The sequence below is a fragment of the Lepus europaeus genome, chromosome 5, assembly GCF_033115175.1.
Source record: "Lepus europaeus isolate LE1 chromosome 5, mLepTim1.pri, whole genome shotgun sequence".
Taxonomy (NCBI): Eukaryota; Metazoa; Chordata; class Mammalia; order Lagomorpha; family Leporidae; genus Lepus; species Lepus europaeus.
Window position 1 is genome coordinate 139,468,725 of NC_084831.1, and position 72,089 is coordinate 139,540,813.

Here is a 72,089-nt window from a genome sequence, read left to right on the forward strand (position 1 = left end):
TATACACATCAAACTTAGGTAATCCGATGCTTCCCTGTCTTTTATCTTAAAATATATTAGAGTTCAGAAATATAATTTTTTGCTGAATCCACAGATATCACAAACCTCAGAATTAGATCATGAACACTTTCCAGTAGACATTACGCTTCACATATTCATGGATGACATCCAGTGTTGGTGTGCTGTTCTGAAAATGTACTACTGAGGCTCTCAGAACAAAACAAGTGTCATTTGGGCTCTGAAGGATTCTATTCAATGCAAATCTAACCAATTTCAGTAATCTTGTGCTGCTGGTGTACCCTAGAGATAAATGTTTTTTATATATGGGGTCTTCCCAAAGTTTGTAGAAAATGCGTATTTCTAAGCATTATGAAAATTTGCATTTCAAAAGCATTTCTGCATCCCAATAAATGTATCTTTCTCAACAAAATCTTTGAAGTACTCTTATATTTAAATGCATTAAAGCGTGTATTTCTAATTTTTTAAAAAAATTAATCTTCAGGGGTTGACATTGTAGCACAGTGAGTAAAGCTACCTCCTACAATACTGGCATCCCATTTGGGCATTGATTCAGTTCCCAGCTGCTCCACTTCCAATGCTGCTCATATCTAATGCCCTGCGAAAATCAACAAAAGATAGTCCAGGTGCTTGGACCCCTGCCGCTCATGTGGGAGACCTGGAAGAAGATCCAGGCCCTTGGACTTTTCAGGCCCAGCCCTGACAAATGCAGCCATCTAGGGAGTAAGCCAGCAGATGCAAGAATGCTATCTCTCTGTCTCTCTGTAAATCAAATAACTCAAATTTTAAAACACATTTTTACTTTATTTGAAAGAGAGGGAGATGGGGAGGGAGAAGGAGAGGAAGAGAGGGAGGGAGGGAGGAAGAGAGGAAGAGATAGGAGACAGAAGAGTTCTCTCAAAATGCTTGCAACAGCTGAAGCTGGGTCAGGCAGAAGGGAGGAGCCAGGGTACTCAATGTGGGTGTCTCTGTGGGTGGCAGGGACCCAAGTACTTGAGTTGTCACTTCTCAGGGAGCAAATTAGCATGAAGGTAGATTGGAAGCAGACGAGCTAGAAGTTGCACCAGGCACTTGATAGTCGTAAGAGTCACACCAAGTATCTGTCGATGTTTTCTTATTTTTAGAGGGATAATGCCCCCCTCCCCTTTAAATGATGAAACAATTATTTTCTGTAAATTGGGTACTCTGTAAGAGTATGAGTTGGCACTTGCTGGTCAGACTGGTGTATGCTTTTATGGACAGGGGATGTTGTAACCTGCTCAGCTCATGCTGCCCTGAGAGTCTGCCTGCTCCTCTTAAGAGTTAAGAGGCCTTAGTTGCATCCATCAGGACATAATTTTATCAGTACTTATTAAGGGAGATGACTTTCTTGCTTTAGTACTGCATAAATTGATGACAACAAACAAATCCTTCTATTAAGTGGATCTGAACTCAGAATTAGTAAAAGGGAGTGAAGTGAAGGCAGCTAGGAATCAGGAAAATCTGAGGCCTGAAATGTCCTTGAGGAACCGTCTCATGCAGTGAGAACTGGCCTTCTGAGAAAGCTACACATTCTCTTCTCATCACTGGGACTTTCATGCTCCTCTGAAGACCATCCTTATTTCTCATGAAGAAGAATGAGGAATGAGAAATATGTGTTGATGGTACATTAAAGGTGTCAGTTCAACCTGGTTAAGGAAAACCTAGAGAACTTGTAAAGTATCACTCTGGTTTTGTCTTTGGAGGTGTTTCCAGAGCTGATTGGTGTGCAAGCCCATGGGGGAAGGTCTGCTTTCCCCGTGGGACCAACATTATCCAATTGACTGGGGCCCAGAAAATTGGACCTGGTTCCCAGGTCTTGGAGTTTCAGATTCACCACTGGCTTCCATGATCCTGAGGCCTTTGGAATGCACAGAGTTTTGCATCGGATCCTAAATTCTCAATATTGCAGATTGCCAGAAAAATACTTCCAGTCTCCATAATTGCATGCACAAAGTCCCTTAGTAAATCACTTTTAATATCTATCTACATCTCCACCCACCCATTTATCCATCCCTACATCCATCCATCTATATCTATATTTCTAATTGCTTAATTCTGTCTCTCTGGAAAATCCTGAGTAAAACAAATTTTTCTAAGGATTTTTCACTGCTCATATTACACAGTGCAACAGAGTAAATCATTAGATTGTTAAAGAGGAAGAATCAAGAAGCAGGCAGCATAAAAGTGGAAGTGAAAAGAAAGGTAGTATATTAGGTTCCTGTGCTGCTATAGAAAATTTTCAGAAACTGATAGCTTACAGCCACAGAAATGTGTCATCTCACAGTTCTTGAGAAGTCCAAAAAAGGTGTTAGCAGGCTCATACTCTCCTCCCCCTAGCGGAAGATCCTTTCTTGCCTCCTTCTAACATCTGATGGTTGCTAGAAACAGTTTGTATTTTTTTGGTATGCAGATTCAACACTCCAATCTGTGCCTGTCTTGTCACATGGTTTTCTTCCATGCAGTTGTCCAAATTTCACTCATTTCATAAGGGTAAGCATCACTGGAATAAAGCACACCCCAACAACCTCATCTTCACTTGATTATATTACCAAGACTGTATTTCCAAATAGGGTCATGTTCTCAAGTATTAGGATACATATCTTTTTTCAGAGACAAAATTCAACACATAATAGGTAATAATAAATGGATAGTGTCTGTAATTTGGCAGTGACATATCTCTATTCTCTTCCTTTCCAATCCAGCAAAGAGTTTTATATCTTTGGAAGACAACCACTGTAGAGACTTAGAATCCATACCTGGTCTTGTATTCAGTCATTCTTATAATCTCTCTCAATCTTTATTTCCAACCCAACCTTCCTTTCTTTATCTCTTCTTGCAAAACAATTCAAACAATGTTTTGGTCAAGCTCTGCCTACCTAAAATTCCAGTCATAGTTCTAGTCCATACCATTTTATATTTTATGAAGAATGAAGATATAATGACATAAAGACTAATGCTTTGAACATAGCAGACCCTCAAAAATGCTCATCATGACCCTGTCTTTATTGCTCATGCTGCCAAAATAAGACAGCACAAACTGGGTTTGTTTCTATAGAACAGAGTACCTAGTGCACTGCATGAGATTCCAAGACAGTACTTCTCTACTGCAGAAACAAATTCTGACTGAATTTTTATAGCAGAGTCTTCAAATAGGCACTGGAAGAAAGCAGAGGCTTGTTTGATAATAAGACTGAATGACAGAATGAAAAGAATTATCATCATTTGAGGAGGATAGGCAATTACCTATTTTATAAGAATTTGATCAATGTTTCCCTTGATGGATTTGGCTTCAAGTGTGCTTTTATAACCAGTCCTGAACCTTTTTTGTTACAAATATTCCACTCAACATGTGAGAACTTGATTTCTTTTTTAAAGTTTTTTTCTTTTAATTTTAATTAATTTTAACAGATTCAGTGTGATCTACAGATAAAATTCTAAGAACATAGTGATATTCCTTCCTCCTTCCCTAACCCACTCTGCATCCCACTCTCCTTCCATCTCCATTCTTTTTTCTAATTTTTGAGGTAACATATTTAAAATTTAACAGTAGTAAAAAAGCTTAATACTTCCTGGAATAATAAATTTAATAAAAAGCAAAAATATTTTAATGGGAATATAGACAATAGCTGTAAACTATAATTGAATGGAAAAATAACAATTTCATCCATGTACAGTAAATTTTAAAGTAATCACAGATCACTAAAACTGTATTAGTATAACATTCTTAATTACTGGTTTGACAAAAGAATAAAACAAAGTTTTACAAAACTATATTTACAGCATTACTGATGCAAACAGAAATTCCATTCTTTTTGTTTAAAAATATTAGCTCCAACATTAGCCTTGGCTGATGTTGGGAAGTGAACCAGCAGATGGGAGGTGTTTCTCTGCTTTCAAATAAAACCCTGGCCTGAAGCACCGGCATCCAATATGGGCACCGGTTTAAGTCCCAGCTGCTCCACTTCCAACCCAGCTCTCTGCTATGGTCTGGGAAAGCAGTATAAGATGGCCCAAGTCCTTGGGCCCCTGCACCGGCGTGGGAGACCCGGAAGAAGCTCCTGGATCCTGGCTTTGGATCGGCGCAGCTCCAGCCATTGCAGCCAACTGGGGAGTGAATCATCGGATGGAAGACCTCTCTCTCTCTCTGCCTCTCCTTTCTCTGTGTAACTCTGAATTTCACATAAATAAATAAATCTTTTAAAAAATAAAACCCAAAATTAATAGATAATTACCCATTTCCAGAGCAGACTGGAATCTACACCTATCTAAGCCTGAGATAGAAGGAAGCAAAAACAACAAGTAGGGTTTATTCTCTGAGTGCATCTTTACTTGTCAGATCAGGCATATTTTCACACTTAAAAGAACCTCATGATAATCTCATGCAATGTTTTTGACGATGTGTGCCTTGACAGTTGAGGAACAGTATTTTTTTCTCTTTCATACTATTTGTTGAATTCTTTATTTAACATACAGTTAAGAACATGTGTATAAACTTATTTGAAAATAGATCTTAGTTAAAAATAAGAGTAGGAATAAGAGAGGGAGGAGGAAGGGAGGTGGAAGCGTGGGCAGGAGGGCAGGCACCATGTAAAGAATCACCATGTTCCTTAAGCTGTAATTATAAAATGTATGAAATTGTAACTGTAAAGCTGTATAGTTCTGCATAATTTCCTGCAGACTTCCTTCTAAGGGTAGAGTTTCAAAACTTGCTATGGGATTACAAATCCCCCTAAGCAGGGGGTGGTGGTTAAAAAAAAGCATTTAAAGTGATAAAGTGATTATAAGGATAATATTAAGCATTAAAGAGATAATTTAGATAGGATAAGGTATTAGTAGTATCACACACATAGGATTAATTGTTTGGTAATAATAGAATCAAAAAGGTGTGACTGCTCCAATATAGGAAGGAGTCCATACAGATGACTCATAGAAAGACCATCACTTGAAGTTGCACTCTGATCTCAGAGTCAGCCCTTAAGGCACTTTGGTCTGGCTTAAAAGCCAATGAGAGCATTTCAGGCATGGAAAGCCAAATACTGTGGCAAAAAGTGTCCCTGCATGAAGGATCTCTGTAGGTGAGACCCCAATGGAAAGGAGTGGCCATCAAAAAAAGATGTACTTTTCTCTAAAGGGAGAAGAGAACTTTTACTTTGCTTATGGCCTTGTCTAAATTATTGAAGGACCTGTGGATTCAATATGCTTCCAGAGCCTAGGCAGTTCATATCAAGAGCGTCAGGTGATCACTGATGACATACGTAAGAATGCTAATTGTTATATTAACAACAGGAGTTACTCTGCATTAACTTCCCATGCAGGACCTATGTGGTCAAAGACTTGGATTATGAGAGTTAATAGTAAAACTTATTTTCAAAGATTTACTTTGTTTTAGTGTATTGAGTGGAAGATATTCTTACATCTTGTAAGTTTTAGTTATGCCTAAAGTGTCCAACTGTGTTGCATGGTAAAAATTTTTTCAAAGGAGAAGTATATTATCACATAATTAAAAGAAAAATAAGAAATGAAATAGAAGGTAGGGTAGGGTGTGAGTGATGCAGGGAGGGAGGAAGGAGTGGGAAGTGTCATTACGTTCTTAAAACCAAATGTATGGGGGCAAAGCTGCTGCCTGTGGTGCCAGCATCCCATATAGACTCTGGTTCAATTCTGGGCAGCTCCACTTCCAATCTAGCTCTCTGCTATGGCCTGGGAAAGCAGTAGGAGTTGGCCTAAGTCCTTGGGCCCCTGTACCCATGGGCCCCTGTACCCATGTTGGAGACCCAAAAGAAGCTCCTGGCTCCTGGCTTTGGATCGGCACAGCTCTGGCTAATGCGACCATCTGGAGAGTGAGCCAGTGGATGGAAGACCTCTATTTCTCTCTTTATCTCTCTTTCTCTGCCTCTCAAGTAAAAAAAAAATTAATCTTTAAAAAAAATCTAATGTATGAAATAGATGAAATTTGTCCCATTTATATAAATAAAAAAATTAATAAAAATTAAAAAAAAAATTCAAGAAGCTCTATGGTCAATGGCTATGGTTTTTACAGGCTTCATCTACCTTTTTAAATTTTTTATTGGTTTCTCATTATTAGACCCTTTCAGTTTTGTACTCAGTGCTGTTAATTTTTACACAAGTAAGTTGAGACCTTCCTGAAAAACTGTAGTAAGTAAGAAAACCTAAGAACACAATCACCAAAAAATACACTCAGCTCTATGCTTGGAAACACCAAGGTACATGCCTATGTTCCTTCCTCCCCAGACCATCCCTCAGTCTCCTTCTGCATCCAGGAATGATCATCAGATACTGTGACTTGCTTTCTGGATAATATTTGGGTCACTGAATTGGGCCCTTTTGGATCCATTACTGTCACTCTAAGAAAGGTTAGTTTTCCATGCCTGAAATACAAATGACCTAAATAAAAGATCTCTGTGAGTGAGATCCCACTGGAAAGAATGGGCCATTAAAAAAGGAGGTACCTTTCTCTGAAGGGAGGAGAGAACTTCCACTTTGACTATGGCTTTGTCTAAATAAGATCAGAGTTGGCGAACTCAAGAGGCTTCCATAGCCTTGGCAACTCATGACAAGAGCCTTGGGTGATTACTTACGCCATAAATAAGAGTGTCAATTGTTAAATAAACAACAGGAGTCACTGCACTTACTCCCCATGTAGGATCTCTGTCCTTAATGTGTTGTACTATATGAATTAACACTATAACTAGTACTCAAACAGTACTTTATATTTTGTGTTTCTGTGTGGCTACAAGCTGTTGAAATCTTTACTTAGTATATACTAAGTTGATCTTCTGTATATAAAGATAATTGAAAATGAATCTTGATGAAGAATGGGGTGGGAGAGGGAGTGGGAGATGGGATGGTTGCAGTTGGGAGGGAGGTTATGGAGGGGAAAAACTGCTATAATCCAAAAATTGTACTTTGGAAATTTATATTTATTAAATAAATGTTAAATAAAGACAACAAAACAAAAATAAAAGAAAGGTTAGCTTTGGAAATTTTGGTGTTATATCAGGCACATGGAAATAATGTGTCAACTTGGAAAATTTGAAGCAGCTACCGAATTATGGAGCAATATTTCTGCTTCTTTAAAGGCAAATGCTGTCCTCACTGGCTCCACCCAAGCTGAGCTTCCTGAATACAGAGGCTGTGGGGAGGGCAAACACTTCCCCTGCAGTCACTGCAGCAGCACCAGCTAAAACAGCCTCTCTGGAGAAACCTGAGAACTCGCCAGCCTGTTCAAAAGAAGGTGAGCCTGTCTGAGAAGAAGACCCAGAATGACAGAGCTGGGAGGGGCAGTAGGAACAGGGCACTTGGCAGGGTTGGGGGGGGTGGATTCTGATCTAAGGAGGGAAAATATACTGTGGCAATAGGTAATACACTATTCAAAGGATGTTTCCAAGGTGGTAACAGATGGGTGGGAGGGAGGGAGTAAGGTATTTTTCTATCATGGTGTTCATATATCTCATATTTAACAGGACAAACTTTTGCTGAATAGGGTGCCTTTCCTAATGGCTGTGGTGATAAACACTTAAAATCGCTTGGCAATCTTAATAGGAAGGTAAGTGCTGTTATGGCAAATTTTTAGAGCTGGAAAATTATTTAGGACAATCTAAATCTTGCTTTTTACTCGAAAAGAAAATCAGAATCCCAGGGTTTGGTCATTCTCCATGTCTTACCCAGGTCACTGATGATAGAAGATGATAAAATTTAGTTTGCACACTATTTTCCAACAGGTAGCAGACATAAGCTGTGTCCTTAACAATGCAACTTGTGAACTGGAGGAGGGAGTGCTATGGGAGCAGATTAGTTACTTTCTCAACCTTCCTACCACACATTTCTTTCTCAGGCTACATGAAGTAGTTCAATCTGATAAATGCCAAGGGAGCAATATGGTTTTCAGTTCTTCAGTGTTTTTGATGTGTGTGTGTTCACATGCCAATGGTATTTTGTAGCAACCACTTTTGCAATCAGTGGGTGCTGTGCTCTGCAGCACATCTGCAGAAGCTCCTCTAGGAAGGCCTCACGTCATGCCCAGTAGGTTTTATCATCACAGAGGAGATGACTATCAAAGAACTTAAGGCATATTTTAGACGTTCTAGCTCTGGTCTGACCACATCTGAAGTCCATGCTTTCCTCGCTTGTGCACCCTTCTGTTAGCTGCAGGTCCTCTGGGTATTCTGAGAAAGTTCTTAAAGGATATTTTTTCTGACTTTGCCTCTCAATGTTGGCTTGTCGCTATGGAGGAAAGTCCACTGAGGCACTGAGGCCCTCCTACTGGCCCTGCCTGTCACAGACTTGTTCCCAGTTCGCCCTTCTAGAGACAGTGTGGATACCCCACTATCCACCCAAATTCTATCCTGGATAAGATGTAAAATGATGCTTACACTCATGGACTTAGAAGAACCCAAGATGCAGGGGTGGTGAAGAAGGTTACTAGTGAATGGAGGGGAGTCAATGGACTTCACATCAAATCCTTGCTCTGCCCAGTAACTATATGCACAGTTACCTTAGGCTGGCTTATTTCACTAAGTGTAATGGTTTCAAAAAAAGTGTACATTGATTTCAATTTTTTGAAATTGAAATCCCATCGATATCAATGTATTTTAATTCCATTTTCTATGAATTATTTGAGGTACCTTCATATATCCTTTGTATTTTTTTCTGTGTAGCTTTCAAGTAAGTCTTAAAATTTGGATTGATAATCAAAGAATAAATGCATACGCAATTTTGAAAGATATCTTTAACTTTTCTGTAGGTGTTGGGCTACTTTTCCATTCTCACTATTCACTGGAGATGATCTATTTCGCCATGCCTTTCCCAACAGGTTGTATTGACAAACCTTTGAACTTTGTCATACCATACTTGAGAAAGAGTAGATTGACTTGTTTTTCATTTTTTCTTTATTATGATTTATTGAATATAATTCTATATATCCCAGGGATATTTTCATGTCTTCTTTGAAATGCACATTCATATTACTTGCTCAACTTTCTATGAAGTTGTCAGTCTTTGGTTTTTCTACTATTAGATATTCTTTGTATAAAAGCAAAAAATATGCTTGCTATAAATTTGATAAAACAATTTCCTTAGTTTGGTATTCGCATTTTAAGTGTCAATTATGTTTTTTTGCTTATTATATTATTTTAAATTTTTATTTAATCAAATAAATCTGTCTTTGTCTTTCGTTTTAGTCCATTTTGGGGTTTGTTTCTCAATGAATTTTGTTACATTTTATTTTAAGCCTTATTTTATTTTACAGATTTCATGTATTTCAAATATACAGCTTTGGGAGCATAGTGATACTTCCCATAATACCCTCCCTCTTGCCCTATTCCCATCCTTTTTCCTTCTTCCTCTTTTTAATCTATCTCTTCATTTGTTGCAGTGATCTACTTTCAGTTTACTTTATACTCATAAGATTAACCCTAAGCTAAGTAAAGTGTCCACCAAATAGTAAGGAAAAATATTGCTCCTAACAGAAGATGCAAGGACTATAAACAATAACTGAATCTCAAAATGTCATTTATGCTCCTATATATAACATTGTTTGATACTCTATTAGTTACCACAGACCAGGGAAAACATATGGGATTTGCCTTTTTGAGTGGGGCTGGCTTATTTCACTAAGTGTAATGGTTTCCAATTGCATCCTGTTTGTTGCAAAAGGCAGTACTTCATTTTTTTATGGCTGAATTAATCCATAATAAACGCACATACAAACACATACGAATACACAAACACAAACACACACACACATAAACTATTTCTTTATCCAGTCATCAGTTGATGAGTATCTAGGTTGATTCCATATCTTAGCTATTGTAAACTCCGTTGCAATAAACATGGAGCTTCAGATTACTGTTTCGTATGCTGATTTCATTTTTTTGTGTAAATTACCACGAGTAAGATTGCTGGGTCATATGGTATAGCTATTTTCAGCTTTCTGAGGTATGTCCATACTGTTTTCCACAATGGCTATACTAGTTTACATTCTCACTTACAGTGTATTAGGGTGCCCTTTTCCCCACATCCTTGCCAGAATGTATTTTTTTTATTTTAGGATGATGGCCATTCTAACTGGGACGAGGTAAAACTTCACTGTCTTTTTTATTTGTATTTTCCTGATGAGCAATCTTGAGTGATTTTTAATGTGTCTGTTGGATATTTGAATTTTCTCTTTTGAAAAATACCTGTTCAAGTTTTTGTGTATTGATTAATTGGATTGTTTTGTTGTTGTTGAATTCCTTGAGCTTTTTATAGATTCTGGATATTAATCCTTTATCAGTTTCATAGTTTGCTAGTTTTTCTCCTGTTCTGTCACTTACCTCATCAGTTTGCTGAGTGTCTCCTTTGCAGTGCAGAAGCTCCTCAGTTTGATGTAATCTCATTTGTCTTCTTTGGTTTTGACTGACTGTGTGTCTGGGGTCTTTTCTAAGAAGTCTTTTCCTATGCCAATGTTTTGCAGAGTTTCCCCAATGTTATCCTCTAATAATTTGGTGGTAACATGTCATAGATATAGATCCTTGATCCATTTTAAGTTGATTTTTTTATGAGGTGTAAGGTAGGGGTCTTGATTCATACTCCTGCATGTATAGATCCAATTTTCCCAGCACCATTTGTTGAAGAGACTGCCCGTTCTCCAAGCATTCATTTTATTTCCTTTGTCAAAGATTAGTTGATTGCAGTTGCATGTTTTAATTTCTAGAGTTTCTATTCTGTTCCATTGATCTACATGTCTACTTCTACACCAATTCCAGGCTGTTTCTCTAATTTTAATTTTTCTTTACTCTTAATAATTTTGAGTTTAGTTTTTTGTTGTTTTTCTAGGTCCTTGAGATGCACTGAGAGCTTATGTCTTTGATAACTTTCTAATTTCTTGATGTAGTGACCAATTGTTTGTTATAAGTTTCCTTCTTAATGCTGCTTTTGCTGTGTCCCCTAAATTTTTATATGTTGTATTGTCATATATGTTCATTTCCAGGAATTTTTAATTTCTCCCTTGATTTTTTTCTTCTATGACCCATTCTTCATTCAGGAGCATACTGTTCAGTCTTCATGTGTTTACACATTTTCTAGAGATTCTTGAGTTGTTAATTTTCAACTTCATTCCATTGTGGACAGAAAAGGTAAAAGGTAAAAATTTCATTGTTTTAATTTGCTGAGATTCACTTTATGGCCTAGCATATGGTCTATCCTATTCTGTAGCTTTTTAATGAAAGGTTCTCCAGATATCAATTAGTTCCATTTGGTCCATAGTGTAGATCAGCACTGTTGTTTGTTGATTTTCTGTCTTGTTGGTCTGTCAATTGATGAAAGTGAAGTGTTGAAGGCCACCATTACTATTGTATTGGAGTTTATGTTTCTATTTAGATTCATTAATTTTTCTTTTAAATACTTTGCCACCTGGCATTAGGTGCATATACTTTTATTATAGTCACATATTCCTGTTGAATTGATCCCTTAATCATCACATAATGCCCTTCTTTGTCTTTTTTAACAGGTTTGTGTTAAAGTATATTTTGTCTGATATTATAATGGCAACATCTGTCTACTTTTGCTTTCTGTTAGCATCAAATATCTTTTTCCTTCCTCACCATTTTAGTCTATCACCCCCAGGCACAAAGAATTTATAGATTTTTTAGTAATTTATATAGCTCTTTTACATTTATAACTCATCTATTTTTAAATTGAATGGTATGAGGAAATGGTTGCAATTTTTTTGTTTCCATGATTATACAATTATCCCAATTTTCTTATAAAATTGTCTTTACTCCACTGATATGATATACTACTTTACAGAATGTAAATGTAGCATAGCTGAATTGAATATAGGCAAATACATTAGGAACAACAGTCTATTTGTGAGTCTTCTGTTTCCTTCTCCTCATTCTATCTGTATTCATCACAGTTCTTTAATTACAGTAGTCACGATGTTTTTCTTGCTGGTAAAACAGGTCTGTCATCTAAATGAACTTTATTGTCAGCTTTCTGAAATACAGGCGACCAAAAATTAATGACAAAAGTTTTAAAATATATATTTACATAAATCATGTTAAAGAATTATGTATTAATTGACAGTTTATAAAATGCTTCAAACACAAATAAATTTTAAATTCAATCAACTGGACATTTTTAGATAATTCTCTTATTAAGGTATTGATAGGATGTGTTGTAACAATCCATTTTATCATATTGAGCCACCCTTATAATTCTTTTTTTTTTTTTACAGGGAGAGTGGACAGTGAGAGAGAGAGACAGAGAGAAAGGTCTTCCTTTGCCGTTGGTTCACCCTCCAATGGCCGCCGGGGCTGGCGCGCTGCGGCCAGCGCACCGCGCTGATCCGATGGCAGGAGCCAGGTGTTTATCCTGGTCTCCCATGGGGTGCAGGGCCTAAGGACTTGGGCCATCCTCCACTGCACTCCCTGGCCACAGCAGAGAGCTGGCCTGGAAGAGGGGCAATCGGGACAGGATCGGTGCCCTGACCGGGACCAGAACCCGGTGTGCTGGCGCCGCAAGGCGGAGGATTAGCCTGTTGAGCCACGGTGCCGGCCCACCCTTATAATTCTTAAATAAACCACACCTAATCAAAGTATATTATTCATTAATGTTTCATAATTTAACTGGATTTTTGTATCAATATTACAAATGAAACACATGCGTAGCTTCTTTACTGGTGAAATGTTTATCAATTTTTAGAATCAATATCATATTTGATTCAAAGAATACTGCTTTGCTTACTATACAGTCATGAACAGTTTAGGTAGTATTGAAACTATGATATTTAAAATTTTAATATGGTTTCCTTGTCAAACAATCTGGACCTGATACTCTTTTGTTGGAGGATTCTTTTTTTTTTTTTACTTATTTTTAAACTTTTATTTAATGAATATAAATTTCCAGTGTACAGCTTATGGATTACAATGGCTTCCCTCTCCCATAACTTCCCTCCCACCCACAACCCTCCCCTCTCCCGCTCCCTCTCCCCTTCCATTCACATCAAGACTCATTTTCAATTCTCTTTATATACAGAAGATCACTTTAGTATAAAGATTTCAACAGTTTGCACCCACATAGAAACACAAAGTGAAACATACTGTTTGAGTACTAGTTATAGCATTAAATCACAATGTACAGCACATTAAGGACAGAGATCCCACATGAGGAGCAAGTGCACAGTGGCTCCTGTTGTTGACCCAACAAATTGACACTCTAGTTTATGGCGCCAGTAACCATCCTAGGCTGTCGTCATGAGTTGCCAAGGCTATGGAAGCCTTCCAAGTTTGCCGACTCTGATCATATTTAGACAAGGTCATAAAAGACAGAGTGAGGATAGCAACCAATGATCCTAAGAGTGGCATTTACCAGGTTTGAACAGTTATACAGCATTAAGTGGGGAAGAGGACCATCAGTACACACAGGTTGGGAGTAGAGCCATTGGTGGTAGAGTAGAGGTTATGATTACGAAGGAATGAGGCCCAAGTACGCTAGACAGGGTCTAGAACAAAGGACAGAGTCATTATTAGAGGAGCTAAGAAAGGTGCTGTCTAAGCTACAATTAAGTTTTCTGATTGAGAGGCAAATAGAACCTGATAGAAGGGGCTTGATAATAATCTGGTGGGCTTTAGGCCTTGTAAGTTAAGAGGCCCAGACCTATCTATCTCTTCACATGGGGTACATCCTAAGGGAGGTGTGAACCTCCTAGGGGAAGGCACTCTGTTGACTTTCATTACTTGGCTGGCCTGGGAGGAGAGCTGGCCAGGTAAAGGCAGGTGGCATCTCTAAAAAGAAATTTACAGTTCTGCCTGCAATGTTGCTGACCCTACTTGACCATACCCTCAGCTGCAGTGGTCACTTTGGAAGTTGGGCTGAGTGAAGGGCTTTTCAGCTTAGAGCCAGTAAGATCTGTGGCTCTGACCTGGGCATCCTTCAGCTCCAGGGCAGGTCCATTTCCAGTGATCCAACTCTTGGCAGAGCTGCCAGGGCTCTTCACAAGCTGACTTCTGCTGAAGCCCAGGCTTACCACATTGAAAGCCACTGCAGTGGACTGGCCTGTTGGGTCTCCTTGAGGGCAGATCACTGTACAGATCAGCCATTAATAGGCCTGCCACCCATTGCTTCTGATGCCTAGCTTTCTTTTCCTCCTGGTTTTGGTTAAAGCAGACCAGAGGATGCAAGTCAAGGGAGTGCCCATGTCCCATCTCTAATCTTCGGTGGCCTGAACTACAAGTCTATAGTCACAGGCATGTTCTGTAGTACTTTTTCTAAGGTAGACAATGCCCATGAGGAAAATTATATTCTCACTTTAAAACTTTCTTTCCCTTTGGTCTGAAAGGGAGATTTTTTCTACTTACTGTATACTTCACTGATGGCGAAGTAAATCTAGCTATGAGATTATTATTTAAGCTCTTATTTTGGCTATGCTATTACAGAAAAATGTTAGCCATCTCTTTTATAAGGTCTAAAGATTAAATTGTACTTCCTACAGATTCCTTCATAATAGAATTAGTTTCCTACCTTGAAGAGAATAGAGAAATGAAAGTACAAGTTGGGCTTAGAATAGAGAAATGAGGGAGCAAGTCCTAGATCGCTTGCTGACAATAGCAATATCATATGAATACTTAGCAAACCGTTTCAACCATTAGATAACAACTTAAGAAAACATTTACCAGAAGGTCCAATGCCTTCTATAAATTTTAAGAATCATGTATTTGAAAACACCTCTTAAATATCTAACATGGTGTAGTTTGATTAGCCAGTAAACATAAGCACAACCATATAAAATGTTTTTAGTTTCTTTCTACCAACAAGTTTAAAACATGATACACAGATTCAGGTCACACAAATTAAAATGTATCTTTGATTGATTTTAGCAGCTTAAATTTATGGACAATCTTATCTATAAGCCATTTAAAATAAAACTCTTAATAAAATTTCCTATGTGGACATACAATATGTACACACATATAACATAGCATAATAGACCAATATAGCAATTTTAATAATAGCTTTTAAAATCTTTAACTCTTTTTGTAGATTGCCAATTGATTTGAATTGCTTTTTGTTTTTAGATTACTTTAACACATTGCTTTAACAGAGCATCAGAGTTTAATTCTATGTCAAAGAGAAATTGAGCTTCCTGTGATCTTTTGCTGTGAGGTTTCCTACCTTTACCTTCTTTCATATTGGTGACCGTGTTTCTGTGTTTCTGTATGTAACACATCTTTAAGCATCTTTTGCAGGGCAGGATGAGTGGCAACAAATTCTTTCAGTTTCTGTTTGCTAGGAAAAGTCTTAATTTCACCTTCATTCACAAATGAGAGCTTTGCAGGATATAATATTCTGGGCTGGCAGTTTTTCTCTCTTAGCACCTGGGCTATATCTCGCCATTCCCTTCTAGCTTGTAGGGTTTCTGATGAGAAGTCTGCTGTGAGTCTAATTGGAGATCCTCTGAGAGTAATCTGATGTTTCTCTCTTGCACCTTTTAGAATCTTCTTTATGTTTCACTGTGGTGAGTTTGATTACGACGTGTCGTGGTTAGGATCTCTTTTGGTCATGTTTATTAGGGGTTCTATAAGCTTCCTGTACTAAGATGCCTCTGTCCTTCTCCAAACCTGGGAAATTTTCTGCTAGTATCTCACTGAAAATGCCTTCTAATCCTTTCTTCCTCTCCATGCCTTCAGGAACTCCTAGAACCCGAATATTAGGTTTTTTTAATAGTATCCTGTAGATTCCCGACAATATTTTTTAGATTTCTAATTTCTTCTTTTCTTTGGTTTGCCTGTTTCCTTTCCTGTTCCCTGTCTTCTAAGTCTGATATTCTCTCTTCTGCTTCACCCGTTCTGTTTTTAAGGCTCTCTAATGTGTTTGTCATTTGATCTATTGAGTTCTTCATTTCATTGTGGTTTTTTGTCACTATCATAGTTTCATGTTCTACTAGTTGTTTCATTTCATTTTGATTCCTCCTTAATATTTCATTTTCACGAGAGAGATTTTCTATCTTGTCCATTAAGGATTTCTGTAGTTCAAGAATTTGTTTTTGAGAACTTCTTAATGTTCTTATCAATTTTTTGAGATCCGCTTCTTGCATTTCTTCGATCTCATCATCTTCATAATCTTGAATTGGGGTGTCTTTTTCATTTGGGGGCGTCATAGTGTCTTCCTTGTTCTTGTTACCTCGGTTTTTGCGTTTGTTGTATGGCATGTTGGAGATATTTGGTTTCTTCACTGTGGTGTTTTTTCTTGTTACACTATGGCTCTATATTAAGTGGACTGTCTGCTTTTGGTGGAGCCTTAGAGGCTTGAGATAAGTGTGGACTGAGAGCTGTGTTTGGTTCCTCAGGGTTGAGGGTGTGTCAAAGATGACACTCCCAGGTTAGGCGTGGTAAATGTCTCTCTCTCTCTCTTTTTTTTTTTTGATTCAAAAGGGAAGTAATTCCGCACAGCTGAATGTAATTGGAGGTAGTTAGCAGGCGAATGATATACCCACAGGAGCCAGAGATGGGAAGCTCTTTCCCAAGGACCACACAGGGAATCTCTGCTGCCCTCTGTGTGGGCTCCAATTCTCCTGCAGTCTCCCACTGGATTGCCAAGTTAGATGCTAATCTCCTGTTATTTCACCCCTCCCCCCAGAGTCAGGTTTTTCTGCTAGGCTCAGGGCCGGTGCAGACCTGAGGTCGCCCTGCTTATGACGTGTGTCCAAAATGGCACCTGCTCTTTGTCTTGCTCGCCTTTGAGGGGTGAGTGGAGAGAGAGAAACTTGTGTCCGTATCGGTCACTTTTTTTTTTTCCTCTCTCTCTTCTAGTTAGCCTGAATTTTTCCCCACGGAGTTTCAAGCCTCGTTCCCTCTAGTTTCCTCTTTCCGCTTGCCCGCTGGTGTCTCAGGCTATTGAGGTTCGGCTCATCTCGCGTTCCAGCGCTGGTGTGTTGAGTCTGCCGCTGGTGTCCCAAACTTGGGCTCCCACGCTCTCCACGCAGGTCCACTGTGAATCACTAGTTCCGGAAGAGTTTCCGCTGCTGTTTCTTCCCCTACTCTTCCTTGACCCTGCAGTATCTCCACTTTTATTTCCTGTGTGTCTTGCTGAACTATCAATGTGCTCCCTTCCTATTCCGCCATCTTGCCTCTCCTCCTCTCAATCTGGAGAATTCTTTACACTAATATTTCTTCCTTAGTAATTGGGCTGCTTCATCTTTCTGTCTTCACTGAGGTGACTATGCATAAGATTTTCAGCAACGACAAGAAAAAAGGATTGGGAACAATTTCTACTCACCTAAATTGGCCTTTTTTCCTTCCCTTCCTTCCTTAAGGTCTATATGTGCCCAAGTTCCCGAGCATCCTTACATAGACATGGCTGGCCTTCAAAATAGTGCTTTGAGGATCGTTCTGGTAGGGAAAACCGGAAGTGGGAAAAGTGCGACAGCAAACACCATCCTTGGGGGCAAAGTCTTCAAGGCTGGACTAAGTGCCCAATCCCTTACCGAGACCTGTCAAAAAGCATCCCGGGAGAGGAAAGGGACAGAACTCCTTGTTGTTGACACCCCGGGGCTCTTTGACACTAAGGAGAAACTGGATAAAACCTGCAAAGAAATCAGCAAGTGCGTCCTCCTCTCCCGCCCAGGGCCTCACGCCATTCTCCTGGTTATGCCGCTGGGCCGCTACACGCAAGAAGAACAGAACACTGTTGCACTGATCAAGGCTGTCTTTGGGGAGTCAGCGATGAAGCACATGATCATCTTGTTTACCCGCAGAGAAGAGCTGGAGGATCGGTCCCTGGATGACTTTATAGCGAATGCAGATGTGAACCTGAAGAGCGTCATCCAGGAGTGCGGGGGCCGCTGCTACGCCATTAGCAACAAGGCAGACAAGGCTGAGAAGGAGGGTCAGGTGCAGGAGCTGGTGGATATGATAGAGAAGATGGCACGGGGAAACGGAACGGAATATTTTTCTGTGGACATATACAAGGACACAGTGGAGACACTGAAACAACAAGCAGCAGTTTTGAAGGCAATGTTTGATGATAGGTTAAAGAATGAAATTAGACGTATAGAAGATGATCGTAGTCTTAAATCAGAGCAAGAAAAAGCTGAAAAAATAAAAGATGTAAAGTTGAAATATAATAACGAACTTAAAAATATAATGGAAGAAGTTGAGCATAATGTACCTGAAGAAGTCTTTAACCGGATTAAGAAGATACTTTTTAAAAGCTGGCAGAGGTGAAAGGAGTAATGTATTTTATTCTTTCTCTTTATTATACTATGATTTGTTAATGTGGTAATTGTATATTTGCTGTGATTATATCTCCCCAATGCACAAGTTTTATTAAGGTAAAATTGAAAAAAAATTACATCTGCTTATACTTTATGATATGAGACACACACACATATCTTGAAATGATTAAATCAAAATCATTGCTATATTCTTCACATATTTACCTTTTTATAATCTTTTTTGGTGCATGAAAAGTCATTCATTCCTTGTTTATACTCCTGTGGGACTATGTTCTTCTTACTTTTTACCTGTTAAATATTATGATTAGTGGTGAATTAAGCCTGAGAATATATAGAGAGGATTAAAATTGTGTTTTTGCAAAAACTGATGAAGAGAGGGGAGGGAGGTGGGATTGAGGGAACAAAGAAGTGAGGGAAGTGTGGTTGTCTTTTTGGAGCTGTACTTATGGAATGCATAAAATCTGTTCTCTTTATATTAATAAAAATTTTTAAAAAGAATTACTTTCTTAGAAAATCTCAAAGATACAACACAGAAATTTTAACTACAGTCACAAGACTACATCTCAGATCTCCAGAATTTATTCTTTCCACAGAAACAAGCAGATGGAAGATCTCTCTCTCTCTCTCTCTCTCTCTCTCTCTCTCCTTCTCTGTGTGTGACTCTCAAGTAAAATAAATAAATCTTTAAAAAACCCAAATCTTTGTACCTCTTGAGCAACACACCCCCTTTTCTACTCCCTCAGTTCCTAGAAACCAAAATTTATTTTTTGCTTTATGAGTTCAACTATTTTAGGTTCCATGCCTAAATGAGATCATGCAGTGTTTCTCTTTCTGCACTTAATTTATTTCACTCAGCACAATGTACTCCAGTTTACTGATAGTGTTGTAAATGACAGGATCTCCTATTTTTTGAAAAGCTGAATAATTGCTCTTCTGTACAATGAATATATACCACTTTTTTATTAAACTTTTACTTAATGAATATAAATTTCCAAAGTATAGCTTATGGGTTACAATGGCTTCCCCCCTCCCACAACTTCCCTCCCGCCCGCAACCCTCCCCCTTCCCGCTCCCTCTCCCCTTCCATTCATGTAAAGATTCATTTTCAATTCTCTTTATATACAGAAGATCAGTTTAGTATATATTAGGTAAAGATTTCAACATTTTGCCCATATAGCAACATAAAGTGAAAAAAACTACCATTGGATTACTAATTATAGCATTAAATAGCAATGTACAGCACATTAAAGAGATCCTACATATTTTTTTTTCAAATTAATTAATTTTCTATGCCATTTCCATTTTAACACCAGGTTGTTTTTTTTTCATTTCCAATTCTCTTTATATACAGAAGATCAATTCAGTATATAATTAGTAAAGACCTCATCAGTTTGTGCCCACACAGAATCGCAAAGTATAAAAATACTGTTTCAGTACTAGTTATAGCATCACTTCGCTTTAGACGACACATTAGGGATGGATCCCACATGGGGTGCAAGTACACAGTGACTCCTGTTGCTGATTTAACAATTTGACACTCCTGTTCATGGCGTCAGTAATCTCCCTAGGCTCTAGTCATGAGTTGCCAGGGCTATGGAAGCCTTTAGAGTTTGCTGACTTTGATCTTATTCCGATAGGGTCATAGTCAAAGTGGAAGTTCTCTCCTCCCTTCGGAGAAGGGTACCTCCTTCTTTGATGGCCCTGTTCTTTCCACTGGGATCTCACTCACAGAGATCATTCATTTAGGTCTTTTTTTTCCCATGATATCTTGGCTTTCCATTAAAAAAATCCGTTCACCTGCTTATGAATAGTTGGGTGATTTCTACTTCTTGGCTATTGTGGATAATACTGAAACAAATTTGTGAGTACATATCTCTTAAAGACACCAAATTTATTTTCCTTGACTATTTTTAAGAGCTTCTACTGTAGTTTTTTTTAAAGGTTTATTTATTTATTTGAAAGCCAGAGAGAGAGAGAGAGAGAGAGAGAGAGAGAGAGAGAGAGGTCTTCCATCCACAAGTGGGCCCGACAGCAGGAGTGGGGCCAATCCATATCCAGGAGCCAGGAGCTTCTTCCAAGTCTCTCATGAGGGTACAAGAGCCCAAGGTGTTGGGCCATCTTCCACTGCTTTCCCAGGCCACAGTAGAGAGCTGGATCAGAAGAGGAGCAGCCAGGACTTGAGCCAGCACTCATATGGGATGCTGGCACTATAGGTGGTGGCTTTATTTGTTGTGTCACAGCGCTGGCTCCTTTCCTTGACTATTAGTCCATTTGAGTTTCTATAACAAAATACCACCATGAGTAATGTGGCTGAAGAGCAACAGAAATTTATGTTTCAGTTATGGAGGCTCATAAGTCCACAATTGAATTCCGAACACTTACTGTCTGGTGAAGGCCTCTTCCTTATAAACATTTACCTCTTACTCTGATCTCAGCAGATAACAAGGAGTATCTCTTGGGACTCATTTTTGTAAGGAAACATCTTATTCAGGAGGGTTCTGTCCCATCACCAAATCACTTCATGAGCCTCCCCTCCTGATACCATCACCTTGGGAGTGAGAATCTCAACCTATGAATTGGGGGTTGGGGGACGTCAAGCATAAACATTCAGACCACAACATTGCTCTTGGCATTCCAAAATTCATATCCTTCTCACATCAAAATGTGTTCATTCCATCCCAGTAGTCCCAAAGTCTCATTTGTTCCAGCAGGAACTTTAAAATCCAAACCTAAACCCTAATCTAATTTCAACTAAGTCAGATATGGGTGAGACTCAAGTACAAAATTCATTCTGTCCAGTTATGAATGTGTGAAATCAAATATGTCATGTGCATCCAAAATATAATGGGACAGGCATAGCATAGACTTCATTCATATTCCAAAAGGGAAAATTGGAAAGAAGAAAGAAGTGACAGTTCTCAAGCAAGTCCAGGACCTCAAGGCTCAAGAATAATCTTTGACTGTGTGCTCTGTCCCTCAAGATGTAGCACTTTGGGCTGATGGCAGGGACAGTTCCTACTGTCTCTGAAATACCCTTGGGGTCATTTTACCAATGTCTTGGACAATGGGCCTAGCTGATAGTTACATGGCTGAATAATCTCCTTACTGTTTTGACAAATAGCACCTGGATTCCACTGATATGTTTGATCCATACTAATGGCTAACATTTTTCTGTAATAGCATAGCCAAAATAAGAACTTAAATAATAATCTCATAGCTAGATTTACTTCGCCATCAGCAAAGTATACAGTAAGTAGAAAAAAATCTCCCTTTCAGACCAAAGGGAAAGAAAGTTTTAAAGTGAGAATATAATTTTCCTCATGGGCATTGTCTACCTTAGAAAAACTACTACAGAACATGCCTGTGACTATAGACTTGTAGTTCAGGCCACCGACGATTAGAAATGGGACTTGGGCACTCCCTTGACTTGCATCCTCTGGTCTGCTTTAACACAAACCAGGAGGAAAAGAAAGCTAGGCATCAGAAGCAATGGGTGGCAGGCCTATTAATGGCTGATCTGTACAGTGATCTGCCCTCAAGGAGACCCAACAGGCCAGTCCACTGCAGTGGCTTTCAATGTGGTAAGCCTGGGCTTCAGCAGAAGTCAGCTTGTGAAGAGCCCTGGCAGCTCTGCCAAGAGTTGGATCACTGGAAATGGACCTGCCCTGGAGCCGAAGGATGCCCAGGTCAGAGCCACAGATCTTACTGGCTCTAAACTGAAAAGCCCTTCACTCAGCCCAACTTCCAAAGTGACCACTGCAGCTGAGGGTATGGTCAAGTAGGGTCAGCAACATTGCAGGCAGAACTGTAAATTTCTTTTTAGAGATGCCACCTGCCTTTACCTGGCCAGCTCTCCTCCCAGGTCAGCCAAGTAATGAAAGTCAACAGAGTGCCTTCCCCTAGGAGGTTCACACCTCCCTTAGGATGTACCCCATGTGAAGAGATAGATAGGTCTGGGCCTCTTAACTTACAAGGCCTAAAGCCCAACAGATTATTATCAAGCCCCTTCTATCAGGTTCTATTTGCCTCTCAATCAGAAAACTTAATTGTAGCTTAGACAGCACCTTTCTTAGCTCCTCTAATAATGACTCTGTCCTTTGTTCTAGACCCTGTCTAGCGTACTTGGGCCTCATTCCTTCGTAATCATAACCTCTACTCTACCACCAATGGCTCTACTCCCAACCTGTGTGTACTGATGGTCCTCTTCCCCACTTAATGCTGTATAACTGTTCAAATCTGGTAAATGCCACTCTTAGGATCATTGGTTACTATCCTCACTCTGTCTTTTATGACCTTGTCTAAATATGATCAGAGTCGGCAAACTTGGAAGGCTTCCATAGCCTTGGCAACTCATGACGACAGCCTAGGGTGGTTACTGGCGCCATAAACTAGAGTGTCAATTTGTTGGGTCAACAACAGGAGCCACTGTGCACTTGCTCCTCATGTGGGATCTCTGTCCTTAATGTGCTGTACATTTTGATTTAATGCTATAACTAGTACTCAAACAGTATGTTTCACTTTGTGTTTCTATGTGGGTGCAAACTGTTGAAATCTTTATACTAAAGTGATCTTCTGTATATAAAGAGAATTGAAAATGAGTCTTGATGTGAATGGAAGGGGAGAGAGAGAGGGAGAGGGGAGGGTTGTGGGTGGGAGGGAAATTATGGGAGGGGGAAGCCATTGTAATCCATAAGCTGTACACTGGAAATTTATATTCATTAAATAAAAGTTTAAAAAACAACTAATTTCCCTATAAAAAGATCACTTGGCCATACGCTTGTTCGCACCTTTCTCATTTTTTCCCAGTATAGATAAATTGAGACTTTTTGAAATTTTTATGCTTTATATACTTTTTTACTAACAATTTTACCTTTAGTCATTTATTTTAAAATTTATTTATTTGTTTGAGTTGGAGAGAGGGAGGGTGGGAGGGGGAGGGGGAGGGGAAAGGAGAGGGAGAGGGAGAGGGAGAGGGAGAGAGACTCATCCACTGGTTCCCTCTCCAAATGCTCACAACCAGCTCAGGCTGGAACAGGGCCCAGGATGGGATCTGGGGGCTCAGTCCAGGTCTCCCACATGGCTGGCAGGAACCCAACCACCTGAGTCATCACTGCTGCTTCCCAAGGTCAGCACGGACAGGAAACTGTCCTCCTGAGCCTCAGCTGGTCATCACACTAGGCACTCTGATGTAGGCACAGGTGTCTTATCTGCTTCTTGTATTTTACTATAGACAGTGAAGAGAAATAAAGAAGCACCTTAAACACTTTGCTTAGATATTTCCTTAAACAAATATCCAATTTCATTGCTAACAAGTTTTAACTTCTCCAAACAGCAGAACATGAGCACAATTCTGCCAAGTTCTTTACCACCTTCCAATAAGGATAACCTTTCTTCCATTGTCAAATGACATGTTCCTCATTTGTGTCTCAGACCTTATCAGAATGATCGTCATCACCCACATTTCTACCAATACTCATACCCTGTCCCTAACTACTCAGGTATTTTGTGAGAATGAAGCTTTCTCTATGGATTTTAACTTTTCTGTATGAGTCTTCACCAGTAGACACACACACACACACACACACACACACATATATATATATATATTCAAGGGTTATCCAAGTCACCATTTGAAGCAAGGCAGATCCTTTAGTTTCAAATATTCTCCATTCAGTTTCCAAGTTAGCAGGAGGATTTCTGAAAGACAAGGGGGAGTAGGCTGCATTGTGGCATAGTGAGTAAAGCCACTGCCTGAGACCCAGGAATCCCTTGTGAGCACCAGTTTCTCTCCCAGCTGCTCCATTTCTAACCCAGCCCTGATAATGGCCTGGGAAAAGCATTGGAATATGACTCGAGTGTTAGAGCCCCTGCTACACACGTGGCAGATCTGGAAGAAGCTCCGGGTTCCTGGCTTTGACCTGCCCAGTGGTGGTCATTCCAATCATCTGGAGAGTGAACCAGCAGATGGAAATTTCTCTCTCTGTCTCTCTGTATCTGTCTCTATCTTTCTGTATCTGTCTCTGTCTATGTCTCTCTCTCTCTCTGTGTGTGTGTCTCCCTCTCTATAGCTCTTTCAAATAAATAATTATTTCAAATGGCCCAGTACTGTGGTGTAGTGGGTTAAGCAACCGCCTGTAGTGCCAATATCCCATATAGTCACTGGTTTGAGTCCCAGCTGCTCCATTTTTCATCCAGCTCCCTGCTAATATTCCTGGGAAAGCAGCGGATGGTGCCCAAGTCCTTGGGCCCTTGCACCCACATGGGAGACATGCAGTAAGCTCCTGGCTCCTAGCTTTGGTTAGGCTCAGCTCCAGCTTTTGGCCATTTGGAGAGTGAACCAGTAGATGGAAGATCTCTCCCTCTGACTCTCCGTTTCCCTCTCCCTCTATTTCTCGGTAGCTCTGCCTCCCAAATAAATAAATAAAAGATTATTTTTGGGGGGGTTGTTAGACAGGTTTCTCAAATCCAAGTCTTCAGATCCAGATCTAGTAGAGGCTTCTTTGATATGAAAATGGGCAGTTTTTTCAGGTGGTCATGAATTCCTCCCTTACCTGGTGTATGCTGCTCTGATCTTCTGTCTCTGTACAATCAACTCTGAAATTCTTAGGTCCACAACTACTTTAAAGTTTTGATCTCTGTAAGAATCACATTATTTTGTTAATTGGAATATAAAAAAGGTGTTCTTTATACAATTGCAAATGTGTGCTTCATCCTGAAAATAGAAATTGAAAAGTCAAAACATAAATATTGCAGTTATAATCTTGCTGTTAATCCTTCATTCCATATCTATAGAATAGGGATGTTGACTTTATTCTCACTACATCTTACTGAATGGAGAGCAAAATGAGGGCTTTGAGTTAATATATGTGATGCCCCTCCCAAACACGGTGTATTGCTAATCATAAGCAAGCCATAAATGTTATCATTACACTAAGAAAATAAGAAGAGGTCAAAATGCATAAAAATGTGGTTCTGGCATCCCATATGACCACTGATTCATGTTCCCGCTGCTTCACTTCTGATCCAGCTCCCTGTTAATCCACCTGGGAAAGCAGCAGAGGATGGTCCAAAACCTTGGGTCCATACACCCATGTGGGAGCCTATCAGTCCAGGCATTGCAGCCATTTGAGAAGTGAACCAGCAAATGTCTCTAAAATGAATAAATAAATCTTTTTACGAGAAAGAAAAAGAAAATGAGAAAGGCTTTAATATGGAAGAATAAATCTTCTTGTTCTTCCACTTAAGGGAGTGTAGGTCAAAGACATTGGTGATTCTGAGCATTATTTTTCATGTGTCTGCTGGCCATTTGTACTTCATCCTTGTAAAATTGCTTGTTTTTTACGGTTGTTTTTCAGTTGTTTTTCCACCCTCTAAACAGCCATGAAAAGTCAGAAGGAAGGTTTCCAGTCTCCAAGTCCCCATCAATAATGTTTATAAGCTACATGTAAACCACACACAACAATAACACTAAATGAAAGCTTTGTAGGCATCAGGGGTGACCAAATGCGAGCAGCTGCTCTCTGGGAACTTGACCCCAGGATGAGAGTGTGGTGTGGTCCCAGGTGCACTCTGATGTGGCTTCTCCTGAAGTTCTCCCAGTCTTGCCGATGCAGAGGAGACTCAAGCAGAAACTCACAGTCAGCTGAAGAGGGAGAGGATAGGGTGTGGGGCAACTGGAGCAGGTAGAAGTTGACAGGAAGACTCCCAAGAGAAAAGAGCCAGCAAGTGGGATCAGAGTGAGAGGGGAGGATGTTGTAAGTTTTGCCTTTGAGCTCTCTGCACATCCTTCACTGTACAAGCACAGGGCAATCTACAAAGGCCGGGGGAAATCTTACCTGAAAAAGCTGGTCAGAGACATCAGCAGCTGTCCATAGCAGCAAAGGGAATTTCAAATTACAGCCCACCAAGTTAGTGGGTCTTGATAAAGTTGGAGATTCACACTGAAATACCCACAGGAGTATACTTCAGGAGCAGGGACTGCATCTCAGGACAGAGCGACTTTTCCTAGAAGGAAGAGGAAAATTAAAGCAGACCCTTGCTGAAGGTCAAAGTGATGGGTCAGTGATTTCAGTGCCTACTGGAGCAAACTCAATATTCTTCAGAAAAAGATAGCAATACCCAGAATCTCTATGATTTATTTTCTACAATGCTCTGCATACTGTTAAAATTTCTTCTTTTCTGACAAGCATATAAAGGTATATAATTTCTTTCTGTGTGTTTTTATCTCTATCTCACAATTAGTTGTATATCCTGTTTCCCTTATCATTCAGTTTTGCTTTGTGATATTGTCCCTCCCCCCTTTTTATAGATTTATTTATTTGAAAGACAGAGTCACAGAAAGAAAGAGGGAGGCATGGAGGAAGGGGGAGAGAGAGAGAGAGAGAGAGAGAGAGAGAGAGAGAGAGAGAGAGAAAGAGAGAGAGAGAGAGAGAGAGAGAGAAAGGTCTTCCATCCACTGGTTCACTCCCCAAATGGCCACAATGTCTGGATCTGAGCCAATCCGGAGCCAGGACCTTGTTCTGGGTCTCCCTCTTGTGTGCCGGGGCCAATGACTTGGACTATCCTCCACTGCTTTCCCAGGCACATTAACAGGGAGTGGCATTGGAAGTAGAGCAGTGGGGACTGGAACTGGTGCCCATATGGGATGTTGCTGCTACAGACCAGGACTTTAACCACTATGCCCCTGTAATATTTTTTTCACCCATGGATTATTTAGAAGTATACACTGAAATTCCAAATATTTAAATGAACTCTAGAAAGTACAGTTTTTAATAGTCATTATTTATGTGAGGCTACTGAACATTTGATAACATACCTGATACAGCGGAGAAACTGAATTTTTAATTTTGTTTAATTGGTTTTCATTTAAATTTTAAAACTAAATCAGTGTAAACTATTCTACTGTGACATCTGACTATATTGTTTGGGTGAAAAATATTTTTCACTCTAATAGTTATATTATCAAAGATGTTACTGAAGACACTCTTTTGGGGACTTGATCCCTAATATGAGGGAAATCACATGGTCCCATACCAGTGTGGCTCTGATATGGGTCAATAGGTAGCCAGTGAGGATAAGGAGCCAAGGACTGTCAACACTGAAGCTGTGGATACCGCTCACACTCCATCACCATCAATGCTGATTCAACACGGCTGAAGGCTCTGCACACTCACTCCTCCTGATGTGGATAAACCACACTTTTCATCATGCACCAGACAATACAATGACACCTTCCTAGAGAACACAAGGTACACTACAGCCTCACCCTAACCCTGCCTCCTTTGAACATTCAATCAGGCCCTGCTCAGAGTACCACCCGTTATCCTGTAGAAAGGACAACTCTAGGCTGGATGGAGGTTGCCCACCTCGTGTCCGAATCTATACTATTCCTTTGCCTTTCAATAAATCCAGCTTTTCTGCTCACCTCTGTCTATGTCTTCTGGTTGTATCTTTATTCTGGGGAAGACAAGGACCTGGACTAAGTCTATCTGGGGGTCTCCCTGAGCCCAATGAGTGTTCCTAATCGCTACAACAAAATTAGGGGTCCCAACCTCCACACAACAGCTTTTCCTCTGAAAATACACTGCAAATGTATTGCCACGTGAATTGTTTCCTGTACTCCATGCGAACACAGCACGGATCAAGCCCATGTCAAAAGACTGATTCTTTTAGGGTACTCTTCACAAGTACTGGTGTAATATAGTTTGAATAGTTTATGTAGGCAGCCTGAGTTTCCCTTTTTTTTTCTTTTTCAATTTTTTACCCTGTATGTTTTATTTTATAAAATAACTTATCACGTTTACATGTAATTTTATGTTCCACAGTCTCCCCTTTTGGTTTAAACAAAATTGCAATTTATTTTCTCACATAGTAATAAACTCCAGAGAGCATTCCCTTTCTCTCCTCTCTCACTCTGGTCTTCTAGTGGTTCCAGTCGTAGGAAGGTCTTTACATGTGTAGGTAACCCTTAGATGCTCCAAGGTAGACACTCCCCCCACCACAGGTAGAAGAAAAACTTGCTTTTATTTCCTCATTGCATATGGTCTTTCTAGGTTTAATTACATTTAATAAAAGGTTGATAAATTTCAGTGAGGTTTTACTGGTGATGGATTCTTTTGTGTTTTTTTTCAAAAGAAATCTTATTTAGGCATATAAACTTCATGCATTTCATAAGCACAACTTTAGGAATATAGTGATTCTTCCCACCATACCCACCTTCCCACCCCTCCTTCTCCTCCCTCTCCCATTCTCAGTCCCATTCTGCACTAAGATTTATTTTCAATTAACTTTATACACAGAAGACCAACTCTATACTAAATAAAGATTTCAACAATTTGCACAAAAGAAACCAAAAAACAACACCCAAACAAACAAAAAAAACCCATGTTCCTCAGCAGTCTAGAAAAGATCTGTTCATATCTCCCACTTAATACACTAAAATGAAATAAATCCTTGAGAACAAGTTTTACCGTGTTAAATCATAATACAACACATTGAGATCAGAGGTCCTGCATGGGAAGTTAGTGCACAGTGACTCCTGTTGTTATGTTAACAATTAACACTCTTATGTATGATGTCAGGGATCACTTGAGGCTCTTGACATGAACTGCCTAGGCAATGGAAGTCTTTTGAATCCACAGACTCCTCAGTTTTTAGACAAGGCCATAAGCAAAGTAGAAATTCTCTCCTGCTTTCAGAAAAAAGTCCATCCTTCTTTGATGTCCACTTCTTTCCACTGGGGTCTCACCCACAGAGATCCTTCATGTAGGATGCTTTTTGCCACAGTATCTTGGCTTTCCATGCCTGAAATGCTCTTGTGGGCTTTTCAGTCAGACTAGAATTGCCTTATGGGCTGATTCTGAGGTCAGAGTGGCAAAATGAGTTTCAATTACACCTGTCTATTATTATGCTTGGTAACTAAAATTAAATACTGATTACTATTCTATATATGACAGATTAATATTAATTGGGGGGGTTCCAAAATGGCACAATCATAACAGGATGAATTGACTTATGTGGGATGAAATTAATATTTAAAAAGAAGAATAAATACACTCATAGGATAGAGCTCTGGGGGAACCCCAGCAGAAACCCAGTACGAGCCATAGAAATGCTCTAGACCCCTACTGAGGGAGCAAATAAACAGCAGAAAACAAGGGAAGCTTGGATCCTGGGAGGAAGAAGCCCTCCCAGGCAAACCAGGTGAGAGGGGAGTCCATGGGCCCGTGGCACTGCTAATACTGCTTTTAAAGTCCCACATGAACACCCTAAGAAGACAGCAGAAGCAAGAAGAAAGAAAAAGAGAGACTGCATGTGACCCTCCCACCCCCACTACAGCAGAGACCTGCAACCAGCAGGGGAAGGGCTCACAGGCTCACACCATTTTTAAAATAGATTTATTTATTTATTTGAAAGGCAGAGTTACAGAGAGGCAGAGGCAGAGGCAGAGAGAGAGAGAGAGAGGTAGGGCTTCCTTGAGCTGTTCACTCCCCAAATGGCTGCAATGGCCGGAGCCGCACCAATCCAAAGCTAGGAGACAGGAGCTTCTTCTTGGTCTCCCATGTGGATACATGGATACAAGGGCCAAGGACTTGGACTATCTTCTAGTGCTTTCCCAGGCCATAGTAGGTAGCTGTATCAGAATTGGAGCATCTGGGACTCGAACTGGCACCCATATGGAATGCTGGTACTGCAGACTGGGCTTTTAACCGGCTGTGCCACAGAACCAGCGCATATAATTTTTCTTGGACACAGGCAGGTAGCTGACACTCCACATCCTGTGCATGCCTGACAATAAATAACAGGGGCTGTATCCCACTCAATGAGGGCCACAGCAATTCAGAAGATTCCTTCCCCCTCTGTGCCAGTTGCACAGTGCCAGTTGCCCGGCAATGGGAAAGGAGGGGAAGTGCTGACTGTGGGACTCTCCTACTGGCACAGCATCATTAAGAAGTGAGAGGGGCTTCAGTGGGCAGGCACTTTACACGCCCACAAAGCACAGACCTAACCAGAGGAAACCCCAGCCCCCTAGACACCGAAGCTAGTTAGGAGGACCACACACAGAAAACGGCTCTGGGAACACCTGAGTTTCCTTATAGACAGGACTGATGACTGGGGCAAAGTGGCCCAATTAACAATCCATGACCCAGAGAGCCCTGGGAACTGAGTCTGAGAAAACAGTGACTGCTAACGAGGAGACAGAGTGTGGCTAGATCCTGGGCAACCACAGAGCGCCTCTCCACATTCTCTGAGCTCCTCAGTTACCTATAACAGCTCATAACAGAGGGAACCATGCTCACAGGAAAGACTCCACAGATCAAATGTTTAGTTCATTAAGCAGAGGAGATGAGTGCTAAACACACTGGGGCCTAACACTGGGCATCCATTAACTCAGAGAAGAGCTACCACACCCAACTGGGGTGCTACCCTAAATACTTGCCCCACCCTGGAATACTGAACAGAGTACCCTGGCCACATCCAGTAAACACATCTTGGCATTCACTGAAAGTGTAGACTTTCCACTAAGCCACAGAGATGCAGAACAAAGACAAAAGCAACCAGAAGAAGTGCTGAAGAATAAAGGAAACTATCCAAGACATAAGAACAAGGAAGTCACCATGAACCCCCAATAAGATACACCACAACATTTTTTTAAACTTTTATTTAATGAATATAAATTTCCAAAGTACAGTTTATGAATTACAATGGCTTCCCCCCTCCCATAACTTCCCTCCCACCCACAACCCTCCCCTTTCCTGCTCCCTCTTCCCTTCCATTCACATCAAGATTCATTTTCAATTCTCTTTATATACAGAAGATCAGTTCAGTATATATTAAGTAACGATTTCAACAGTTTGCCCCCATATAGCAACACAAAGTGAAAAAATACTGTTGGAGTACCAGTTATAGCATTAAATAACAGTGTACAGCACATTAAAGACAGAGATCCTACATGATATTTTTAAAAAATTGATTAATTTTCTGTGCAATTTCCAATTTAACACCAAGTTTTTTTTTCATTTCCAATTATCGTTATATACAGAAGATCAATTCAGTATATAATTAGTAAAGATTTCATCAGTTTGCACTCACACAGAAACACAAAGTGTAAAAATACTGTTTCAGTACTAGTTATAGCATCACTGCACATTAGACAACACATTAAGGACAGATCCCACATGAGATGTAAGTACACAGTGACTCCTGTTGTTGACTTAACAATTTGACACTCCTGTTCATGGTGTCAGTAATCTCCCTAGGCTCTAGTCATGAATTGCCAAGGCTATGGAAGCCTTCAGTGTTCACTGACTTTGATCTTATTCTGATAGGGTCATAGTCAAAGTGGAAGTTCTCTCCTCCCTTCAGAGAAAGGTACCTCCTTCTTTGATGGCCCCGTTCTTTCCACTGGGATCTCACTTGCAGAGATCTTTCATTTAGGTCTTCTTCTTTTTTTCTTTTCCATGGTGTCTTGGCTTTCTATGCCTACAATACTCTCATGGGCTCTTCAGCCAGATCCGAATGCCTTAAGGGCTTATTCTGAGGCCAGAGTGTTGTTTAGGACGTCTGCCATCCTATGAGTCTGCTGTGTATCTCGCTTCCCATGTTGGATTGTTCTCTCCCTTTTTGATTTTATCAGTTAGTATTTGCAGACACTATTCTTGTTTGTGTGATCCCTTTGACTCTTAGACCTATCAGAGCCATCAATTGTGAACTGAAATTGATCACTTGGACTAGTGAGATGGCATTGGTACATGCCACCTTGATGGGATTGTATTGGAATCCCCTGGCACATTTCTAACTCCACCATTTGGGGCAAGTCTGATTGAGCATGTCCCAAATTGTACATCTTCTCCCTCTCTTTTTCCCACTCTTATATTTAACAGGGATCACTTTTCAGTTAAAATTTAAACACGTAAGAATAGTACACCACATCACTTTAATATTAGAAGCTGAAGATGTTGAGGAAATGCCAGAAATGGAATTCAAAAAATGAATCATCAGATTACTCAGAAACAATCAGAAGCAAATTCACAAACTAAAAAAACTATACATGATATGAATGTTTTTTTCATGAAATTCAGATTTTAAAGAGAAATCAAAATGAAATACTAGAAATGAAGAATTCAGTGGATCAAATAAAAAATGCAGTGTAAAGCCTTAACAACAGAGTTTGTGAGGCAAAAGAGAGAATATCTGAGCTGGAAGACAAATCTCTGGAAATTTTACAGTCAGATCAGAAACAAGAAGAAATCAGAAAACTAAAAAACACTGTTGGAGATCTATAGGATACCATCAACATACGGGTTCTAGCAATTCCTGAAGGCATGGAAAGAGAGAAAAAATTAGATTGCTTTTTCAGTGAAATAATACCAGACAACTTCCCTAGTTTGGAGAAAGACAGGGACATCAAAGGATAGGAAGCACATAGAACACCCAATAGACATGACCAGAAAAGATCTTCTCCAAGACACATCATAGGAAAACTCTCCATAGTAAAACATAAAGTAAAGGTTCTAAAATGTGCAGGAGAGAAATGTCAAGTTACTTTCAGAGAAACTCCAATTAGACTCACAGTAGACCTCTCATCAGAAACCCTACAGACTAGGGGAGAATGGTGAGATATAGTCCAAGTCTTCATTGAAAAAAACTGTCAACCCATAATATTATACCCTCAAAACTCTCGTTTGTAAATGAAGGTGAAATAAGGACCTTCCATAACAAACAGAAATTGAAATAATTTACCACCCATCCAGCCTTACAAAAGATGCTTAAAGATGCACTACACACAGAAATACAGAAACAGGAACATCATTATGAAAGAAAGTGAAGGTAGAAAAACTCCCAGTAAAAGTACAAAGGAAATCCAAAGTAAAAAAATTTGAATACTAAAGGAAAAATGGTAGGGACAAGTCATTACTTATCAATAGTCACCTTGAATGTAAATGGCCACACACTCTCCAATTAAGACACAGACTGGCTAAATGGATTAAAAGGAAGAACTCATTTATTTGCTGCTTACAAGAAACACATCCAAGAAACAATGATACTCACAGTCTGAAAGTGAAAGGATAGATGAAGATAATTCATGCTAACAGAAACCGCAAAAGAGCTGGTATAGTGATCCTAATATCAGACAAAATAGATTTTAACAAAAAAACTGTCAAAAGATAAAGAGAAGGGAACTATGTACAATCAAGGGATTGATTAAACAAAAAGAAGTGACCATTTTAAATGTATAAGCACCTAATAACAGGGCACCCATTACTTAGAAGAAATGTTAATGGATCTAAAGGGAGATATAGACACAAATACAATAGTAATGAGGGACTTCAATACCCAACTTTCAGCAATCAATAGATCAACCAGTCAGAAAACCATCAAGGAAACAGCAGGGTTAATTGACATTATAGACCAAATGGACCTAACAAATATCTATATAGCTCTCCATCCCACAGCCGCAGAATACGTATTCTTCTCACCAGTGCTTGGAACCTTCTCTATAATTGACCACATGCTAGGCCATAAAACAAGTCTCAGCAAATTCAAAAAAGTTGAAATCATGCCACGCACCTTTTCTGACCACAATGGAGTGAAGTTGGTAATCAACAATGCAGGAATCTCCAGAACATATGGAAACACATGGAGACTGAATGACATGCTCCTAAATGAACAGCAGCTCATTGAAGAAATCAAAAGAGAAATTAAAAAATCTCTGGAAATAAATGAAGTTGACAATACAACATATCAAAACTTATGGGATTTGGCATAGCAGTTTTAAAAGGAAAATTTATAGGTTTTGGTGTCCGCATCAAGAAATTGGAAAGGCAAAAAATAAATGTGCTATCAATGCATCTCAAGGACCTAGAAAAACAACAGCAAACCAAACCCAAACCTAGTAGGAGGAAAGAAATAATGAAAATAGGAGACGAAATAAACAAAACTGAAAGCAATAAAACAATACAAAAAATCAGCAAAAGGAAGATCTGACATTTGAAAAAATAAACAAATTGACATACCATTGGCCTAACTAACAAAAAAGGAGAGAGAAACCCAAAATGAACAAAATTAGAGGTGAAAAAGGAAACATAATGACAGATACCACAGACATATAAAGAATAGTCAGAAATTACTACAAAGAGCTATACCTCAATAAAATGGGAATCCTAGAAAAATGGGTAGATACCTTACACATAAGAGCTGCCTAAATAAGCCATGAGGACACAAAAAACCTAAGCAGACCAATAGCCAAGACAGAATTAAATCAGTAATAAAGACCCTCCCAATAAAGAAAAGCCCAGGATCAGATGGATTAACCATTGAATTATACCAGACATTTAAAGAACTAACTCCAATTCTTCTCAAGCTATTCAACAAAATTGAAAGGGAGGGAATTCCTCAAAATTCTTTCTATGAATCCAGTATTACCTTAATTCCTAAACCTGAAAAATATACAACAGAGAAAGAGAACCACAAACCAATTTCCTTGGTGAACATAGACACAAAAATCCTGAACAAAATACTCACCAATTGAATCCAGCAACATATTAGAATGATTATTCACCTGGAGCAAGTGAGATTTATCCCTGGTATACAAGATGGTTCAACATTCGAAAATCATTCAGTGTGATACATCACATAAACAAACTGAAGAACAAATCCATATGATTATCTCAATAGATGCAGCAAAAGCATTTACAAAATACAACACCCTTTCCTGATGAAAAATCTAAGCAAATTGGGCACATAAAGAACGTTCCTCAACACAGTTAAGACAATTGAAGACAAACCCACTTCCAGCGTCCTATTGAAAAGGGAAAAGTTGGAAGCATTCCCACTGAGATCTGGAACCAGACAGGATGCTCACTCTCACCATTGCTGTTGAATAAAGTCCTGGAAGTTTTAGCCAAAGTCATTATGCAAGGAAAATAAATCAAAGGGATATAAATTGGGAAGGTGGAAGTCAAACTATTTGCAGATGACATGATTCTATATATAGGGGATCCAGAAGACTACTCCATTAAGAGACTATTGGAACTCATAGAAGAGTTTGGAAAAGTAGCAGGATATAGAATAGGAAGACAAAAGTCAACAGCCTTTGTATACACAGACAAAACCATGGCTGAGAAACAACTTCCAAGGTCAATCCCATTCACAATAGCTACAAAAAATCAAATACCTGGGAATACATTTAACCGAGGATGTTTAAGATCTGTACAATGAGAATTATAAAACATTAAATAAAAAAATAGAGGAAGATACAAAAAAATAGAAAACTCTTCCATGTTCATGGATTGGAAGAATCAATATCATCAAAATGCATACTTCCAAAAGCAAATTAAAGATTCAATGTGGCTGGTACTGTGGCTCAATAGGCTAATCCTCCGCCTTGCGGCGCTGGCACACCGGGTTCTAGTCCCGGTCAGGGTGCCAGATTCTGTCCCGGTTGCCCCTCTTCCAGGCCAGCTCTCTGCTGTGGCCTGGGAGTGTAGTGAAGGATGGTGCTTGGGCCCTGCACCCCATGGGAGACCAGGAGAAACACTTGGCTCCTGCCTTTGGATAAGCGTGGTGCGCTGGCCACAGTGCACTGGCCACGGTGGCCATTGGAGGGTGAACCAACGGAAAAGGAAGACCTTTCTCTCTGTCTCTCTCTCACTGTCCACTCTGCCTGTCAAAAACAAACAAACAAACAAAAAAAACCCAAGATTCAATGCAATACAAATTGCAATACCAAAGATCTTCCCAGATATAGAAAAAGCAACAGTGAAATTCATATGGAAACACAGGAGATCCTGAATAGCTAAAGCAATCTTATACAACAAAACCAAAGCTAGGGGCATCACAATAGCAAATTTTATGACATACTACAAGGCAGTTATAATCAAAGCAGCGTGATACTGGTACAAAACCAGATGGATAGACCAATGTAACAGAATAGAAACAGAAGAAATCAATCCAAGCATCTACAATCAACTATCTTTGACAAAGCAGGTAAAATCAATCCCTGTAACAAGGCTCTCTTCAACAAATATTGCTGGGAAAACTGGATCTCCACGTGCAGAAGCATGAAACAAAACTGCTACTTTACACCTTTCACTAAAACACACCCAAAATGAACTAAAGACCTAAATCTATGACTTGAATCATCAAATTATTGGGGAACATTTGGGAAACCCTACACAACATCTCCATAGACAAAGAATTCTTAGAGAAGACCCCAGAGGCACAGGCAGTCAAAGCCAAAATCAACAAATGAGATTACATCAAATTGAGAAGCTTCTGCATTGCAAAAGAAAGAATCAGCAAAGTGAAGAGATAACTGACAAAATGGGAGAAAATATTTGCAAACTATACAACTGATAAAGGATTAATAACCTGAATATATAAAGAGATCAAGAAACTAGACAACAACAAAACAAACAACCCAGTTAAGAAATGGGCAGATCAGCATATGAAAGAGCTATCTCTACCTCCATGTTTCCTGAAGCTCAATTCACAATAGCAAAGATATGAGATCAACCCAAATGTTTGTCAACTGAAGATTGGATAAAGAAATTATGAGATATGTACACCATGGAGTACTACCAGCAGTAAACAAAACCCAAAATCTCATCATTTACAACAAAATGGATGAAGCTGGATAGCATTATACTTAGTGAAACAAGCCAGTGCCAAGGGGACAAATACTATATGTTCTTCCTGACCTGTGATAAATAATAGAACACCTAAAAGGCAATATTTAGAAGTAGAACTGACATTTTGAGAAGCAATAACATTGGACAATAACATTGTACATATATGTACAAAGTTAATTGAAATAGATCTTAGTTAAAAATAAATTTGAGAATAAGAGAGGGAAGAGGAAGGTGGGTGGGAATGTGAGTAGGAGAGTGGGCATGGAGAGAAGAAGCACCATGACCCTAAAGTTGTAATTATTAAGTGTATGAAGTTTGTTAACATAAAGCTGTATAGTTTCACATACATTCCTATGGCATTACTTCTAAGGGCACAGCTTAAAAATCTGTCATGGGACCCCCAAACCCCCTTAAGCTGGGTGGTAAAAATAACATTCTAAGTGTTATAGAGATCCTATGGGTAGGATTTAGTGTTAAAATGATCATATAGATAGGAACAACTGTTAAAATGATCATATAAATAAGATTAAGTATTTGGTAATAATAATATAATTAAAAAGAAGTGAATGCTCCAACATGGGAAACAGTCCACACAGCAGACTCACGGAATGACAATTGATTTAAACAGCACTCTGACCTCAGATTCAGTCCTTAAGGCATTCTGGTATGTATGAAAAGCCCACAAGAGCATTTCAGGTCTGGAAAACCAAGACGCTGTCACAAAAAATGTCTTACATGAAGGACTTCAGTGTGTGAGATCCCGGCTGAAAGAAGTGGTCATCCAAGGATGTACTTTTCTCTGAAGGCAGTAGAGAACTTTTGCTTTGCTTATGGCCTTGTCTAAATACTGATGAAGTTTGTGGATTCAAAAGGCTTCCATAGCCTAGGCAGTTCATGTCAATAGCCTCGAGTGGTCACTGACATTATACATAAGGGTGTTAATTTTTAACATAACAACAGGAGTCACTATACACTAACTTCCAATGCAGGACCTCTGTCCTCAAAGAGTTGCTTAATAGTAGAACTTGTTCTCAAAAAATTTACTTTGTTTAGTGTATTAAGTGGAAATATTCTCTTTTTTTGACAGGCAGAGTGGACAGAGAGAGAGAGAGAGACAGAGAGAAAGGTCTTCCTTTTCCATTGGTTCACCCTCCAAAGGCCGCTGTGGCCGGTGCGCTGTGGCCAGCACACCGCGCTGATCCAAAGCCAGGAGCCAGGTGCTTCTCCTGGTCTCCCGTGTGGGTACAGGACCCAAGCACTTGGGCCATCCTCCACTGCACTCCTGGGCCACAGCAGAGAGCTGAACTGGAAGAGGAGCAACCGGGACAGAATCAGGTGCTCCGACCAGGACTAGAACCTCGGGGTGCTGGCACCGCAGGTGGAGGATTAGCCTATTGAGCAGCGGTGCCAGCTGGAAGATATTCTTATGTCACACAAGTTATATTCATGTCTTAGTGCATGCAAAAATGTATGATTCTTGGGTTACTCTTTAAAGATAATTAAGTTTCCAAAAAAATGCAGTGATTTGAACAGCCCTGTTGAGGAACAGCTTTTTTTCTTCTTTCTTTTATGTTTTTCGGTTTTAGGATTTTTTTGTTTCTGTATGTCTTGATTTTTTTCTTTCTCTCTTTTTTTTTCTTTCTCTCTTATACAATGTTTTGAACTCTTGACAAATTATAGAGTTAATCTTTTGTGTATAAAGTTAAATGAAAATATATCTTAGTAAAAAACAAGATTGGGAACAGGAAAGGGAAGAGGAAGAGGGGTAGGAGTGTGGGTGGGAGGCTGGGTACCATGGTAAGAATTACTATGATCCTAAAGTTGTATTTATGAAATTTAGGCAAATAAAAAAAAGAAACAAAAAATTAAAAACAATTGGGGCAAAATTTTAATCTTTTTAAAAAACATCTATGTTTTTATTTGGAAGTCAGAGTTAGAGAGAAAGGGAGAGACACAGAGAATTTTCCATACATTGACTCCCCAGATGTTCAGAATGGCCAAAGCTGGACCAGGCTGGATCCAGGTTCCAGGATCCTGAAGCTTATTCTAGGTTTCCCACATGGGTGGCCAGGGCCCAAGCACTTGGGCATTCTTTCACTGTTTTTCCCAGGGCATTAGCAGAGAGCTGGATAGGAAGTGGAGCAGCCACACTTGAACCAATGTTCATACTGGATGCTAGTATAATAGGTGGAGGCTTTACCCCTTATGCTACAATGCCAGTGCCCCCAAATTTTAATCTTAAAATAAAAGCATAATGTTAATGAAGAATTTAATGGAGGTGACTAAACTGGGACTTTTTTTAGTTGAAGAGAAGATAAAATTATTAGGTCAATTATAGAAAGTTTTGTTGGAAAATGTAGAGAAAAGAATAAAAGATTTGAATGCTATGAAACATGACATCTGCCAAATTTCCCCTAGAGGCAACAATTTTTTAATAATGTCAAGAATTAATTGATTTTCAAATTGGAAAATTTGTATGTATTTTTGTTAATGCTAGATGAGAAGTGTAATTCAAGAGAATATTGAAGCAAATATGTTGGGCATATTTATCTTGAAGTATTTCCAGGTTTATGAGTGATGCTATGAATTCAAGGCAAACTACAAATTATTGATACAGAGGTTTTTAAATATTTCAAACTTGTCCGTCCAGTAGGAGTTTTAGCTTAACGTGCATGCATACATACTTTACATACATCCCTTATGATGTAAGCATTCTCACACTCATGTTCCATGACCCAGGGTGATGGGAGCAGCTCTACCCCACCTCTGAATCTTGCTGTTATTTTGCTCCCATTGTTTCTAAAGAGCATTTCATCTGATTAGGGATGTTGCAGCCTACATAGGTGTTAAAAGCAGGATGTGCTTTCAATGCAGGGAATTTGAGGTTGGCCTACCTCTCAGGCGACTGGGAATGCAGAGGTCTGGGGAGCTCACTGGCATCCTGGACAGGGTGGTTTAGAGGGGGTCCCCTGCTGTGATGGACTGCTGGGGTGGTGAGGTCCAGCATTGTCTCTGCCAGAGGATGGCCATCCTTCTGGTCCTGTCCAAACCTCTTCTGAGTGCCTTTGTTGGACCAGCTCCCATCTGGCCCCTAGAGTCTGGGGTTATGGAAAGTTCATTCTAGGCTTCTTCTCCGTGACTCAGAGAATTTAGGAGAACCAGAGACATCATGCTTAAAATAGTCGATTTGGCACTGCTGAAGAATTCAATGTCAGCATTTGCTTTGTTAAAGCAAAATTAAGTGGGTATGAGGCCTAAATAATCTCAGGGCAAACAAAACCAAAGAAGCCTTAAAAATAGCCTTCACCCTGCTTAAACTGAAAGCATAACAGAAAGTTAACTTGACTTATTTCTGTTAGTTCTTGTAAATGCTTATGTTATAAAGAAACTAACATATGACTATGTCACTTGGTACTTCCTGAGAAGCTAACCTCAAAAGGGAACTGTTGTAACTGAAACGCACCAGTTTCCTTATCTTGCTCCCATGCGCATGCTATAAACACCTGTCCCTGAGATTTTGACACTGGACTGCTTAACATCCTTCCGTTTGGTGTTTCCCAACTCGTGAATTGTTTCTTATTTAAATACACTTTTAACAAAAATTTATTGTGCATTGATTTCCCACACTTGACAACCTTCTATCTGACTTTCTGAAACATTTCCTATTCTATCCAAGACAGTTACTGTCTTTGATGCTGAGTATAGCCAGGAGAAAGTAGTATTTTTTTTTTTGTATTTTATGTCTTCTTGTCTCTACCGCAGTGGCAGCTGGCAGCCAACTCTTCACTGCTCATCAAAGGTTCCAAGTTCCCAGAACACGGGGACCACTCTAAATGCTGTTCACCCTTTGGGCAGCTGCACATCACCTTGAACCTTGTAGATGCGGTGATCCATGGCTCAAGCTGCATTGCCACAGCATACAAGAGTCCAAAACCCCTCTTGCTTTTGTGGAGATTTTGGGAGGATCATGCTTCCATGTACATCCTCCATCATATACCACTGTCCTCTGTGTATTTTACCCCCTTTCATGTACTTGAAGTTCCCTAAGCTTGCTTCCACCACCATGATGTATGCTGGACATTTTCTGAGCTTAGCAAATTTACTGGAGATTTTCAGTAACAAAGAATGTTCCTGGAAACTTCCATACTGAACCACACTCTCTTCTCCCTGGCTTGCAAAGAGTAACTAGTGAATAGGCCATCCCAAACGGAAAAATATCACATGTTCCCCTGATCTGTGAGAACTAATAGAGCACCTAAAACGAAATCTGCAGAAGTGAAATTGACACTTTGAGAAGGGATGACTTGAGCTCCCCTTGTCTTAACTGTCAAGGAACAGTTTCCTTTTCTTTGTTTTATCATTGTTTTCCTTCATATTATTTGTTGAACTCTTTACTTAAGATAGAGTTTATCATATGTGTATAAATCTGTTGAAAATGGTTTTCAGTGAAAAATAAGAGTGGGAACTTTTGTCATTTGTGACATGGATGGGACTGGAAAAGTTTGTGTTAAAAGATACATTTGTGGCTGGAGCCATGGAGCAATAGGTTAATCCTCCGCCTGCAGCGCCGGTATCCCATATGGGTGCCGGTTCTAGTCCTGGTTGCTCCTCTTCCAGTCCAGCTCTCTACTGTGGCCTGGGAAAGCAGTAGAAGATGGCCCAAATTCTTGGGCCCCTGCACCCATGTGGGAGACCGGGGAGAAGCATCTGGCTCCTGGCTTAGGATCGCCGCAGCTTCGGCTGTTGCGGCCATTGGGAGAGTGAATCAACGGACTTATGACCTTTCTCTCTGTCTCTGCCTCTAACTGTCTGTAGATCTACCTCTCAAATAAATAAATAAATAAAATCTTTAAAAAAAGATGCATTTATTATGTTGCAAAAAATTTTGAAAAGTATCCATAGTTTTTTCATAATAAGTATTTCCATAAACTTTTTGGAGGTCCCTTGTGTGTGTAGCTTTTGTTGAAATATTTGCTTACAGAAGATTGTAATATAACAGGATGTTGAATTCCTGATTCAGAATTTTGGCTACAACTCCCATGATGAAAATAATAGACACAAAGGATACCCACAGACGAGACTGGGCACATTCAGTGTGGTGTGGCTGTGGAAAGATGTATGTTGCTGTATATATATATATATATATATACACACATATATATATGTATATACACACATATATATGTATATATGTATATACACACACACAGATATATCTGTCATACAGATATCAAAAGCACTAAATGCTTGCAAGGATGTGGGAAAAAAGGAACCCTAATCCACTCTTGTTGGGAATGAAAACTAGTATAGCCATTGTGGAAGACAGGAGATACCTCAGAAGCCTGAAGATAGATGTACTCTATGACCCAGCCATCCCACTCTTGGGAATTTATCCAAGTGTGAAAGGAAACAGGCATATGAAAGAGCGATATGTACCCCCATATTTATTGCAGCTCAATTCACAATAGCTAAAATATGGAATCAGCCCAGATGCCCATTCATGACTGGATAAAGAAAATGTGGTATGTATACACTATGAATATTATTCATCTGTAAAAAGAATGAAATCTTGTCTTTCACAACAAAATGGATGCCACTGGAATCCTTTACACCTAGTGAAATAAGCCAGTCCCCCAAAGGCAAATACTTTGTATTCCCTGGTCTGCGGTAACTTATAGAGTAAAAAAAAATGTAATGTATAATTATTTCCATTTCAATCTGCATACAATTATTCCTGTGCATAAAAATGGGATACTCGCAGAAGATATCTCACTCTCAGTGACAATTTTTTGAAGGAATTATGTGTTTTGTATGGTGCTTCTTTTATCATTGAGCTTTTGCTAAATTTTGTAATTGAACAGTCTAAAGTCATGTGTGCCTTGGTGAAGTAAAGGACAAGTATGTACTGTTTTGGGCAAGATGAGTTAGAATATTGTGAAACCCATTTAAAGAGAGCTTAGCAAGGAGAATTTACATAAGTCAATGTGACCACCAGGACATGTTGGTAGAACACAGAGACGTTTTGGAGATTTCTAGAAATTATTAGTTTAACAGAACTCAATAGAAAAAAAGTAGACAAAAAATAGAGACTTCAATGCTTGTTATCTCTATTATATGGGAATTTTTGCACCAGGAAGACTGCACATAATTCAACAAACTTATATCTAACTTGCATCAACACATAGTGAAGAGCCAAGAAGTTTGTGATCTGTGGTTGGAACTGCTGAGAATGTGTCTCAAAATTTCCAGGAAAAGGAAAAAGGGAGATATCTTGAAGGGAGACCAAGAATAGCTCCACAATACTGTTCATATTTTACAAAAAAAGTAAAATTCAGCCCTGTATTAGAAGTAGCTTTGGTAACTTCCAATACAAAACAGATTCCAATGATGCACAATTATGAGAGAACTAAAACTAGTTTATTATAATAATAAGCAAGCAATTCAACTGGATGAGGATCTGGTAAACAGGAACTAAAGGTATGGAGTGATAGAGATGGGGTCGCAACAGTCAGGTTAGGTCTCAAGAAAAGGAGGAAATTGATTGTTCATTAGTTGGTTATATTGAGGTTGGTCAGACAGTTTGTACAGATGCATCTGAAAAATCCAAAAGTTCTCATCTGTTGAACTGCTATTTTTCACTCTTTCTGACATTTGACGATTATTGCATAGCTGAATTCTGAAGGATCTATTTTCCAGACAACTCTTTGTTCTTCAGTGAGAAGATGATGATAATTGTTAATTGTGAAAATGTAATTAAACATATTGAAATTCATTCAGAAACAATTGTGCAAACATCTTCATATATAAGGTTACCTAATGTAAATGATTTTTAAAAATGTCATGCATCCTGAGAGCCTGAGACAGAAACTGGAGTCCTATGGGCCAGGTCAACAAAGGACCTGTCGAAACTAGGGTCAGATTTTTCATTAGAGTTAATCATCCATAAAGAGACGTGTGATGATAAAGGAAGCAAACCTCAGTGCTTTGAGGATTAATTCAAGGATATCATTCTGGCTCTCCACTTCCATTCTAGCATTTTGCTGCCTAGAATTATAGAAAACTTCCCTTTCTGCCAACTCCCTATTCATTTGCCCCTTTCGTTTTTCCCGCTCCAGCTCATCCTCCAGCTCTCTGATTTTTGCTTCATATGCCTTTCTTATCTGTCTTTTTTCCCTCTCTAGCTCTGCTCTGTAATGTTCTTGCATCACTTGGATTTGCTTCTGAATCTCCTTCTCAGCCCTCTGGTACATTTTGTTAGTATAGCACTCTCCTTTATTCTCACTGACCACACGCTCCACCAGGGACAGGAGCTCTGCTCTCTGGACCTGCTGTTCAGCCATTGTTGCTCTATTGTTGAATGCACAGTAGCGATCACCAAACTTGTCCACCAATTCTTGAAGGGCTCTGGGAGCTCTGCTTAAGTAATCATGGATATCAGTGCCTTCCAAGTTATCTTTTCTGGTGAATAAGAGGATCATGAATTTTCTAGCCCTGCCTTCAAACATTTTCAGAATCTTCTCTATGGCCTCATGATCTTCCCAAGAGAAACAGCCCAGTGGGACCACTAGGACCACAGCATGAGGCCCTGGGGAGGTCAGGAGAATGCAGCGAGAGATTTCCCTGCACGTGACAGCATCTTGTATCTCAGTGTCGAAAATGCCTGGAGTATCAACGACGACAATTTCTCTTCCATTCCACATGCTGCTCCTTTTCTCACAGCTCTTCGTGATGGATTTTGCTTCAATGCCAGAAGGAAATACTTTCTCTCCAAGGATGTTATTCCCTGTTGCACTTTTTCCTGCTCCAGTTTTACCCACTAAGACAATTCTCAGCTGGGAATTTCTGTAGTCTTGGCTTCCAGGCCCTGAGACATCAAGAAAACAAATGCCACAGTGTTAGAATCCACCTCAACAGTTTCTCCCATGGAGTCTTGCCCTTCTCTGTCGCTGCCTGTGGGGCTCTCCTCTTCATGACATCTGCACTCACGGGAAGTCTCTGAAAGCACCCCCCCCACCATGTCCCTCTTCTAGTACTTGGGAAACTGGCTTATCCCATGGTCTCCTGCTTGCAATCTCTCTTTTCATGAGTCCTTTGAATTCCTTATTCTGATCTTTTGTAACTTTGAAACTCACAGAGGAGAAAATATATTTCAGAAGAGAAGTGTGAGCTGCTGCTGAAGGCTGTTTCTCATCAGATAAGGCAAGAAGTAACACAAAACCTGACTCTGGGGTAGTGGAAGTAGAAGCGAAATTTTTTCAATTTATAATCAAAATGGAACATTTCTTCCTCACCTTAAGAAACTAGGTAGTAAAAAAGAATGAAATGCTGTCTTTACAACACAATGGATACAACTAGAAACCCTTATACTTAGTGTAATAAGCCAGTTCCAAAAGGACAAATGTCATATGGTTTCCCTAATCTATAAGAAAGTACCAAAATGTAATGCATATAAGTGAAATTGACATTTAAGATTCGATTATTGTTTACAACCCTTGTATCTACAGTTGAGGAACAATGTTTTTTTTCTTCTATTTGTTGTATTCTTTACTTGGTGTAAGGTTAATATTCTATGCATAAAATAGACTGAGAGTAGATTATTGAAAAATTAAAGGAAAGAATGGGAAAGGAAGAAGGGAAGGTGAGGGCATGGGCATGAGGGAGGGTAGGGTAGGAAGTATTAATATATTCCTATGTCTGTATATATGAGATACATGCGATTTGTTCACCTAAAAATTTAAAGATAAAGAAAAATGAAAAAAAGAAACCAAGTAGATGGGTTTTATAAATTATTATTAATCTTAATGTTTCCCCCATTTGATAACCAGAATCTTGGTATGAAAGAAGTACATTTCCAAAAGTTATAGGACTGAAAATAGCAGATGCAGGAAGGATAAGATTATGTAAGAAAAAATATGGTTGGGAGCTTACATTACTATTTTGCTAGTGACACAATGGGAGAGAGTAAGGATATTCAAGGGGCTCTGGCTGATCACAGGGAAAGGGGGTCAAGAAATGATAGCAGGTGAATTGAAAAGGCAGTAAAACACAGCTCCAGCACTTCGGCAACTGACCAGTGCTGGCAGCATAAAGATGACAACTCATGCTGTAGACATCAAGGGTAGACACAAGCTATTTCTTTTTTTTTTTATGGTGATTTTTTTTAACTTTTATTTAATGAATATAAATTTCCAGTGTACACCTTATGGATTACAATGGCTTCCCCCTCCCATAACTTCCCTCCCACCCACAACCCTCCCCTCTCCCGCTCCTTCTCCCCTTCCATTCACATCAAGATTCATTTTCAATTCTCTTTATATACAGAAGATCAATTTAGTATAAAGATTTCAACAGTTTGAACCCACATAGAAACACAAAGTGAAACATACTGTTTGAGTACTAGTTATAGCATTAAATCAAAATGTACAGCACATTAAGGACAGAGATCCCACATGAGGAGCAACTGCACAGTGGCTCTTGTTGTTAACCCAACAAATTGACACTCTAGTTTATGGTGCCAGTAACCACCCTAGGCTGTCGTCATGAGTTGCCAAGGCTATGGAAGCCTTCCAAGTTTGCCGACTCTGATCATATTTAGACAAGGTCATAAAAGACAGAGTGAGGATAGTAACCAATGATCCTAAGAGTGGCATTTACCAGGTTTGAACAATTATACAGCATTAAGTGGGGAAGAGGACCATCAGTACACACAGGTTGGGAGTAGAGCCATTGGTGGTAGAGTAGAGGTTATGATTACAAAGGAACGAGGCCCAAGTGTGCTAGACAGGGTCTAGAACAAAGGACAGAGTCATTATTAGAGGAGCTAAGAATGGTGCTGTCTAAGCTACAATTAAGTTTTCTGATTGAGAGGCAAATAGAACCTGATAGAAGGGGCTTGATAATAATCTGGTGGGCTTTAGGCCTTGTAAGTTAAGAGGCCCAGACCTATCTATCTCTTCACATGGGGTATATCCTAAGGGAGGTGTGAACCTCCTAGGGGAAGGCACTCTGTTGACTTTCATTACTTGGCTGGCCTGGGAGGAGAGCTGGCCAGGTCAAGGCAGGGGGCATCTCTAACAAGAAATTTACAGTTCTGCCTGCAATGTTGCTGATCCTACTTGACCATACCCTCAGCTGCAGTGGTCACTTTGGAAGTTGGGCTGAGTGAAGGGCTTTTCAGCTTAGAGCCAATAAGATCTGTGGCTCTGGGCCGGCGCCGCGGCTCAATAGGCTAATCCTCCACCTTGCGGCGCCAGCACACCGGGTTCTAGTCCCGGTCGGGGCACCGATCCTGTCCCGGTTGCCCCCCTTCCAGGCCAGCTCTCTGCTGTGGCCAGGGAGTGCAGTGGAGGATGGCCCAAGTGCTCGGGCCCTGCACCCCATGGGAGACCAGGAGAAGCACCTGGCTCCTGCCATCGGGACAGCGCCGTGCGCCGGCCGCAGCGCGCTACTGCGGCGGCCATTGGAGGGTGAACCAACGGCAAAAAGGAAGGCCCCTCTCTCTGTCTCTCTCTACTGTCCACTCTGCCTGTCAAAAAAAAAAAAAAGACAAAAAAAAAAAAAAAGATCTGTGGCTCTGACCTGGGCATCCTTCGACTCCAGGGCAGGTCCATTTCCAGTGATCCAACTCTTGCCAGAGCTGCCAGGGCTCTTCACAAGCTGACTTCTGCTGAAGCCCAGGCTTACCACATTGAAAGCCACTGCAGTGGACTGGCCTGTTGGGTCTCCTTGAGGGCAGATCACTGTACAGATCAGCCATTAATAGGCCTGCCACCCATTGCTTCTGATGCCTAGCTTTCTTTTCCTCCTGGTTTGTGTTAAAGCAGACCAGAGGATGCAAGTCAAGGGAGTGCCCATGTCCCATCTCTAATCTTCGGTGGCCTGAACTACAAGTCTATAGTCACAGGCATGTTCTGTAGTAGTTTTTCTAAGGTAGACAATGCCCATGAGGAAAATTATATTCTCACTTTAAAACTTTCTTTCCCTTTGGTCTGAAAGGGAGGTTTTTTCTACTTACTGTATACTTCGCTGATGGTGAAGTAAATCTAGCTATGAGATTATTATTTAAGTTCTTATTTTGGCTATGCTATTACAGAAACATCTTAGCCAATTCTTTTATAAGGTCTAAAGATTAAATTGTGCGTCCTACAGATTCCTTCATAATAGAATTAGTTTCCTACCTTGAAAAGAATAGAGAAATGAAAGAACAAGTTGGGCTTAGAATAGAGAAATGAGGGAGCAAGTCCTAGATCGCTTGCTGACAATAGCAATATTACATGAATACTTAGCAAACCGTTTCAACCATTAGATAACAACTTAAGAAAACATTTACCAGAAGGTCCAATGCCTTCTATAAATTTTAAGAATCATGTATTTGAAAACACCTCTTAAATATCTAACATGGTGTAGTTTGATTAGCCAGTAAACTTAAGCACAACCATATAAAATGTCTTTAGTTTCTTTCTACCAACAAGTTTAAAACATGATACACAGATTCAGGTCACACAAATTAAAATGTATCTTTGATAGATTTTAGCAGCTTAAATTTATGGACAATCTTATCTATAAGCCATTTAAAATAAAACTCCTAATAAAATTTCCTATGTGGACATACAATATGTACACACATATAACATAGCATAATAGACCAATACAGCAATTTTAATAATAGCTTTTAAAATCTTTAACTCTTTTTGTAGATTGCCAATTGATTTGAATTGCTTTTTGTTTTTAGATTACTTTAACACATTGCTTTAACAGAGCATCAGAGTTTAATTCTATGTCAAAGAGAAATTGAGCTTCCTGTGATCTTTTGCTGTGAGGTTTCCTTCCTTTACCTTCTTTCATATTGGTGACCGTGTTTCTGTGTTTCTGTGTGTAACACATCCTTAAGCATTTTTTGCAGGGCAGGATGAGTGGCAACAAATTCTTTCAGTTTCTGTTTGTTATGAAAAGTCTTAATTTCACCTTCATTCACAAATGAGAGCTTTGCAGGATATAATATTCTGGGCTGGCAGTTTTTCTCTCTTAGCACCTGGGCTATATCTCGCCATTCCCTTCTAGCTTGTAGGGTTTCTGATGAGAAGTCTGCTGTGAGTCTAATTGGAGATCCTCTGAGAGTAATCTGACGTTTCTCTCTTGCACCTTTTAGAATCTTTTCTTTATGTTTCACTGTGGTGAGTTTGATTACAATGTGTCGTGGTGAGGATCTCTTTTGGTCATGTTTATTAGGGATTCTATAAGCTTCCTGTACTAAGATGCCTCTGTCCTTCTCCAAACCTGGGAAATTTTCTGCTAGTATCTTACTGAAAATGCCTTCTAATCCTTTCTTCCTCTCCATGCCTTCAGGAACTCCTAGAACCCGAATGTTGGGTTTTTTAATAGTATCCTGTAGATTCCCGACAATATTTTTTAGATTTCTAATTTCTTCTTCTTTTCTTTGGTTTGCCTGTTTCCTTTCCTGTTCTCTGTCTTCTAATTCCGATATTCTCTCTTCTGCTTCACCCATTCTGTTTTTAAGGCTCTCTAATGTGTTTGTCATTTGATCTATTGAACTCTTCATTTCATTGTGGTTTTTTGTCACTATCATAGTTTCATGTTCTACTAGTTGTTTCATTTCATTTTGATTCCTCCTTAATATTTCATTTTCACGAGAGAGATTTTCTATCTTGTCCATTAAAGATTTCTGTAGTTCAAGAATTTGTTTTTGAGAACTTCTTAATGTCCTTATCAATTTTTTGAGATCTGTTTCTTGCATTTCTTCTGTCTCATCATCTTCATAATCTTGAATTGGGGTGTCTTTTTCATTTGGGGGCGTCATAGTGTCTTCCTTGTTCCTGCCACCTCGGTTTTTGCGTTTGTTGTATGGCATGTTGGAGATATTTGGTTTCTTTACTGTGGACTTTTTTTCTTGTTACACTATGGCTCTATATTAAGTGGACTGTCTGCTTTGGGTGGAGCCTTAGAGGCTTGAGATGAGTGTGGACTGAGAGCTGTGTTTGGTTCCTCAGGGTTGAGGGTGTGTCAAAGATGACACTCCCAGGTTAGGTGTGGTAAATCTCTCTTTCTTTTTTTTTTTTTTTTTTTGATTCAAAAGGGAAGTAATTCCGCACAGCTGAACATAATTGGAGGTAGTTAGCAGGCGAATGATATACCCACAGGAGCCAGAGATTGGAAGCTCTTTCCCAAGGACCACACAGGGAATCTCTGCTGCCTTCGGTGTGGGCTCCAATTCTCCTGCAGTCTCCCACTGGGTTGCCAAGTTAGACCCTAATCTCCTGTTATTTCACCCCTCCCCCAGAGTCAGGTTTTTCTGCTAGGCTCAGGGCCGGTGCAGACCTGAGGTCGCCCTGCTTATGACGTATGTCCAAAATGGCGCCTGCTCTTTGTCTTGCTCGCCTTTGAGGGATGAGCAGAGAGAGAGAAACTCGTGTCCGTATCGGTCACTTTTTTTTCTCTCTCTCTCTCTCTTCTAGTTAGCCTGGTGAACTTTTCCCCACGGAGTTTCAAGCCTCGTTCCCTCTATTCTCCTCTTTCCGCTTGCCCGCTGGTTTCTCGGGCTATTGAGGTTCGGCTCACCTCGCGTTCCAGCGCTGGTGTGTTGAGTCTGCCGCTGGTGTCCCGAACTTGGGCTCCCACGCTCTCCACGCAGGTCCACTGTGAATCACTAGTTCCGGAAGAGTTTCCGCTGCTGTTTCTTCCCCTACTCTTCCTTGACCCTGCAGTATCTCCACTTTTATTAACCTGTGTATCTTGCTGAACTATCAGTGTGCTCCCTTCCTATTCCGCCATCTTGCCGCTCTGACACAAGCTATTTCTATCCCTGCATGTATGCCTATTTGGAATGAGATTTGTAGTTCCTCACACCAAGACATTGTCTATATCACTGTTTCTTCAATTTGGGTGCCCTGTGTGACTTGTTTTGGAGAAAAGCAATTTAGAAAGCATGATGCAAGCAAAGAATTCAAAAGAGCTTCCCTATTGTGGAATGCCTCTGTTTTCTTCTCTTCCAGCAGCTGCCACATAGAGAAGCCTGGGAAAGCTTACCCAAGGACAACAAGGTCCACATAATCCCTGTTACCCTGATCTGGGAAAGGGCCTGCTAACTCCCAGATATGTACTTGAATCATACAAGAACATTCAGTTATTTATCCTGAAGTGCACTAACTTGCAATAGATATATGTATGAGTGCCTGGAATCAGCCAGTTTCAAGAAAATGGCCTCTGTTTAAGCCATGAAATTGGGATAGTTTGCTAAGCCTGCAATGCTCAATTGACATTGTCAATTTCTGTAGGGAGGGGAAACAAAAGTTTATGTCACATAGTAAGTGAATCAGCCTGTTGAAATTGTTGGATATAGTGAGGAGAAGGGAAATTAGGGACCTGAATGAAGGATCTATTACTCTCACATTTCTCCTTCTCGGTACTCCTCCAGGCTGAAGAAATGGAAGAAGAAAACCTGATGAGCTACAACCAACTTTTCTAGTATGTCTTCATTGTGAAATGCAGGAAGTGAGGTACCATGCTGAGCCCTGCCTCAATCAGAGGACAATCTCTCTGCCACTCAGCTGTGAGGGCCACTTCATGAGGAGAAAGTGGGGTCAGTAGAAATGAATGAGCAGGGTAAATGAAGACAAAATGAGGAAGGGGTTGAAAATATTTTCTTGGAGACTCCAAGATAGTGGATTAGGGAGCGACATGCTGCACTAGACTAGAGAGAAACAGTGAAAGAAAGGGGTGTAGGAAGTGCACTGTCAAGGGAGAATTGGATAGAAAAATCACACTGGAAGTCCCACAAGAGGAGGAGGAGGAACACCATGGATGTGTGTGGAGGGTGCAGATGGGCAGCAGGAATGCAGGCCCAGCATACAACTGCAGCAGGTGAGTGCTGGAGCAGGTGGCAGGTTGGAGACAGAGGTGAGACTAGACTACAACAACCCATGGTGATATAGTTGGAGAAAGAGCATGGTGTGACCTGGACTGGAGCCCTGGGAGGTAGTGGTTACTAATGGTTTTCCGCAGACCAGTGGAAGTAGAGGGGGTAGGTTTATCATGCCCCAATTTCCCCACAATAGTATCTGCTTCCTGGCTGAGAAAAGGTGAGCGCAATTTTGGGTTTGGGCAGGAGCTGTGGAAGTCTTTCTGTGCACACACAGCAACTGGCTGAGCCAGGATGTCATCTTCACAGCAGTACTAGTAGCAGTGATGGGGAGAGAGTAACATTTGACCAGTGGCTCTTGTGTACCCACTTGTTCCAGTGATTCTAATGGAGGGAAGAATTCACTGTCCTGATTGACTTTGATCCTGGTTTGGAGGTGGCTGGGCAACCATGTAGGATGGTGAGGTGCCTGCAGTCTTCCAGGCTCAGGATGCCTTGGTGGAGCTGTTTCAGGGAACATCTGTGTCTCTGCTGACTGGGCAGGCTGACAGGGCAGAAAGAAACCTCTGCACCCAGTGACTGTGGGAGCCTTGTGTGTTGAGAATGTGGGGAATCGACTGTTACATGAGAAGGTGCAGGACGTAGCTGGGTCTCTGGGCAGTCATGGGGAGTGGCTCCACACACTGACTGTGCTCACAGTGAGGACAGAACAGATAATTTTGTGGTTCATACAGTGGCATGGTACACATGGGGGCTAACACCTGGGCATTGAGATCTACCATGCCCAACTTGGGTGTTACCCTGGATACATGTTCTACACTGGAGCACTGACCAGAGCTCCCTTGCTACACCTACCACACACCTCCTGATATTCCCTGAAAGTGCAGTCCTTCCACTAAGCCACAGAGGAATAGCTTGAAGATAAATGTCTTCAGAGGAAGAAAAGTCAGTTCCACAAATGCCTAAAGACAAACACAGAAATTGAAGAAACAAGAATAAGGAAGGCACCACAAACCTCCCAAAGGAATACAGCAGCAGCATTTCAATATTAGAATGTGAAGTTGAAGAGAGTGAGCATACGCCAGAAACTGAATTCAAACAATTAATCATAGGCTACTCAAAAGCAATCAGAAGCAAATTCACAAACTAACAAAAATCATATATGATATAAATGGAAGTTTTTCCCATGAAATAGAATTTAAAGAGAAATCAAAATGAAATATTAGAATTGAAGAATTCAATAGTTCTAATAAGAATGTGGTGAAAAGCCTTACTAGCAGACTTGGTTAGCCAGAAGAAAGAATATTAGAACTAGAAGACAAATCTTTGGAAATTTCACAAACAAACAAAATCAAGAAGAAAATAGAAAAAAAATGTAAAAACAGTGTGGAAGATTTATGGGACACTATCAAATGACCCAACATAAAAATCTTTGGAGTTCCTGAAGATGTGGAAAGAGAGAATGGACTAGAAGGCCTATTTAGTGAACTGATCACAGAAATCTCCTCAATTTGGTGAAAGAAAGGGACGTTCAAGTAGAGAAAACACAAAGAAATCATAAGAGACATGACCAGAAAGGATCTTCAAAAATGACTCAGCAAAGTGAAGTCACACCCAACAGAATGGGAGAAAAGTTTTGCAAACTACACAATGGATAAAGGGTTAACACCCAGGAACTATAAATTACCCATGATACTCAACAACAACTGAAGAAGCAAATAAATTTAAGTAATGGGCAAAGGATTTGAACAAGCATTTTTTTTTGAAAGATAGACAGTGAGAGAGAGAGAGAGAGAGACAGAGAGAAAGGCCTTCCTTCCATTGGTTCACTCCCCAAATGGCCACCACGGCTGGCACTGTGCTGATCCAAAGCCAGGAGCCAGGTGCTTCCTCCTGGTCTCCCATGCGGGTGCAGGGCCCAAGCACTTAAGCTATCCTCTACTGCCCTCCTGGGCCATAGCAGAGAGCTGGACTAGAAGAGGAGCAACTGGTACTGAATCTGGTGCTCATATGGGATGCTGGCACCACAGGCGGAGGATTAACCAAGTGAGCCACGGTGCCGGCCCCTGAACAAGCATTTTTCAAGAGAGAAAATCAAATAGCCAACAGATATCTGAGAAAATGCTCAGGATCACTAGCCATCAGAGAAATTCAAATCAAATCCACAATGCAGTTAGAATGGCTCTCATAAAGAGATCAATGAATGACAATGTTGTTGAAGATGTGGGGAAAAAGGTACCCTTGTACACTATTGGTGGAAATATAAACTTGTGCTACCACTGTAGAAAACAGTATGGAGATACCTCAGAAATCTGAATACAGACTTACCATATGATCCAGCCATCCACTCCTGGGAATTTACTGAAACCAAAAGAAATCAGCATATGAAAGATTTATCTGTACCTCCACGTTCACTGCAGAACAATTCACATTAGCTAAGAGGTGGAATCAACCCAGATGTCCATAACTGTTGACTGGATAAAGAAATTATGGTACATATACACTATGGAGTACTACTCAGCTGTAAAAAAATATGAAATGTTTCTTTTGCAAAAAAAAGGCACAACTGGAAATGATTATGCTTAATCGAATAAGCCAGTTCTCAAAATATAGATACTATGTTTTACCTGATTCGAGGTAACTAATAGAGTACCTGCAATATATATATATATATATATATATATATATATATATATACACACACACACACACACATATATATATATAGTGTATTTGAGTGAAATAGGCATTTTGAGATTCAATAATTGTTTACAGCCCTTGTCTCTTCCATTGAGGAACAATATATTTTTTCTTTTTTTCTTCATATTGTGTGTTGAATTCATTCACTTATTGTAGGGCTAACTATATGATCATCAAGTAAATTGAAAATAGATCTTTGTAAAGATTAAGAGTGGGAATGTGAGAGGGAGGAGGAGGAAGGGCTGCACTGTGGGGTAGAGGGAGGGTGAGGAGGAGTGTCACTATGTTCCTAAATCTGTGTATGTGAAATACATGAAATGTATATAACTTAAATAAAATTAAAAAGAGAAAAAAGAAAATATTTTCTTGCTTAGAGGGGAACTGACTGCCAAGGCAAGACGGAGCTTCTACCACAGCCCTGTCTGCTCTCGTCTCCACAGCCTGGACTGGGGGCCATGAGCACCCTCTCCGTGGATGGCAGTCCACTTGAAACTCACCATGGTATTGGGATGCCATTGTAGATTGAATTCCTGTAGATGAAAACAGATACATAACCATGTTGTCTTAGGGAAATGACAGTAACTAGAATCCCAGCCTCCCATGACCCATACTCTTTTTTTGTCATAAACTTGCTATTTTGATTTTTCATGTCATATTTCCCAAAACTTTCATCACATCTCAATTTTTAGTCTTATATTCGGATTGTTCCTTTTTCTTCAACAAGATTAAAGGCTTCCAGTGCTGCCTCAGCACTTACTATGCCCTTCCCCCTTCCTTGGTGGTGAATCATTGCCTCGATGCCTTTCAACATAGTCTGTCCCTCAGACTGTCCTCAGAGCTCCAAATGTCAATTTCCTGCTCATTTTCTCCATTTGGCTTTCATCGGCATCTCAGAGTATGGCCAAAATTGGACCCTTGGCCTTCCTCCAGCTGTTATTCCCTGTCTCAACAAATGACCTCATTCTTCAGCCAGTGGCTCTTGAAGATCATTGGGGTCATCTACTAGAACTCTTCATTCCTCACTCTCATCGGCCCAACACCAGATCTCATTGATTCTGCTTCCAACAAACCTCAAAATTATCCGCCTCTCTCCACCTTCCTGCTAATCATTTCACTGTCACTTATTTATACCCTAACAAACTCCTAACTTATCATCTCACTCTGAATCCTTTTTCTACTCTAAAATTGCTGCTATTTTAAAACAAAAATCTGATTTCTTTTTCTTGTTTATATTTCCTAATGACTTCCTATTGGCTTTAGAAAATAGTTTAACTCCTTAGATTGTTCCAAATGCCCTTGCATGATCCACACTGGCCTCCTCAATGCTCCATACATCTTCTGTGTTCCTTCCAATTTCTAGGCCCTGGCAGAGCTGTTCTGCTCCCATGGAGCACCAACACTCCAACCCATGGCCCAGCTCTCTCGGCTCAGCCCCTAGAACTGTTCAGGGAAGTCTCCAATATCTTCCAAACACCGTAGCCAACCAACAGCAGCTCTGGTGTGTTCTGCATTACCTGCTCTAATTGTGCTCCAGGAGTGCATATTGCAGCAGAGAGTTACTCGTCTAATGTTTTATTGTCTCTCCTTAGACTATGACCTTTGTGAAGGGAGAACCATGTATGTCTTGTGTTTTGGGGGATGAGCACAATACTCAACAAAGAGTACTTCCCCATAAGTATCTTAAATAAATTAATGTATAAATAATTACCCTGCCTCTTGCCTCTCTCTAATCTATCATTATGTCCAGTTTTGTCTGGTCTGTGAAAACAGCAATCTTTTTCTTATTCACCATTATTAGTGTCACGGTCACATGGCATCACATTTTTAAAAGCTCTCTTTTGTTTCTATCAACAAACATGTTCCAATTGAGCAGACTCTGACCACTACGAGCTGAAAGTGCTGATAGTTAAGGCTACCAGAGAGCAAGCCATCAATTACAAATCTGAAACATCATTAGAAAACCAGAGTCTCTTTGGAAAGAAAAGCTATTTCTTCATCCTTTAAGAATAAGGATTAGGTAATTGCTTCTTATAAGCCAGGAAGAGAAATCACAGAATTAAGAAACAATCTTTGACTACAAAGTTTATGTTGGTGCTTGGTATTAAGAGAGCGCATAGGGGACCAGAGACAAAGAACACAACTGGTCTCTGGGTGTTTGTTAAATTCCTCCTTCCACCCTGGCAGCCCATAGCAAGAGCCGTGGATGATCACTGATGTCATAAAAAAAGAGTATTAGTTGTTAAAGGAACAACAGTAGTCACTGTGCACTTGGTCCCCATGTAGGAACTCTGTCCCTATTGAATTGTAATATGAGAATTGACTACAAATTCTCTCCCCAAACTGTGCTCTATATGTTGTGTGTGGGCGTCGGGACAAATTGTTGAAGTCTATGATTAGCATAGAGCTGCTCCTCTATATATAAAGTCATAATAAAAATGAGCCATAATGAAGAAGGAGATGGGGGAGGGAATGGGAGGTGGGATGAGAGTATGGGGGAAAGAACTAAAGAACTAAAGTTGTATCTATGTAAAAATGCATTCATTAAATAAAAATTTTAAAAATTCCTCCTTTCAGCTCATGGGATTTTATAATGCTGCTCTGTAGAGCTGAACTGAGACACAAAAGCAGGAGCCTGCACCGCAGATGCTGATCTCAAGTGGCTGAATTCTCTTCCTTCTGTCTCTAGAACAAGCAGCTCCTGGTCCCAGAACTCTCCTGTATTGCAGCGTCTCCCTTGACCTACCCTCAAGGGGCTATCTACCCTGAGACCAGGAAGGGATATCCCTGAGAAGGCAGTTCCCTAGGAGTGCATGATTAACCAGAAACAAGAACTCAGACCACAGCGTCTCCCTTCCTGACCTGTGTGCCAGGATTTGGTGGGGAAGGAGAGGGCTGTTAGTCTCTGCTCTTTACTCATCTCAGTGCTCATCTTCCCACCAGTTCCCCTGAGCTTACACTCACCCAGAGAGGGTAAGCTATAAAGCAGTGAAGAAAATCCATTTCTTTAAAAAGCAAATATTCCCTAGCAGAATCCCATGAAAGAGACATTAACATGTAGAGCTAGCATTCAAAATAGATAACAACCTAAAGTCAGCAAAGACAGGAAACAGGAACCGATAAGAAATATATTCTGCCAGAAAGTTCCCTGGCAGGTTTAACACAGATTCTGTGGAGACAACCCCTTCCCACCAAACTGAACACCTGCCACAACACACAAACACCCCTCTTCCCTTACCTGGAAAATCTGGGTCCTGAGCCCTTCTCTGATTTTACAGGCACTGTTAAACCAGGATGCTGAGAAGGAGGAGGAGAAACGAAGTGAAGGGAGGAACTGTTCAAATTTGCTCATGCTAGGGACCCGCCCACCTCACTATGCAGCAGCACTAACAGAAATTCCTGCAGAGGTGGGGTTGGTCTGTGCTGGCCAGTATGGTAGCCATCAGTGACATGTAGCTGTTGAGCACTTTAAATGTGACAGTGTGACTGCAGAGAAGAAATTTGAATTTTATTTTGTTTTAACAGATTTAAAGTTAAATAGCTCAGCGTGGCTAATAGCTACCCATTGGACTACAGCAAGACCCTCTGTGGGGCCAGCTGTTAAATTCTGGAAGAAACTGCAGGGTCCACACCAGAGAGTTGCCAGCTTTTCTCAAAGACCTCTGGGTCCCTGGACACACTGCTCCACACAGCAGACTTCCCAGCTGACATTTGCTCCTAGTGCCTCCTGCTTGAATGAGGCACTGCCTCCTCTCTTTCCCTTCAATGATGTGAGAGAGGGACAGAGCTGCTGTTTCTAAGGTGTGCCCTCTGAAACATGTGCTGGAAGCAAAACTGGTCTTCATTTGACTGAACAAGATGCAACCAAAGTTACCCTGGGTGGTGATGCTAGGGCCATTTGAAACAGTGATCTGCCCTCAAGGAGACCCAACAGGCCAGTCCACTGCAGTGGCTTTCAATGTGGTAAGCCTGGGCTTCAGCAGAAGTCAGCTTGTGAAGAGCCCTGGCAGCTCTGCCAAGAGTTGGATCACTGGAAATGGACCTGCCCTGGAGTCGAAGGATGCCCAGGTCAGAGCCACAGATCTTATTGGCTCTAAGCTGAAAAGCCCTTCACTCAGCCCAACTTCCAAAGTGACCACTGCAGCTGAGGGGATGGTCAAGTAGGGTCAGCAACATTGCAGGCAGAACTGTAAATTTCTTGTTAGAGATGCCACCTGCCTTTACCTGGCCAGCTCTCCTCCCAGGCCAGCCAATTAATGAAAGTCAACAGAGTGCCTTCCCCTAGGAGGTTCACACCTCCCTTAGGATGTACCCCATGTGAAGAGATAGATAGGTCTGGGCCTCTTAACTTACAAGGCCTAAAGCCCACCAGATTATTATCAAGCCCCTTCTATCAGGTTCTATTTGCCTCTCAATCAGAAAAATTACTTGTAGCTTAGACAGCACCTTTCTTAGCTCCTCTAATAATGACTCTGTCCTTTGTTCTAGGCCCTGTCTAGTGCACTTGGGCCCCATTCCTTTGTAATCATAACCTCTACTTTACCTCCAATGGCTCTACTCCCAACCTGTGTGTACTGATGGTCCTCTTCCCCACTTAATGCTGTATAATTGTTCAAACCTGGTAAATGCCACTCTTAGGATCATTGGTTACTATCCTCACTCTGTCTTTTATGACCTTGTCTAAATATGATCAGAGTCGGCAAACTTGGAAGGCTTCCATAGCCTTGGCAACTCATGACGACAGCCTAGGGTGGTTACTGGCGCCATAAACTAGAGTGTCAATTTGTTGGGTCAACAACAGGAGCCACTGTGCGCTTGCTCCTGATGTGGGATCTCTGTCCTTAATGTACTGTACATTTTGATTTAATGCTATAACTAGTACTCAAACAGTATGTTTCACTTTGTTGAAGTATTTATACAAAATGATCTTCTGTATATAAAGAGAATTGAAAATGAATCTTGATGTGAAGGGAAAGGGAGAGGGAGTGGGAGAGGGGAGGGTTGCGGGTGGGAGGGAAGCTATGGGAGGGAGAAGCCATTGTAATCCATGAGCTGTACACTGGAAATTTATATTCATTAAATAAAAGTTAAAAAAAAAAGAAATAGTGTAACACTGACATCTAACCACATATGCCATTAAAATAGAAACTGTTCTATTGTAATGGTGGCCCCAGTTCTCTACTATTCCCATTATTTTCCCGTTATAAAGCAACTCTCAATTTACCATTACATCTCACATCTGAGACTTTAGAGAGAGTTGCATATGCACCCTTGTATTGCTTTATAATCACAAATGGCTCACAATTTTAGACAGATTAGAAATAAATTTATCTTGAAAAAAATTTCTCTATTTGCCATTTGGTTTCTTCTTTGACCCACAGTTTATTGAGAAGCATGTGCATTAGTTTCCAAATATTTGAGGAATTTGTCAGATATGTTTCTCCTCTTGACTTCTAACTTAATTTCATTGTTGTCAGAGATCATTTTATATTGTTTGAATTATTTTACATTTATGAGTTTTTTGTTGTCTAACATATGGTCTAAATAAATATTCTATGTGCCTCTGAAAATAAAGGGTAGAGTTCTGTTGTTGGGTAGAATAGTTTACAAGGGTCAATTAGATTCATTTGGTCAATAGTGTGATCAAGTCTCCCACATTCTAATAACTTGCTATTTATTTTCTAACTGTCCAATCTTTTCTTTATTTTCTTTTGATTATTTCTCTTATTTTCTATTGAATTTTTATGATTTAATTTTTTAAAAACTTTTATTTAAAGAATATTAATTTCCAAAGTACAGCTTTTGGGTTACAATGTCTTCACCCCTATAACTTCCCTCCCACCTGCAACCCTCCCCTTTCCTGCACCCTCTCCCCTTCCATTCACATCAAGATTCATTTTCAATTCTCTTTATATACAGAAGATCAGTTCAGTATATATTAAGTAAAGATTTCAACAGTTTGCCCTCACATAGCAACACAAAGTGAAAAAATACTGTTGGAATACTAGTTATAGCATTAAATAACAGTGTACAGCACATTAAAGACAGAGATCCTACATAATATTTTTAAAAAATTAATTAATTTTCTATGTCATTTCCAATTTAACACCAGGGTTTTTTTTTCATTTCCAATTATCTTTATATACAGAAGATCAATTCAGTATATACTAAGTAAAGATTTCATCAGTTTGCACCCACACAGAAACACAAAGTGTAAACATACTGTTTTAGTACTAGTTATAGCATCACTGCACATTAGACAACACATTAAGGACAGATCCCACATGAGATGTAAGTACACAGTGACTCCTGTTGTTGACTTAACAATTTGACACTCTTGTTTATGGTGTCAGTAATCTCCCTAGGCTCTAGTCATGAGTTGCGAAGGCTATGGAAGCCTTTAGAGTTCGCCGACTTTGATCTTATTCCGATAGGGTCAGAGTCAAAGTGGAAGTTCTCTCCTCCCTTCAGAGAAAGGTACCTCCTTCTTTGATGGCCCCGTTCTTCCAACTGGGATCTCACTCGCAGAGATCTTTCATTTAGGTCTTCTTCTTTTTTTTTTCTTTTCCATGGTGTCTTGGCTTTCCATGCCTAAAATACTCTCATGCGGGAGGGGCAAGATGGCGGAATAGGCAGGGAGAACACTATTAGTCCGGGGGGAGAGAAAGTTTAATATAAGTGGAGATACTGCAGGGTCAAGGAAGAGTAGGGGATGAAACAGCAGAGGAAACTCTTCCGGAACTAGTGATTCACATGGACCTGCGTGGAGAGCATGGGAGCCCAAGTTCGGGACACCAGCGGCAGACTCAACACACCAGCGCTGGAACGCAAGGTGAGCCGAACCTTAATAGCCCGAGATACCAGCGGGCAAGCGGAAAGAGGAGGCTAGAGGGAACGAGACTTGAAACTCCGTGGAGAAAAGTTCACCAGGCTAACTAGAAGAGAGATAGGAAAAAAATTAAAAAAGTGACCGATACAGACACAGCTTTCTCTCTCTCCGCTCACCTCTCAAAGGCGAGCAAGACAGAGCAGGCGCCATTTTGGACATACGTCATAAGCAGGGCGACCTCAGGTCTGCACCAGCCCTGAGCCTAGCAGAAAAACCTGACTTTGGGGGAGGGGTGAAATAACAGGAGATTAGCATCTAAATTGGCAACCCAGTGGGAGACTGCAGGAGAATTGGAGCCCACACTGAGGGCAGCAGAGATTCCCTGAGTGGTCCTTGGGAAAGAGCTTCCAATCTCTGGCTCCTGTGGGTATATCATTTGCCTGCTAACTACCTCCAATTATGTTCAGCTGTGCGGAATTACTTCCCTTTTAAATCAAAAAAAGAAAGAGAGATTTACCACACCTAACCTGGGAGTGTCATCTTTGACACACCCTCAACCCTGAGGAACCAAACACAGCTCTCAGTCCACACTCATCTCAAGCCTCTAAGGCTCCACCCAAAGCAGACAGTCCACTTAATATAGAGCCATAGTGTAACAAGAAAAAACACCACAGTGAAGAAACCAAATATCTCCAACATGCCAAACAACAAACGCAAAAACCAAGCTAACAAGAACAAGGAAGACACTATGACACCCCCAAATGAAAAAGACACCCCAATTCAAGATTATGAAGATGATGAGATCGAAGAAATGCAAGAAGCGGATCTCAAAAAATTGATAAGAACATTAAGAAGTTCTCAAAAACAAATTCTTGAACTACAGAAATCCTTAATGGACAAGATAGAAAATCTCTCTCGTGAAAGTGAAATATTAAGGAGGAATCAAAATGAAATGAAACAACTAGTGGAACAAGAAACTCTGATAGTGACTAGAAATCATAATGAAATGAAGAACTCAATAGATCAAATGACAAACACATTAGAGAGCCTTACAAACAGAATGGGCGAAGCAGAAGAGAGAATATCAGACTTAGAAGACAGAGAACAGGAAAGGAAACAGGCAAACCAAAGAAAAGAAGAAGAAATTAGAGATCTAAAAAATATTGTCGGGAATCTACAGGATACTATTAAAAAACCTAATATTCGGGTTCTAGGAGTTCCTGAAGGCATGGAGAGGGAGAAAGGATTAGAAGGCCTTTTTAGTGAGATACTAGCAGAAAATTTCCCAGGTTTGGAGAAGGACAGAGGCATCTTAGTACAGGAAGCTTATAGAACCCCTAATAAACATGACCAAAAGAGATCCTCACCACGACATGTTGTAATCAAACTCACCACAGTGAAACAAAAAGAAAAGATCCTAAAATGTGCAAGAGAGAAACGTCAGATCACTCTTAGAGGATCTCCAATTAGACTTACAGCTGACTTCTCTTCAGAAACCCTACAAGCTAGAAGGGAATGGCGAGACATAGCCCAGGTACTAAGAGAGAAAAACTGCCAGCCCAGAATACTATATCCTGCAAAGCTCTCATTTGTGAATGAAGGTGAAATTAAGACTTTTCATAGCAAACAGAAACTGAAAGAATTTGTTGCCACTCATCCTGCCCTGCAAAAGATGCTTAAAGATGTCTTACACACAGAAACACAGAAACATGGTCACCAATATGAAAGAAGGTAAAGGAAGGAAACCTCACAGCAAAAGATCACAGGAAGCTCAATTTCTCTTTGACATAGAATTAAACTCTGATGCTCTGTTAAAGCAATGTGTTAAAGTAATCTATTATGTTCTCTTGATGTCTGTTAAATTCTAATTATTCAAAAAACCTGAATGTTTATTAAGAGCTATGGGTTATTTAAATATGTGCTTTTTTCAAAAATTTGAATAATCACCTTGTAACAATGATCAAATTTGGTCTATGTTATGTCATGATTTTAAGAAATCTTATTTCAACCAGATATTTTGGATTTTGAGCCTTCTTGGCATTCTTGACAGGCATTCAAAAAATCAAAGTATCAAACAATCTGGTCTCTAAAATTTCCAGTAAATCCTGGACTTTGGTTTTTCCAGTTTGGGCCCAACTGAAAAAAACAAAGGACCTATGTCTCTCATCTTATAGAGACACCAACTAATCAGGCTATTTGGAGTATATTAGAAGGACTGTCAAGATGTGATGTGGTACCAGACTTTAAGTTTCTATAATGGAAAATGCTATTAATACAAATGTTTGAGAATTAAAAAGTCTAATGATCTTGTGTTACTAGACATGATAGTTATCTTAATGAGAAAGCCCCAGAGGCCTAAAGGGTTAAATACTTGTAAAATCCTACAGGTGCTTTCAAAACTACTGTGAAGTAAGCAAGTGCCTCTTGTTGGTTGATGAGTTTATAATTTTAAACAAGGCGACTTAAAGTCTTTTGTCATCCACAGTTATATATGATGTGCTGCAAATAAAACTAAAGCGTTGTTGGTTCTGTGTTTAGCTGTCCTCCTATAGGTTCCTATGGATTTTTTCCAGCCACTTTTATTGTATTCAGTACTTTGGGATGGCTCTGTAAACAGATGAAGCCAATAATGTATTAACAGTACCAACTGAGAGAAAGTATGGTTAACTGAGGTTACTAAAAACAAAAAGCAATTCAAATCAATTGGCAATCTACAAAAAGAGTTAAAGATTTTAAAAGCTATTATTAAAATTGCTATATTGGTCTCTTATGTTATGTTATATGTGTGTACATATTGTATGTCCACATGGGGAAATTTTATTAAGAGTTTTATTTTAAATGGCTTATAGATAAGATTGTCCATAAATTTAAGCTGCTAAAATCAATCAAAGATACATTTTAATTTGTGTGACCTGAATCTGTGTATCATATGTTTTAGACTTGTTGGTAGAAAGAAACTAAAAACATTTTATATGGTTGTGCTTAAGTTTACTGGCTAAACAAACTACACCATGTTAGATATTTAAGAGGTGTTTTCAAATACATGATTCTTAAAATTTATAGAAGGCATTGGACCTTCTGGTAAATGTTTTCTTAAGTTGTTTTCTAATGGTTGAAACGGTTTGCTAAGTATTCATGTGATATTGCTATTGTCAGCAAGCGATCTAGGACTTGCTCCCTCATTTCTCTATTCTAAGCCCAACTTGTTCTTTCATTTCTCTATTCTCTTCAACGTAGGAAACTAATTCTATTATGAAGGAATCTGTAGGACGCACAATTTAATCTTTAGACCTTATAAAAGAGATGGCTAACATTTTTCTGTAATAGCATAGCCAAAATAAGAACTTAAATAATAATCTCATAGCTAGATTCACTTCGCCATCAGCGAAGTATACAGTAAGTAGAAAAAACCTCCCTTTCAGACCAAAGGGAAAGAAAGTTTTAAAGTGAGAATATAATTTTCCTCATGGGCATTGTCTACCTTAGAAAAACTACTACAGAACATGCCTGTGACTATAGACTTGTAGTTCAGGCCACCGAAGATTAGAGATGGGACACGGGCACTCCCTTGACTTGCATCCTCTGGTCTGCTTTAACACAAACCAGGAGGAAAAGAAAGCTAGGCATCAGAAGCAATGGGTGGCAGGCCTATTAATGGCTGATCTGTACAGTGATCTGCCCTCAAGGAGACCCAACAGGCCAGTCCACTGCAGTGGCTTTCAATGTGGTAAGCCTGGGCTTCAGCAGAAGTCAGCTTGTGAAGAGCCCTGGCAGCTCTGGCAAGAGTTGGATCACTGGAAATGGACCTGCCCTGGAGTCGAAGGATGCCCAGGTCAGAGCCACAGATCTTATTGGCTCTAAGCTGAAAAGCCCTTCACTCAGCCCAACTTCCAAAGGGACCACTGCAGCTGAGGGGATGGTCAAGTAGGGTCAGCAACATTGCAGGCAGAACTGTAAATTTCTTGTTAGAGATGCCCCCTGCCTTTACCTGGCCAGCTCTCCTCCCAGGCCAGCCAAGTAATGAAAGTCAACAGAGTGCCTTCCCCTAGGAGGTTCACACCTCCCTTAGGATATACCCCATGTGAAGAGATAGATAGGTCTGGGCCTCTTAACTCACAAGGCCTAAAGCCCACCAGATTATTATCAAGCCCCTTCTATCAGGTTCTATTTGCCTCTCAATCAGAAAAATTACTTGTAGCTTAGACAGCACCTTTCTTAGCTCCTCTAATAATGACTCTGTCCTTTGTTCTAGGCCCTGTCTAGTGCACTTGGGCCCCATTCCTTTGTAATCATAACCTCTACTCTACCACCAATGGCTCTACTCCCAACCTGTGTGTACTGATGGTCCTCTTCCCCACTATGTGATTTTTGATTTCATGAATACATTGCATAATGTACAAATGAGGCACATATATTTATCTTTTCAAGCATTTAACATTTCTCTATAGTGAAAACATCCAAAGTCATAACTAGATTTTTAAAGAGAAATGCACAATATATTAGCATTTTATATAATCATGCTATGTTGCAGCAGAATCCCAGAACTTCTTACTCTGATTGAGCAATACTCTAGTATCCATCAATCAAACTTTCCCCAGTCCTGCCTCCTCATTTCCCTCTCCACTCCCCAGCCTCTGATAACTACCATTATATCTTAATCTTCTATGAGGCCACATTTTTTAGACTCCACATATGAGTGTGAAATGTCTATCTATTATCTAAGTATCTATTATCTAAATATCTATTATCCATTTTTAAATTAGATTTTATATTGTGTTCTTTATATATTCCACATGCTAGGCTCTTGTCAGATGTATAAGTTGTAAATATTTTCTCCCATTTTGCAATCTCTTCGTTTGCTTTATTGATTGTTTCCTTTGTTGTGCAAGTCTTAGTTTAGTGAAATCCTATTAGTCCATTTTTGTTGGTATCTCATTGCCCAGCACCACCTATTAGAATGTCCCTCCTTATCCCAATGCATGTTCTCAGCACCTTTGTCAAAGATTAACTGGCTGTAGACGTATGGCTTCACATCTCAGGTTTATCTCTGTTACAATATCTAGGCATCTGTTTTTATGCCAATACCATGCTGTTTTAATTACTGGAGCTTTGCGACACATTTTGAAGTCAAATAGTATAATGCCTCCTTCCTTATTCTTTTTGCTCAAGATTATTTTATCTATTTGAGAACTTTTGTAAGTCCCTACAGATTTTGGTATTTTTTTTCTAGTTCTGTGCAAAGTGTCGTTAGAATGTTGCTAGAAATTGCTTTGCATCTATTAATCACTGTAGATACATTATACATTTTAACAAAATTTTTCTTCTAGTCTATGAACACAGGGAATCTTTCTACTTATTGTGTCCTCTACCATTCCATTTCTTTCATCAATAATTTATCATTTTCATTGTAAAAATCTCTTTGGTTAGATTAATTCTCATGTATTTTATTATTTTTTGTAGCCATTGGAAAAGGGACTGCTTTCTTGATTTTTCAGGTGATTAACTATTGCTGTATAACAACACTACTAATTTTTGTACATTTACTTTGTATCCTGTAACTTTGATAATTTTTTATAAGATTTTAACAACTTTTTAGTGAAATCTTTGGCATTTCAGATTATATATATATATATATATCACAACATATCAAAATATATGGCATAGAGAGATAACAGTGTTAAGAGGGAATTTATAACAACTAATGCCTACATCAACAAATTGGAAAGGCATCAGAAATTATATAAAATCAAGGATCTATGAATGCAACAACAAACCAAACCAAAAATAGGTAGGAGGAAAAACTAATTAACATTCAAGAAGAAATATACAAAATTGAAACAAAAAAATGATAAAAAAGATCAGTGAAATGGAGAGCTTTTTTTGAAAAATAAAAACAAGGAAAAAATATTTGCAAACTATGCAACAGATAAAGGGTTGATAACCAGAATCTACAAAGAAATCAAGAAATTCCACAACAACAAAACAAACAACGCACTTAAGAGATGGGCCAAGGACCTCAAGAGACATTTTTCGAAAGAGGAAATCCAAATGGCCAACAGACACATGAAAAAATGTTCAACATCACTAGCAATCAGAGAAATGCAAATCAAAACCACAATGAGGTTTCACCTCACCCCGGTGAGAATGGCTCACATTCAGAAATCTACCAACAACAGATGCTGGAGAGGATGTGGGGAAAAAGGGACACTAACCCACTGTTGGTGGGAATGCAAACTGGTTAAGCCACTATGGAAGTCAGTCTGGAGATTCCTCAGAAACCTGAACATAACCCTACCATACAACCCAGCCATCCCACTCCTTGGAATTTACCCAAAGGAAATTTATTTGGCAAATAAAAAAGCCATCTGCACACTAATGTTTATTGCAGCTCAATTCACAATAGCAAAGACCTGGAATCAACCTAAATGTCCATCAACAGTAGACTGGATAAAGAAATTATGGGACATGTATAGCAGTAAGAAACAACGAAACCCAGTCATTTGCAACAAGATGGAGCAATCTGGAAGACATCATGCTGAGTGAATTAAGCCAGTCCCAAAGAGACAAATATCATATGTTTTCCCTGATCGGCGACAACTAACTGAGCACCAAAGGGGAAACCTGTTGAAGTGAAATGGACACTATAAGAAACAATGACCTGATCAGCTCTTGTCCTGACTCTTGATGTACAATGTAATACTTTATCATTTTAGTATTTTTTGTTGTTGTTGTTGTTCTAGTACTATTGGTTGAACTCTGTAATTAACACACAATTATTCTTAGGTGTTTAAATTTTAACTGAAAAGTGATCCCTGTTAAATTTAAGAGTGGAAAAGAGAGGGAGAAGATGTACAATTTGGGACATGCTCAATAGGACTTGCTGCAAATGGTGGAGTTAGAAATTTGTCAGGGGATTCCAACACAATCCCATCAAGGTGGCATGTACCAATGCCATCTCACTAGTCCAAGTGATCAATTTCAGTTCACAATTGATCACACTGATAGGTCTAAGAGTCAAAGGGATCATACAAACAAGACTAGTGTCTGCTAATACTAACTGATAGAATCAAAAAGGGAGAGAAGGATCCAACCTGGGAAGCGGGATACACAGCAGACTCATAGAATGGCAGACGTCCTAAACAACACTCTGGCCTCAGAATCAGCCCTTAAGGCATTTGGATCTGGCTGAAGAGCCCATGAGAGTCTTGTAGGCATGGAAAGCCAAGACACCATGGAAAAGAAAAAAAGAAGACCTAAATGAAAGATCTCTGCGAGTGAGATCCCAGTGGAAAGAACGGGGCCATCAAAGAAGGAGGTACCTTTCTCTGAAGGGAGGAGAGAACTTCCACTTTGACTATGACCCTATCGGAATAAGATCAAAGTCAGCGAACTCTAAAGGCTTCCATAGCCTTGGCAACTCATGACTAGAGCCTAGGGAGATTACTGACACCATAAACAAGAGTGTCAAATTGTTAAGTCAGCAACAGGAGTCACTGTGTACTTACATCCCATGTGGGATCTGTCCTTAATGTGTTGTCTAATGTGCAGTGATGCTATAACTAGTACTGAAACAGTATTTTTACACTTTGTGTTTCTGTGTGAATGCAAACTGATGAAATCTTTACTAATTATATACTGAATCGATCTTCTGTATATAAAGAGAATTGGAAATGAAAAAAAAAACCTGGGGTTAAATTGGAAATGACATAGAAAATTAATTAATTTTTTAAAAATATTATGTAGGATCTCTGTCTTTAATGTGCTGTACACTGTTATTTAATGCTATAACTGGTACTCCAACAGTATTTTTTCACTTTGTGTTGCTATATGGGGGCAAACTGTTGAAATCTTTACTTAATATATACTGAACTGATCTTCTGTATATAAAGAGAATTGAAAATGAATCTTGATGTGAATGGAAGGGGAGAGGTAGCGGGAAAGGGGAAGGTTGCAGGTGGGAGGGAAGTTATGGAGGGGGGAAGCCACTGTAATGCATAAGCTGTACTTTGGAAATTTATATTCATTAAATAAAAGTTTAATAAAAAAAGAAAAAAAGAAACAAAATTGGCCTGGAAGAGGGACCATCAAGATCTGCTTTGGGCCTGTGTTGTGGCATAGGGAGCTTAGCTTCTGTCTAGGACACTGCTCTACTTCCCATTCAGCTCTCTGCTAATGCATCTGGAAAAGAAGTAAGGATTCCCAAGGGCCCAGGTCCTTGAACCCATGTAGAACCCATGTGGAGACCTGGAGGAATCATCTACTTTGGCCTGGCTTAATCCTGGCCATTGTGGCCATCTTGGGAGTAGACCAGTAGTTGGGAGGCTTCTCTTTCGCGCATGTGCAATTTCAAATGAATAATTTTTAAGACCTGCTTGGTGATGTGTTTCAGCAGCATGGCATTAAGGCCCAAAACTCATTCCTTCTTGTTGTCTATACAAGGGATGAGGGTGGCAGGCCCTCAGCCAGTCAGGTACTCCCTCTGTGGGTCATCTTGAATCTTAGAATCATCAGGCCCATGCAATCTTGGGGATGCATATCAGGCCCACAAGCTAGTGGTGACACATGCCACAAAAATTGTTTATCATCAGAACATATGTATTTTCCTGATACTGGAGAAAGTCCAGAAATCTTATGCAGAAACTGGCCTAGGAAAAGAAACTGTTAGGATCTGCCCAACAGTGGGCTTTAACAGCTCAACACTGATTTGCAAGATGCAGTCCCTTGGCTCCTTGTTGTCAGCCCCAGATTAGAAGGGAGTGAGAAATGTAGTTGTGCAGACTGGACCCATGCTGGTCACACTTGGATATCACAGATTCTGGACCCCAAAAATTCCCAGGAGCATATGCCAAGCCTACCTAATGTCAGTACTGACACAGGCCAAAATGAGTCCAACCCAGCAGAGCACAAGTCCCTCATGCCAGGTAAGTCTAGAGGCCCCATCTGTGAGCACTTTGTGAGGGATGGAGGATTCTGGTTTTATTAAGGTGCTGGGTCTGGGTGTGGTACCCAGGCTCAGAGCTCCAAGGTGTGGTCCTAAGATTCCTTTCCTGGTTTCTCTGCATAGCTAGAGTTTTGCTTTCTGTCAGTGGTTGAAGGGAGGGATGAAAGATCACTCTGATGTGGAAGCATAAAATACTCTCTCCGCAGGTATGAGCCTTAGGGCATGCACTGGGGAGCTCAGTCCAAACTGATTATTTCTGCAGTGGGTCTGAACCAGCGCACTCTCCTTCTCCAAGCAGAAGCATCTCTCCACACTGGCTCCTTAGAGTTGGGGGAAGGAAGACATGGGAAACTTTTTCTTTTTGCTTTCTTCAATGAGACTTTTCTTAAGACTATGACAAGACAAGGTACCATTGTCTCTCGTCTGGCTTCGGTAGCTCTTTTGAGTGTGACTTGATGTGTGAATAGCTCTTCATATTGGTATCTCTACAGGGAATTGGTCCTAGAGCCTCTTACTCAGCTGCCATCTTGGTTCCTACCACCCACTTTTTCTTTAGTTATGCTTGTGCATATAATTTATTTCTTGTTTCATTGCATTGAATAATGCCTTCATTATACTGTTGAACAGTAGTGAGGATGGTGGTCATGCTTGCCTTAGTCCTGGCAATGCCTCCACTGTTTTCCAACTGAGAAAATAGAGTAATTTATTTTTTAAGATTTGGGATTAACACAAAACATTCATTTTTGGGGACACAGTGCAGTATTTCAACAGATAAGCCAATTATGTCAGCTAAATAGTACTTCTACTTCCTTTATTATAGACTATAGTTACAGTACTATTCTGTGGAACACCAGCATCCCTCAATCTCACCTGATTGCATTTTTATACCTGTAATCAAATCTACTTTCAATCCTCACTTTTCCCAGCCTCCATTAATCACTAATTTTGACTCATATTAGCTGTGCTATGTATTTTTAAACTCCTATATAAGAAACAAATTGTGTAATATTTTTCTTTCTGTACTTGGATTTTTACACTTAATGTTCTCCAATTCTATCCAAATTCTATCCATTTAAATACAAATATTAGGCTTTCATCCCTTTCTATGGCTGAGTAATAGCCCATCATTAATATGTACCATATTTTTTGATCCATTTGTCTACTGATGGACATTTAGGTTTGATTCCATAACTTGGCCATTGTGAATACTGCTGAAATAAACATGGGATAGCTCAGGTCTTTTTTTGCAAAATTTTCTCTCTTAACATAATGGAACAAGGCTATAAAATTTTTCTCTATGGATGCTTGTCTCTATTTTTATATAAAAATTTAATTAGAAAATTAGGGAAAAGACTATATAGATTTAAGTGTTTACAAAACAGCAAAATCTTTCATTAAGGCATTAAACAATTTGAAAAAAGAAAACAAACCCTTTTAATAATACCAAATATGAAATAATTTAAAAGTGGAAATATATAAGTATTTTCCTTAGTATTACATGAGATGTATGAGATGAAACACTGCCTAATTAATACTTCAGGTATATTTTAAAATTCTTCCAGTTTCATGAAAAAATTTGCAAATTCAAGGAAAAACATCAATTTAGTGGTAAAGACATTTAAAAATGTTGAAACCTGTTGTGTTATACTATTTATTTATTTATCTATGCTGTTACAACAAAATACCAGAGATTGGGTAATTTATATAAAACAGGACCATATTTCTTACAGTTACAGATGCTGAGCTATCAAGATCATGTGTAGGAAGGGTATTGTTCAATTTACAATTTAGTTAGTTCATTATTTGAATGGCAGAGTGACACAGAGACAGACAGATCTTTC

The 72,089-nt window shown here is 39.8% G+C and overlaps 2 protein-coding genes across 3 annotated transcripts; one reads left to right on the plus strand and one right to left on the minus strand.

Annotated features, from left to right (window-relative positions):
* The first annotated feature begins 7,223 nt into the window (after positions 1–7,223).
* LOC133761124 (GTPase IMAP family member 7-like) lies at positions 7,224–18,678 on the plus strand. Of its 2 annotated transcripts, XM_062193789.1 has the most exons (3): positions 7,231–7,294; positions 7,524–7,606; positions 17,354–18,678. In XM_062193789.1, the coding sequence occupies exon 3, from the start codon at positions 17,394–17,396 to the stop codon at positions 18,261–18,263; it is 870 nt and encodes a 289-aa protein (XP_062049773.1). In that variant the 5' UTR covers positions 7,231–7,294; positions 7,524–7,606; positions 17,354–17,393; the 3' UTR covers positions 18,264–18,678. The 2 variants fall into 2 exon arrangements, with proteins under 2 accessions (XP_062049772.1, XP_062049773.1); XM_062193788.1 differs by lacking the exon at positions 7,524–7,606 and having other exon boundaries at positions 7,224–7,294.
* Positions 18,679–43,305: 24,627 nt separating this feature from the next.
* On the minus strand, positions 43,306–57,805 carry LOC133761126 (GTPase IMAP family member 4-like). The gene is made up of 4 exons (XM_062193790.1): positions 57,717–57,805; positions 54,979–55,011; positions 54,110–54,142; positions 43,306–44,770 (listed from the first exon to the last, which is right to left on the minus strand). The coding sequence occupies exons 2-4, from the start codon at positions 54,995–54,997 to the stop codon at positions 43,839–43,841; spliced, it is 984 nt and encodes a 327-aa protein (XP_062049774.1). The 5' UTR covers positions 54,998–55,011; positions 57,717–57,805; the 3' UTR covers positions 43,306–43,838.
* Between the last annotated feature and the right edge of the window lie 14,284 nt (positions 57,806–72,089).

Coding starts and splice junctions, on each gene's coding strand:
- LOC133761124 (XM_062193788.1), top strand. CDS start 17,394: ATGGCTGGCCTTCAAAATAGTGCTTTGAGGATCGTTCTGGTAGGGAAA.
- LOC133761126 (XM_062193790.1), bottom strand. Junction 44,771..54,109: donor GTGGATGGCTGGATCATATG/GTAAGTCTGTAT, acceptor TTGATGTCTCAG/GGCCTGGAAGCCAAGACTAC.